Below are 72,089 nucleotides of genomic sequence, written 5' to 3' on the forward strand. Positions count from 1 at the left end.
CGCTTGCAACGTCATGTCGATGATCTTTACAACAGGAAGAGCTTTGCTACTTGACTTCAGTTTAGTTGGCTCGCTACTTCTTTGAACATCAACGTCATGTGTAGTTTGAACTAGCTATAGTAAGGAGTAGAAGGTCACATGATTCACGACAGTGAAGTATGCAATTTTGCACCACCACGTTTTTGAAGGTATAGATCATGTTTTCTCTCTCCTTATCGCCATTGATTCTTCGTTACTTATAAAATGACTCCAGTTTTTTTAAGGAGTGGTACAGTCGGGCGTCATATGGGTGGTGTGTGATCAGTGTGGGCCAAATGCCAGGGCTGGTTTTTTTCGTTTTCTTTATCCCAGTCCAGCCCTGTCTGTGCTGCAGACAGATTATATGATCCTGTGGATCTCCCCGCTGATGCCCTTGTTAGTGTGTGTCATGAATTCCCAGCTATCCTTTAGTGCATAAGTTATTAAAGTCCATGAACGGCTGCCTTTCAACACTCTGTACTATAAGGCTGGGATTAAAGGTTAACTCAGCCCTCTACATATCCGTGGAAGTGGTCCAAAGCTGTTACACGTTGACTGACGCAGGACAAAGTAAAAAGGGAAGATGATCACATTGTTGATCACAAGTAAGATGACGTATCAAAATGATGAATGGAAAGCAACGCGAGTAAAGCAGGGTATAGTGTGGATGATTTGTTTCTCAGTTTCCACTGAGAAAAATACTCCTGCATGACTACCTGCGACATGTTTTGTAAACCTCAATCTTAGGATGTGACCCACTGTTATACAACTCATTGAGCTAATCTTGGTTTACTAGCTAACTAGCAACAGTTGATAATTTCTGCTCGGGGAAATTGGAGACTCCTCCACCAAAAACGATGAATCATTTTTCAAGCAGCTTATTTTGAAGACTGCAGACCTCTAGTGGTCTCATTATTTCAATGGTTTTGCTTATATTCTGTGAAGCAATCGTGGTGTATGGCATGTCATGTCACCCTATACCGAACAGTGTGGTAAATCTGCCACTGTTAATATCATGAACTGCACAAACATTAAGTTTGAAAGGCGGACAGTAAAAGTAATTAAAAGGACTGGAATTAGGAGTCAATTATCCGGATTTCATATTTCCTCTTTGCCACAGCAACTCTGTCGCATCAATATAACCCAATGTTTTTTGTGAGGATTCATTTTAATTCAAACGTCAAATAATATATAAAGCTGTGGAACCCAAAAGGAATGTTGAGTTTGCCGGTCCTGTGATATCTTTCCATTTCAGAAAACTATTGATCCAGCTCATACTGCGTATAGAATCTGTGTGAGCAGAAATATTGGCCTCACCTTAATTCACTTGTTGGGGAGGAATTTCCATGGTTTGACTGCAAGGACATCTGTCAGCCAACATACACACACAGAGATTCAACCCCCTTGCAGTAAAGGCAAAAACACACCCAATACCAATCAAATGAATCCGTTTAAGTGCATTTCTGCTCTGCTATTCATCAGCTGGCCCTGTCTAAACAGCAGCTGATAATGCTGTGCGGTGCATATTGAGGCAGGGGCTAGCATTGACACACGGTGGGCTCCCATTTCACGCCTGCCCAGTTCAGGGGCTAATGAGTTCAGTTAGCATCTCACAAGTGGGCTAGCACAGTAATCGAAGATCATTAATTCGAACGCGATTCATTTTGTAACCAAATCACTGATCAAGGTCCATTTGAGCTTATAGATGCCCTGATGATGGGCCTCTGCCTCTCCGTAAACAAGTTCTGCATCCTTGATTAAATGCAATGATTATAGGTAAGGTTCAATATTATCCTTCATTTGTGAATGAAATTATTACTTTCACTCCATGACTGTCTCATTAAAAAACTGTTTGGGTCATAGTTGGATTCCCAATGGATTTTGCGTTTCCTCCTCACATGCATGCGCACTCTCAAGTCTCACTGTCATTTCCCTGGGCTGTCATCTCAGCGATAAGCTGTTCACCAGCTGGTGTCTCATTAGCCTATCGCAGACTATTCACAGACTCATCAGGTTCATCCCTTCGTCAGTCTCAGAATCTGATCAACCACCATCACCTGGACACCATTGGGGGATTTACTCTGCCGTCGACTACAATATTAGCACATACAGTTAACGCCGGCTTATTTACAGCATCTTGTCAATTAATGAGCATTGTACCTGTAAAATAAATAAATACCCTCCCTTGAGTCTAAGCACCATAGACTCTATCAAGGCTTTGTCATCAACATCATGCTGTCAAATCTGTAATAAATAATACTTCCTCATTCACTTGATTGAAATTGTTTCACATTTTACATAGCACTCACTAAACAACCAAAGGATTGTAGAGAATGATATCCTAAAGGATTCCCCACAATATTGAACATGCATGTCCTGCATACCCGAAAGTGCAAAAAGACCCAGCACTGGTGCTCACAGCCTTATTTTCTTCTGCCATTATTATCACCAACTGTCAGTGGGTGAAGTATTGTGCCTGGAGCACTGTGCATTTGCATAGGCACCTTCTGCAGTTGTCACCCACATGCTTGTGCACATGCTCGTGTTTCTGTCGTAAAATAGTTTTATATTTAGTTGGAAATACAGGTCACATGAAGCAGTCTGACCTCAAAATCAATTTTTCGCACACGTATTTCTTACAAAATAAACGGCTAAAAGATGATAAATACATCTTTCTAAGCATTGCAAACAAAAAAATTATCGGAATTTGAGGCAACCTGATGAATAAAATGTGAAAAGTCTCAGAGTCCTGGCCGAAGTTTGTTTCATTGATGAGAAAACATGAAGTCAGCCTGCTCAGCCAGAGGAAGGACGGTGTCTAATGTGCATGTGCTCATCCAGCTCAGGTCGACAATGACTCCAATGACACCTGCTCTCATTTGACCAGCGGTATCTATTTCTTCAGCGCATCCATGGTGTCTTCAATGCTTGTGAGCGATACGTACAAACAAGAAACACACAGGGTACCTGTAACTAGCACAATTTGTTACTATTTACTTGTAGCCACTCCACCAGGATAATTTTTAATACTGTGTGATTGGCAAAATCCAAATGCACCACTTACCACTACTTTGGTTTGGAAATGTGCCAAATTAATTGAAAATAAATTGCATTGCTGCTTCATTGAGCCAATCTTTGATGCCATCAAATAGTGCCATTGCATTATCCCCCTCCATCCTTCCAAGTGTGTGGAACAGATGGACAGGCAGGCACCAACACACCCATTAAAATGATTTTTACTGCAAATGGTAAAAACAAAGGAGGTTCATCCCACCAAGTAGCAAATTTGGCATAATAGTCATGAAGACCTCTAATTACATGTGCTCTCAGGAGCAGATTAATAATAGAAGAATGCAGCCTTAACATTCTTTGTGTCTTGTACAATGGCTGCATGTGTTCGCCCTCACCCCAGCCTCATGCATTTTCCAAGTGCATTGATGTGTATGTCCTGTTGCCTGCCCAAGATGACAGAGATGGCACAGTGCCCAAAAACCCTGCGCTGCATTCCAATGGCCATTAATTGAGTACCTGCCCGTCATCTCGTCCCTGATTGATGACATAATTAGAGATGGGGCCTGTTTGATGGAGATGCCTGGCAAACTCCTCTGTCTGTTTGGCCTTTGTGTGGATGTGAGGCCAAGGTCCCTGGAGCTTTGGTCTGTTGCTAACCTTGCCTCAGTATGAGGAGGAGTATATGCTTCTTCATGTGCCTGTGTGTGTGTGTGTGTGTGTGTGTGAGTGAGTGAGTGTGTGTACATGTGTGGACAGCGCACCCTGGTCCTGCTCGCCTTAACAATGAGCACGGCTTCAAGCTCGGGGAAGCTGATTAAATTAAAGTGCCTCACAGGCAATCATGCCAAGGTCAAAGAGATGCTGTGCAAACTGCTTTTGGCACCAACTTTCCTCAGTGTGCGGAGACGCGCATCAGCAGATGTGTGTGGTTTAGGCCGCAGGAGTGGGTGAACAGTCGCGGAAGGTGGAAAATTGAATTGTCACTGTTGATTTTGCTGCTTGCATATCACGGAGAAAATCTTCTTTCAACAATAGCACAACATGAGGTCCTGGTATGCGCCTTGTACAACAAAGATCCCAAGTATCCTGAGAGAGTGGGGTCGTCGCCCGCTTGTCTTGTCTTTGTCACCAAGATTTTTTTTCTTTGAATAGCAGACATTCTTTCGATTACCATCCCAGCCATATTTATGATCTGTATAATGTAATTTTACAATATTAAACCAATGCCGATGCTTCGCCAAATGGTTTGTGACTAAATTGATAAGAATCCTTATATTACCTTTAGAGTCATCAGATATCCCAGAACAAGTAAATAGCCAAGACAACTTGGAGCAACCTTTGAGAGAAGGTCTTATCATCCCTCTAAAATGTTCCCCAGACTATTTGTATGTATGTGGAATTTGAAGCTCATACCCCATTTTTTAAAAGATTATTTATGGTTGGTATTTGTCAGCAACAGCCATTCAATGTACTCGCATTCAGTAATTACCTTTCTATTTGGGAGCTTTACTGCGCCGTTTTCAAATCACCCTGCTTGCACTCAAGGGCTTCACGGGAAATGAGTGCATGTTATCAGGCTTTACTTTGCTTAAAAAACAACAACCCACAACATCACAGTAAATTAGGAGCATTGCAAACAAATCCATGGCACGTTTACAGAAAATTACCAATCAGGGAAAGGCAAGATGAAGCTTAGCGAAAGTTCAGACAGGAGTGTCTAGTGCGCAGCCCTCCCAATTCACAAGCACAATTACTTGTACCACCATCTCTAAGCTACTCCAGCTCTTTCTTGTTGTCATCCAATCCCAACTGGATACGCTCGCCTTGAGCCAATCACTTAGAGAGAGGGACCATTTTTAAACTTTGACAGCTTCTGTCTCTTCTTTCATTCAGCTGTCATTTCAGCTCTATAATGACTGAATGACCCACTACCACCTCCGCTCCAGATGCCTGGCCATGTCCCATCAAACCGTCCAGCCAGAAGTCCTACATGAGACATCCCGACTTCGTGCTCCATTCCTCATTACCACCATCACCAGTGTCTTGGCCCAGAGGGAACTCTTGTTCCTGTCTGAAGCACCTAATTCAAATAGGACAGCGACCCCTGTGTTCTCCTTCCTGCTGGGGTCCCAGGACCACAGTTTATTCCCGCTGTTCACAATGAATGTAATTATATTCTAATTTAGTTATCCTCATTCGTTGTCTCTCTCGATTAAACTACTAAGAAAATGAACATCTCTCAGAGCACACAGAGGTCAAGCAGGATGAAGTGGGAACAATACATCACAGCAGTAAATCAGCCGAGGTGAGAGTGTCTGTGTGAGATGGAGGTCACTGAATGTGCCTTTGAAGGAGCTGCTAAGTTCGGTGGTGGGATGGGAGAGACTATGCAAATAGCTGCTGTCCAGGGTTAAAAAAAAAAATCATATCACAGAAAGTGTAATGGTCTAATGAGATTAATTGTAAATGCATACTAAATGCTATGGAGAAAAAAGCCAGGAGAAAAAAAGAAAGAAAGAAAAAGAGAATAACTCTCCTCTATGAAGTCTGGTGGTTGCAGTGTCATGCTGTGTGAATGCTTCCCTGCAGCAGGTCCCGTGTGGCTTGTGAAGGAGAAGATCAATTGAAGTACAGAGGAATCATGCGCTGCAAGTTTTGCAGAAGAAGATAAACAAAAAGAAAAAAAAGCCAGAGCTACAAAGGAGCAGTTTCAAAGCAGAGAAGCTGTTGTCGTCCCCGAGAGTCCAGACCTCCAATCGAATCCAGAACTTGTGGCTGGACTTAAAAAAGGCGCTGTTCCTTCATTTACCTCATGCGGTTCCACAGCGCAGAGCAATTTGGCAAAAGAATAATGGGAGGGAAATTTTTCCCCTGATACACAAACTGACAACAGACCTGTCCATGTACACTCAAGTGTGTGACTGCAAGCTTCTACTAAATATCGACTCAATGTGGGTGAATTGTGCCATCGGTTGTTCAGTGTTTTATCCCTGGTCTCAAATTAAATCAATGTGTGGAGATTTCTTTTCACTTTGAGGTTGTTGTTTTTTTTTCTTTCATCACAAGAAGCTTAATCACACACACACTGCTAATCAATAATGTAAACAAGGTTGGTGTAAACCAGAGTGATGGACATGTTGCCATGAGCCTCCTCCTGGAATCGGACTGGCCGCCCCGATGCCCCATCTGCCAGAGTCAGAAGGTGGAAGGGAGCTGTTGGAATCACGGAGGGGATGACTGACCCGGTCTGCTGGGTGAAGCCTCGGCATGAAGAATAATGTCTCTTTTTGGGAAGTGAATCAAAGAAACACAACTTGTCATTTGTAGTTGTGCATTTCCTTCAGTATGTGTAGGTAGGGGTGGCGGGACCAGGAGCCTCACAATCTCATAATCTCTCTGAAATTACACTTATTTATCAATGATATTTCATATTAGAATATTTAAAGCTGTTTGTCAATTCTGAGATATTTTAATGACCGTGGAATTCCTTCCACATCAGTAATAACACTTCACCGGCTCAATGGCACTCTGAAAGCGGGCCATTCCTCAGCCGCTTGGCACTCCCACAGAATCATTGACGTTTCCGAGGCGCTGGAGTGCAGTTTGTTTACTTGTTCGCAGACAAACAACATCATCGGCGAGTGCAAGACTAAACAGATGAGCGAGGGGGCGCGTAGAGACGGCGGCGCGGCGAGCGCAACAATGAGGCGTCGGCGGAGGGACGGAGCCGAATGAGCGCGCGTCCAATCAGGCAGCTGCTTACACTGCTCGGTGGTTTTCAGGGATGTCTGTGGCTAATGACTCACCATTGGAGTGCCTCCACGTCCCGTGGAGAGATTCCGATCTGCAGGCCAAGCTTGAACGCTATCAGATGGTGGTGTCTGAACACCAGTGGCGTCTGCAGCATATGCTTAATTGGCAGTTTGAGCCTCTGCTCTGCTGTCGGTGTTCCAAGTCATTAACATGTAATGTGTGCTCCGGACCCGGGGCTCGTAAGAACCGTTCCTACTGGCCATAACATTTAAACAGCTTTGGGCCGCACTCTCCCCAGCTGTGAGACAAAGGGCTCCTGCTTTTTTGTCCGGGGCGTGCTCCTCTCCAGTGGCGCTCTGTGAACGGTCACCGCCTCTCCACAGCAGGCCCCTTCTCCGCGGCGCCTTCCTCGTGGGTTTCTTGCTCTATTGTCAGCAGCGAGAAAAGGGAGGGGGGGGGGAAGAGCCGGGATAGTGAGAGTTGTTAACAGCTTGTTAAACATGTCTGTTTAATTCAACACCACTCTCACCCCACTGCTGATCTCAAATGCAACGTTCATCTTCTCTAATGCTAATGCACTCGGCTTTTATGGTCCAGATACAGAGAGAATCAATTTACAATGTCTCGCTTTTCCCGTGCTCTCAGTGGATGTGTGAGACTCTAATGAGCTCCCGATTCCGACGGAAATGTTTGTTCGGGGGCTGCGGGAATTTTTTCCTCCTCAGAGAAGGCGGCATTGAAACTGTAAGCCCGAGTTCAAGTGACTGAGACGGGCGCTTGCATTTCTCCACATGTCAAAAACTATTCTCAAAAACACGAGTTTTGAGTTGTCAGCATGTAGTGGGAGCAGCAGCAGTACATATCCTGTTTATTTCCTGCAGCCAAGGACAGAGACTGTAATAATTGTCCTGTGGTAGAAACACTTACTGTTGTTACCACACACACACACACACACACACACACACACACATTCCTGCTGTTCTATTCTATCACAACCATGTGAGGAGTTTGGTGAACATACTGCAGACAGCAGGAGAAGGACAACCACTTTTGCACAATAAGTAAAGAATAAAGCTAACATTCCTCATTCATCAGCTTGTATTTATATGAAAATATATTATAAACATTGCAGGTAGAGGATTGAAATGAAAAAAATGTCAGCTAAAACATAATTCCAAAATCTATCTCATGAAATAATTTTCCAGGTAAACGAAAAAAACGAATTGTCTTTTTCTGTGCGCTAATTATATTTATATTGTGTACATTGTCTAATATTTCGAAAGAGGGTAAAACGGCCTAAAATTTCATTTGTTGGGAAAGTGGACGGTAGCCAAGCCTGCTGATGTTAGGAATGATGGTCTCTCTTGCGTGGATCAAATTTGCGGCAAATGATGAAACTCACTGAAATGCGTAGAGTCCTGCAACCGAAGCGTAATTAAACTCACGACAAGGGGCTGACGTACACAGTCGCAAAGTAGCACAGCGATGGGACAAAGCAACGTCTAAATATAAGATCAAAACACACGCCACTGCAGTGCCAGGGTTCGTCATTACGATGTGGCTATGAGGAAGTGTTTTGTCTTTTCACGAGCGCAGAGAGACTGGAAATAGGACAGTGACATTACGTGTCCCAGGGCAGTGCATCAACACGCAACGGCCTCCGTCCTCCATTGGTGCTTGTTCTGATGCGGCTGTGATGACACGCGCCGCTCGGCGGCGACCTTTGTTTTTTTTTTTCACCTCAACATTTGCTGACAGCTGATTAACCGCCTGTGTGCTTGGCCGCCGGACGCGCGTGATAGTGATATAAGAAACTGTTTTGAGTGGCCCTGACACAGATGTTGCACTAATCAGATTATGAGAACCAGTGCTGCCAGTCCCCGTTCACAGTTCCCTCGGAGATCGCCGACGTTTGGAGCGCGATCGTGACAGGAGAATGAATTGTGCTCACATTTCTTATTTTGGGGTAAATAAGCGGCATGAGTCAAAATAATTACTGGTGAAATGCTGATTTCTGAGCAAAAGTGAATTCTAATTCCGGTCTGACTATAACTGAGTGAGTGCACATCAAAAGCTATTTTCCAGCCTTACATCAGCTGGCCATGTTTGCCAGGGAACAAACAAACACTCAGCAAGTCTTTCCATTGCAAATGGGAGACTGTGTTTTGCTCATGAAAGCCCTGTTTCTGAGCCTGCAGAACCGCACACTTAACTTTCACCGAAGTTTGTATATGCATGACTCCAGCCCGAAGAATGCAGCTGCGAACAAAGAGTTCATGACTGAAGGAGACTTTGTGACTCAGGACAGTCGTCCCTCTGCTCTCTCAGACTACAGATGCGTGACTTCTCATATCAGGCGGAGGAGTGGAAACAGTGGAATCGTGTTGAAACTTTAGCCAAAAGAATCCCTCATCCTACACGACCTGACTGCACTGTAGAAATGGGGGGGAGGGGTAAATCACTTGACTTGAAATGTTAACTCATCATTGATCCCATAATTAAATGTAACATCTTTGAAACTTTGATTCTAGTACACACATGTTTAGTTTATTAACCCAACTTATGGTTTAGACTCTAATACATAACTTTCTTATATCAAAGTTAAAAGATTGAACTCTCATTATACGTTCTAAAAGGAGATTCTATACAATTTGATCTGACTAAAATAAAATAAAATAAAAATTGTATCTAATGACACTGATTTAATGATAAAAGAAGAGTTAATTTAATTTGATTAATTAGGAAATGTGTGTGGACGGATCAGATAGAAAGTGGAGTTAACGTTCCACCACAAACAACACCCGCTGCATTTATTTTTATTTACAAATAACAACTACCTGCCATACGAATGAATATATATTTGCGTTTTTATAGTGTAGACTTACCAATCGCCAAGGTACCTTAGAAGTCACGTTGGGAAAACTTGACCGTCAATGACCAAGTCATTGTCAGTGTCATAAATATATCCCATAAGGACTAGTGAGATTAATCTGTTTTGACTGCCATTCTAAAAAAAATGTATTCATTCGATTTGCCGCCTTTTTTTCTTCTTTTTAAATTTTGGTGATCTTCTTGTAATCCAGTGTTTATCCAGTCGTTGTGTGGCTAAAACATTTCAAACAATAAATGTATAATTTTCAGGTGTGTTTTGCTCTTCTCTGTAAAGATATTTAACTTTGGCTATGAGCCTGATCATCCCTATGAGTAATCCACCTTCTCTTTCAGCTTGTGTCTTTGCAGGGTTTCAGTGTGACACTTCAACGCCGCCAGTAAATGTCCCTGGACTGGATGACGCCTTGCACACTCTGAAGATGGACATTAAAAGAGAAGAAGCCATTTTAGTTTCGCCCTGTTCACCTAGAGAAAGCCGTGAGCCCTTTGGCCGTCACTATTCATCGCCGTCTTCATTCATTACAGGCCTTCCCAGGCGGCGAGTCTCCCACAAGGTCACAGCTGCTCTGTCCCACCTGGAACTGTGACTCCTCTGACCCACTGGCCCGACATATGGAGGCGCTACCATGCTCCATGTGGTCAAGGGGAGAAAGCTAAACTTTAATCTGGCCTGCTCCTGGGGAATTTGCTCAGAGTTTCCCTTGACAGGTGGTGTTTTAATTATTGAAAATGCTTGGTTCATTTTTAGACACAAATGACTTTTCCATCATGAAAAAAACAAAAAAAAACAACAAGAACTTGCAGGCAGAGCCGTGAACTTGCTGCAAATGTGAAGCAATGTTCAGCATTTCTCACTATTGTGCTGTTATGTGCTGTGCATGCGAACACCGTGTCTATTGAGCATCTCGTCCAGCTCGACCGGCTGCAACATTAATATTGCAAATGCTTGAAAATCCTGGTGGAAGCACATTCCCTTGAAATCAAAGAAATCAGAAAGAAGAGGAAGTGCTGTTTAGATCCATGTCAATTATTTTTCTACATGGCTGTGTGTGAAATGACCTCACCTAACACTGCAGTATACGCTAGAAAGGGAAATCACCAAGTAGCTCGCAAACATGCACAAGTTTCTCTTTGTGAAGCTTCATGTGTAAACATCTAAAGGTGGATTTTATACCACAGAAATGTATGCGGTATGACAGTAAAGGGGCACACATCGTGTGTTTGAATTTTGCAGGATTAGTGAGAGAAATTTCACTGATGAGACTTTGAAGGCTGGAGGCTTTATTCACAGTCATGTTGTTCCTTGCTTTCCTTACTTCTCCCACTATCATCTCATTCTGTCTTGCACTGCAGGAAGTTAGGAGTGCGTTATTAATACAAGGACAAGCAGCTTAATTCACACACGCACTACTGGGCAAAGGATTTACAACACTGCCATTTTTCTAGTTATATTGAAATTTAAGCAGTTCAAGTCCAGTAAATAACCTTAAATGGTGCAAAGGTAAGCGGTAGAGTGGCCAAGGTTAAATTTTTTTTTTTTAATGTTTAGAAAAATCATCAATCAACCTAATAGAAAAACGTCCATTTTAAGATGATTAAGTAATTGGGTAACTTCCAGCTTCCCTGCAGCCATGGAAGCAAATGAAGCCTTGAAAGTTAATGCAAACAATCTTACAGCAGCCGCGGCAACGTGAGCTGATGACTTCCAACACGAACTCGGGTATGGTCAGTCATCGAGTTGTGGGGCAACTGTAGCACAACACTGTACTACAGGAAGTAGTGATGTAAATCTGAATCAGAATGGTGAGACAACGACAGACAGACTAATATGTCCACTTTGAAAGAAAAGAACCAGACAGTGTCTTCATATGATCTACAACCACAACGAGTGTTCAGTCAAAAAATGTAAATGGATTTTATATTCTATGATAACTTTTTTATTGTTTTCTTTATTATGATTAGCTTAAATTTCAGAAAAGCTGAGCCCTGACACTTTGTGATTTTCAGTAACAACTAGAAACAATGTAAGTGTTATAAAACCTTTGACCGGAGGTGTTATTTATTTTAGAGTACAGACCCAGATGTCTGGTGAATGATAAATCAGGCAGCCCAGGGATGTACATACCTTCAAGAGCTCCTTGAAACATTGGCTCAGCGTTTGTCACTCAAGTGAATATACTGTATCAAAATACTAGGTTTTTAACTGTAGTGTGGGAGGCAGCGCGAGAAAAATGCAAGGGGGGGAAAGGACCAGGTGCAGGACAGCATTCAAAAAAAATGATACGGGAAGTCATTATCGTGTGCCCTGCGCACCGACGCAGTCAGCGGCAGCACCGGCTGTGACAGCCCATTATGGTACTTTCAAACCCCTTAACTCCAATTGCAACAATTTGCGTCATAATTCAAGTCCAACCTCAGCCAAATCTAAACGCGCAGATATGATCCACACATTTCTATAATCTTTGTGACGTACACTTTCTGAGGGTGTCACTGTGAATAAATGTCCATAAGATTGGCTTCGAAAACAGGGGGGGGAAAGGCGCTCCTTGAGACTCTGGAGCTGGCCTGAGAACGATCCCTTTCTTGTGTTTTTCTTCAGTATCAGAGTGATCCAGTGATGGATGTGCTGTCGGGCTCAGTGGTGTAAAGGGCGGGACAGTTGTCTTGATTTTTGTCTGAGCCCCTCGCTTAGAATATACTGCGATTCAAATCAAGAAAACCAGTTGACGGACAGTTCAGTGCCTCTAGGACACAGTAACACAAACTGAGCATTGCATGCTTCATCGCGGTAGTTTTTGTTGCAGGACTGTGTTAGGGGGTTGCATCACACTGTACACAGCAGTGGTTGCCTTTATTGTGTTGACACCTGAAAATGCCTTCTGGGCCTGGAAGGATTTCAGGCAGTTAGACGGCACTTTTCAGGGTGAAACGCACTTTGTCACCAATTAGGAGTTCATACGGGCAGCAAGTCACTTTTCATAAGTAAACGGGGAAGGAAAAGAGTGTGTCTTTGTGTATACTTTTTAAAGAAATTGCTGTGTTTTTTCTGTTCGGCAAGCAAGTCTCCTTGCAGACACTAAATACTTGTCAGGCAGTATTCAAAGTATTCATTTTGGTGGGCTACAGAGGGGAAAAAAAATCATGCTTATCTAAAACTTACTTTGTTGCTGAAAATGAAAAACAGACAGGAATTATGTCCGCCGTTTCCCCTCACATGGTAATCTTCCCTTCAGTAATATAAAATTGGGAGGCCAAATTGAATTTGCATCTTAAGCCAGTCCCCTTATCTGCGCTTGTTTGAAATATCTCCAATCTTCAAATGTTTAAATGCTGACAGAGAAATTCAGAGGAGTTCATATAGAGTCTTTGATGTGTTTTGGTCTATTTCATGTCACTGAATTAAATCAAATTTTGAATGATTAGCATCACATATGAGTGAGTACTTCCAATAAACAGCAGTGCTCCGGCAAATGGAAACCTTTCAAGGCTATTTTCTTTCACCGTCACGGGGGATTAAAAGGCAACGCACGGCGCCTGTTTTGACCGATTTCAATTCATTTGCATTTTCATATAATCAAGCAGATGAAGGTGATCCTAAATTGATTTAGTCGGCTTTTACTTTATGTTCGTGGCATTCACTCTTGTCAGGATTCCAGTGACCCAACCTGACACGCATTAGCCTGACGCATTGTGAATGGAGGCAAAGGCCTCACCTGCATTCAGTCTTTAATTAAAGGCTGCTGAGGGCAATGAAAGAAGGGAATAACAACAGAACAGTACAATGTTGAGTCTACCAAATGTCGATATTTGTAATACCTGGAATAAGGCCGCTTTAAATTGCATCCTTTAATGACTTCTACTCCATATTGAGGCTGATTAGAAGATGCTTAAATGAGGATCACAAAGTGAAGCTGTTAGAGAGCCTGTAAACAGATGAACAAAAAAAAAACAGCTAACACCTGTTCAATGCAGATTTCAGAGGCGAAAAATCCCATTCTCAAGCTCCTGGCATATGGAGTATGACGAACACAAGCACTTTCTTTTTAATGAATCACAACGTTCACAAATGTTTGGACACAAATTGAGATGGAAAACACTGCAGTGATTAGGTTGTTTTTTTCAGTGTTACTTAACCCAGTGGCCTGAAACTGACTACACCAGGGCAAAGTTCAAGATTAGAGTAAAATGGAGGATAAAGCACGGTATGCATTGGCGTGTGATTGTCAGCTTGTACCGTCCAATAGGTGCAGGTTGCAGATGTAGGTTGATGTGCAGTGGACGAGCTCTCAGTCAGACTCACCCCACAATCCTCCAAATATGGTTAATTCAGGTGGCGGTGGTCAAAAGACTAAGCTCAAGGTTTCAATAGAGATATGTTATTACCTTCGGTGGAGGAATTATTCAGATCCTATAGAAAAAGTTTTAATTAAAGAAAGGACAAGTACAATACCACACTGTGAAACACTCCTTCCATGGATGTGTTACTAAAATACTTTAACATAAGTAACACAAAAGCATTGAAGTATATGGAGCAAATTTTACATAAAGCATCAAAAATATAAATACTTGCAATGCAATTATAATTATTCATATTTGTGTATTAGTAATATTATTGACATTTTATTGTTGTAGTTTGTCGAGCTGTTTTGAGTTTTAACAGCATTTCACAGATGGAAAGTTTAATCTCTCCTTCTGCATCCTAGGATTTGTGTGTAAATTTTAAATTTGTAAGGAATAACTAACTTGTTAATGAATGCAGTAATATTTACTACACTCCAGTAGGGAATATTGTACTTAAAGGAGTATAAAATGGATTGAAAGTAGCTCTTATTTGTACTGAGGGACAACACTTCAGTTCACAGGCACAACTGAAGAACTTTAAGCAAACTGAACTCGCTTAAATTTAAACAGGAAGAAGCACTAATATGAAATATCATTGATGCATCTGACCTGACATCTGATAAAATGTTGAAACACTATAACCAAAATAATTGAAGCAGAATTAGCCCAATCAGATACTTTCCAGTCTTTCTTAACTGCATTAATACTGAATGTGTCATGCACACACATTTCTTATTGCATTTATAAATGTAACAAAAATTGCTACGTAAGTTTAATATGTATTGTTCGCCCCTTTTGGAAGCTATGCTATAACTTGTGATGCTACACTGGCGTCCCATTTGCATTGTTGATTGATGTTGATTAGCTAGCCTAACAGATATTTGCTGTCTTTACTCAGTTACTCATTTCACTCATTTTAATTGTGCAACAAGGTTAGGTGATTCATTGTGAAGCAAGGTTGTAAGTGATGGGCCTACAATCCTGACGAACGCACCGTGGGAGAGATCACATTCTGAATTTTTCACGGTACTGCTTACACAACACACACAAAGAATGGGGAATGGCAAAGTAAATGATTTTTAGTGCCAATAAAGCCTCGGTTCTCTTGACCTGTTGGCCTCCCCTTAAAAAGCCTACAGTACAGTTCTGCAATAACACATCACATTTTGACATTTGGGGATTTAGAGAAAATACCAATTTCCCGCTCAAAATACCAGAATGACACACCCTTGTGTGTTTCAGCTGAATACATGTGGTTAATTGTCACAGTGAATTAAGACTGGGCTAGTGTGGGTTTCTTTGCAGGATGGAGGTTGCAAAAGCAACACTGGGATGCGGTCATGGGGAAGTAAAAAATTGGACTTTGGTAGAACACAGGGTTTTGGGAGAAAGAGCCCATTCTGGGATTTAGTTGTGCCATTCGTGTAGAATGAAAGAGTATCCTGGATGTTTCCCAGCTGAACACTAAGCTGTGGTGGCCATGCTAAGATGTCTCAAGCTTCCCGTATAGAAATAAGAGGATAACTTGGAATGGTGTGGTGACGCACAAATCTTTGACCCAGAATTACCAGTGTCTGACCCAAAATAGATTTAGCTGGGCCCCGTTTAGTACTAAACTGATGTAAAAGACAAAGAATGTCAGATCATTCATCAGCACAGAGTATACACTTTCATTTGTTCTTCAATAAAAGGAATGCTTTTTTTAAATGAAAAGGAGTGATTGCTCAAATCCAATGGCTCTTTTATTTTCAAAAAGCTTCACTTAAGTATTTACAGTTTGTGCAAAAACATTTAAAGGTTTCAAGGACTTTACATTGTAAGTTAAACCTCAAGGCACATACATGGAACAACATCACTATTTCGTCATGAGAACAGAAATTTAACTTTGGTTGCTAAGAAAACGCCTTGGTGCGGGTGGCCAACGTCAACTTTGCGATCATTTCGGAACAGATGCCAGTGGCAACGTATCCCAACATCGCTCATACTGTATCTCAACCACCACTGGGTGATGGCTCGCAAAAAACAAACAAACAAACAAACTAAAAAAGTCCAAAACCTGGTATGACAAAATGAAAGGCTACGAAGCTAAATACAGTACATGCAAAAATCCTTGAATGAATGTCTCTGGCTAAAAGCTATTTCCAGTTAAGGTTTTGCCTATAGGAAGAAAAGGTGACTTAAAGCGTATTCAGCTTCAGCCTCTTGTCTGTTTAGTCTGAACTGACCCCTCAGTGATTAAACATAATTATTTCAATGTGAATCAATGCGCTCTAAGGGAAATTACTTCTCGGCACCCTGAAACGATAATAAGCGGACTCCAGCGGACTCTTAATACATTTTGTGTAATTCCATTGGTCACGGCACTGCAGCCGCGTTCTTTCATCAAGCAAGTAGAAAATTAAGAGTAATGTACGCGGCGACGCAACCACCAAAGCTCTTTCGCAGTCTTGGTGGAATCATTATCCATGCGCCGGTTATGGTCTGGCACTATGGATGAACAGTCTCTCGTTAGCTACCGTGTGTCATGCTCAGCGTTGTTCTCCCTGTTAATACTGTTATTGTTGCCGCCGTGGCTGCAATCTGTTGGAGAAATGTGCTTTCTGTTGCGCGGCCTCTTTGTGTCTCATCTTTCATTTGTCCCTCTCCTCTCGGCTCCCACTCAAAACTTTCTCTAGCTACTCATTCAGTCCTGCATAAGAGGTAAGGCAAATATCTGTCTCTGTTACACATTCACAGACGAGGGGGGACATGCTATAATGTTGCAATAGTTTGACCTGACTTATCAGCATGTGACATGAGATAGGGCTTTCATCTTCAACAAAAATAAAACACAAAAACAAAATCTTATGCAAATGCATTTCCACATGGGGTTACGGTCGAGCTGGTGAACCGTCGGTTGGTTACGTGCCCAGTCAGTTAGCTTCATGATTGTTAAGCAGGGCAGATCAAACGGCAGGTCAGGGCAAACTGGTGCGTCTGTGTACTGGGTGTGCTGATATGTGGACATTAGTAGAAAAAGTGTCAAATAAAAAGTGGAGATGCTTTGATAACCACAGAAGATCTCAGTAACAATAAACCCAACATGGACATAACCCATCTGAACCAGCCTTGTATAAGTTTATTAATACTAGAAATACTTTGTCTCAAAACCTTAGTATTTTGGTTGAAACAAGGGGAATGTGATCATTACAATCGTTGGTTTCATTGCAGTACAAATAAATTTGTTTTAATATCTATACATTTTTTGATTCAAGGAACAGTTTTCGATTTTTTTACCACTGTGATTTCTGTATGGCAAATATGAAGCTCTACCAGCATTTTTAAGGTACACAAATTAATACAAGATATCATTGTTGTTTAATACGTGCAAACACAAAAGTATGAAACTGATTCAATGTGGTTTCTTGGCAAGACAGAGCCAGGCTAACTAACTTCCCTTCTGTTTCCAGTCTTAATGCTAAGCTTAGATAACTGCCTGGCAGTAGTAGCTTCATATTTAGCATACAGACAAAAGAATGGTATTGTCTGAATGAATGCATTTTTTTTTTTTTAAATTTTAGATATTGCCATTTGCCTTTAAGTGTGACTGAAATGAAACCCCAATAAATGGGTCAAGAATGTGTGTCATTACAAACAAGATTTAGGACACAACAGGATCATGTTGAGATCGATGATTTCATGCAATCACCGTGTAAATTAATGTGCAGAACATTGGCTCGTTTAATCAGAATTTAAAATTAGGGGCTGTGGACGTCTGCGCATCACCTCAAATTAAAGTCGTGATCTGAGCTATTGCTGAAATTACAGTAAGTGCAGTTACTCTTGAGATATTCCGACATCTGAGGTAAACCCTCTCAGAGATAATCTCGACACTTGGGAATAAGTCGAGTACAAGCCCTTGAAAATCATTTCACTGTTAAAATTGTTGGCCTAGTCTGTGGTGAATCTCTGTGTATGTTCAAGCAGCTGAATGTGCGAGCCTCGCAAAGAGTTAACACGCTCTCCCAGTGTGAGCTCCACGCAGCCAAGTGAAAATAAGGTCTACATAGTTTTCTCCCTTTTTTGGTCGAGGATTATGAGAAGGCGAGGGGGGGGTTGGGGGTGAACGGGAGGGGTCGGCGGTGGGAATTCTTTAAGCTTGGGCCCTCAAAATAAAATCTTGTCAAATCAAATAAAGTCTTCTTAAGAAGTGCATAATGAAGGCCTCTCACTGGCACCTCACACGCAAAGAGCTGCCACCACAGCCCAGGAGCTGACGGGCAGAAAAACTGTTTTAATTGAGCCCACGCAGGGATCAGAGGTGCAGAGACAGACAGGGAGACAGTGAGATGGATGGGGATTTAAAAAAAAAATTTTTTTTGAAAAAAAGACAGAGAAAGTGATCGGAATGGGTTGAGAATCATCATCATTGCAGGAACTAATGTTGTGAGGTGAGCAGGTGCATTGTTCAGATGTGCAAACCATAAATGAAGTAGACAAGTCTCATAAAGGTCGACAAAGGGATAAATGATGGGACGCTGGACGAGCTGCTCAGTCACAATTGTGCACTGTGGATCATGGGTGGAGGGCGATCTCATTGTTGTAATTTCCTAATTCGTCAAAAGGCCTAATGAACGCTGAGACAAGGCTGCAATAAGTGGGTGTTTAATTAGCATTATGTGTTTGTCTTCTCTAAATTCATCACACACACACACACGCACACAAACACACACACAGAAGAACAGGGGCCTTCCCCCCCATGACAAACCACAGTGGTGAAAATCCATATAATTTAGTCACCAAACAGAGAATACACTGTTAATTTTAAATGTTTCCACATCATTAGCTAGCTCGATGAGCAATAATACTCCAAACAATACAGTTTGGGCATGGGCAATGTCGTCTGGGTAATGGACTCCGGGGGGACGGGGCAGGTAAAGTGATCCGTCTGTCTTGCCCTCTGACGCTGAGAGAAGCTGCCCCCTTGTGGCCTCATTTGGGCAGAAAAAAAGAAAAAAAGAAGCAGAGCAAAACAGAGAATTTCTTCAAAGGGATCTGCATGTCTCAGCACATCCATGCGCCTCATTAGGGACAATAATCCTTTGTTGCTTTTAAAACTCATGTTAATAATTGCCCGTCCTCACTACAAAAACTGAAAATGTGCTGAAAATCACGCCTCCGTTTCCAGAGTTTTTTCCCAAAAAGGCGTCTCTTAACTAAGCCCACCTTTGTTCCATTGTAAAACAACGGAACAAAGATGCTTTTAGTGTGAAGCCACGTTTGGGAAATCTCCGTCCAGGCTTTCCAGCAGCACCAATGACATTTTCACTACACAGGCAGCCACAGTCCCTTACGTGTGATCACCACCACAGCTCATTTCCTGCCTTGCTTCCGTTAATAAGAAAAGTGCACTTCAATTCTTTTTTTACAACTTGCCACCTATGAACCAGTGCTTTATTTCCACCGCTCTCTAATCAACAGTGTTTGGATTTCCCCCGTGCTGTGTTGTCTTTACTACTGTTCTGTTGCACTGGGGAGTGTTTTCAGTGTGTCAAAGCGCAAAAAAAGGCCATATTTTGCTTCTGTGGTTAGCAAAGGATCCCAGCCCTCCAAGTGCCCCAACATTTCCGAGGCTGAGCGTTTGTCAGAAGCTACACCCAGGGTGCCGTGATTGTACAAATCCACGTTCATGTACAGTACTGACCATTAAAACAACTTTCAAAACCCTGCTGATTATAAAAAAAAGAAACACTTTTATCTCTTTTCTAAGAATAAAAAAGATAGCAGAGAATCCCACATTATTATCCACAGTATAAATTACATTGTAGACAGAACTTGGAAATATATATAGTACAGTTATATTTCACTAGATTTTTTAAATGTTTGTTTTTTGTCTACACAAACAGTGTATATGTGTGTTTATGCAGGTATTGTAAAGTGTATTTGTGTGTGTGTGTGTGTGTGTGTGTGCGTGTGTGTGTGTGTGTGTGTGTGTGTCGCTGTACTGTTTGTTGCTGCATCACGTTTGGCAGAACTCTGTACTGGGCACGTTGCTGCTCTTGCAGTAGGCTATACTGTTGTTACTGAGGTGACAGTCTCTAAATCCAATGCCCCCATTGGGCGTATAGATGGGCTGAATCCGGAAGTCTCCCTTGAGAAGTTGCTCATTGTTCAGCGCCACTATCTGAAAACTGGTCTCAGTCATCTCCAGAATGGAGTTATCCTTCTTGGTTCCTGCCTCACAGTAGTCGTCTTTTCTCCTTCCCCGGTTGTATTTCCACTTGGCCGAAGACGACCGACTCTTCCTGTGCATATGCCAGCAGAACAGACTGAGCAGCGTTACCAGGATGATAAGAACTGCCCCGCCTATGATCGCAGCCATTAGCAGAGTGGAGTTGATGCTCTCCTGCGGAGCTTGGTCTCTGCCAGGAGGCTTAGTAGACAAAGCAGGCTTGGTCCTGGCCTCCGAGCATATAGTATCCTCTCCTGGCCTGTAGGAATTAAGGGTGTCTAGCACGTGTACACAGATCCGATACACAGACCGGGGCTCCAGGTTGGTGAGGCTAATATGCCGCCGCCCTCCGCTCACAGTCTGCTCCCGCATTCCTTCGTTTATTTGGGTTTGGCCCCTTTTGACCCAAGTGACCTTGTAGGCTGTGACAGTGAAATAGGAATCCCAGCTCACCTCAATATTGGTGGAGTTGACCACATTGAAGGAGATCTGAAGTGGGTCCTCATAAGGAGGCAGGGGCCCAGGAGGGTTAACATGGATCGGGGGTAAGGGAGGTGAGGGTGAGTCAAAGTAGTAAGGGATGGATGTTGTGATGACATTGGAGACGATGGTGGGGATAGGGGTGGTGGTGGGTGGGGGAGGGGGTGTCGAGCGGAGGGTGGGCCAGGGTGGCTGATCGGCATCAACTGGGCACTCAATAATATCCAGCGTGAGCTCTCTGATCGCCATGCCACGCACCTTGTCTGGACTCAGGCACACAAACCCCCGGGCGTTGACGGAGGAGGGCAAAGACTTGAGCCACACCACCACCCATTTTACTGCACAGTCACAACGCCAGGGGTTATTACGCACTATGAGATGCCTTAGGCTGGACAGGCCGTCAAACACACCCTGTGTTAGAGTCTGAAGCTGGTTGCTGGAGATATCCAGTTTTTCCAGCCTGTTTAGGTCAGCGAAGGCGGCGACGGGGATCAGGTTCATCTGGTTCTCCTGCAGGCTGAGTTTGACCAGTGACTGGCTGGGTAGAAGGGGAGGGGGGAAGGTGAGTGAATTGCGGGCCAGGGCCAGCTCGCGGAGGTTAGCTAGGTCCTGAAAGGTCCCTGGCGCAATGCCCTCATCTGTCAACAGGTTCCCATCCAGCAGGAGACGCTGCAGGCGTGTCACATTCTGGAAGGCCTCCTCTGCAATGACAGCAATGCGGTTCTCATCCAGCCGCAGCTCCTTCAGGTCCTCAGGAAGGCCAATGGGAATGCTGCTTAAGTGGTTCTTTGTGAGGAAGAGGAGTTTCAGGCTTACTGCCTCCCTAAAGGCCCCTTCTTCCACCCCCACTGTGGAGATGGAGTTATCATCAAGGTGCAGCTCCTCTAATTGAGCCAGCTGGGCCAGGGCCGCCTTTGAGATCGTTTGGATATTGTTCTCCTGGAGATGCAAGACCCTGGTGTTTTTGGGCAGATTAATGGGGAACTCGTCCAGCTGGTTGCCGTAGAGATAGACGGTCTCCACGGAGGCCAGATTGTGAAGTTCCACAGGGAAGCCAGCACTGTTGATCTGGTTGTTATGTAGGTAGAGGACCTTGAAGCCCTCCTGTATCCCCAGAGGCACTGATGTCAGGCTGCGTTCGTTGCAGTACACAAACAATTTGTCACAACGACACTCATCCGGGCAAGAGGCGCCCGGGCTGAATTGCATTTGGAGGCTTAGGATGACAGTCAACCAAAACTGCAAGAATGAAGCCCAATCTTTATTCCAAGGTCCAGTCAGAAACTCCATAATGGAAAAGCACAACGGGAAAACGGAAACCAACAATAAAAAGAACTGGGTGGGGGAAAAAAAAAAAAAAAAATCAGAACAGTAATGACGCAATATATCCACCAAAAACTAGGCTCGGGAAAAAGTCCAACTAGGAGAGTTAAATAATGATGCAGTTAGCTGGGAAAAGAACAGGAAACCGTGGGAGTAATCCTGTAAATGCTGGTCCTCAGCTGAAGAGCGATGGTCTCATTAGTGGTGGCCAGTCCTCTGACTGACTCCATCCATGCTGAGACATCAGACCATAGCAGGACTCTTCACTCGTTCATCCATGCAGAGCTCAGCCAGGGCCAATTTGAAGCCACGCAGAAGAGGGCCACCACAGGCTCCACTCGCCTGTCCGTCACACACTGCTGGTCCCCGACCAGGGCAGAGTCCAAGGGGGGTGACATTTGAATCCAGAGACCTGTGGGAAAAACAAAGAAATGCTAGATTAGTATTTTCAGGGGTGACCTGTTCCTGGGAAAAAAGGGCCTCCGTTTTCCCTTTCTTCCTCTGTCTCTCTATTTGACGTATAAACAAGCACACGCATACCAACTGTTTCCTTCTCTCTCACTCTTCTCTTCTCTCCCAAACAGAAAGACAGAGTAACCAAACATACCGTTCTCTGCTGATGTCAAATTATGCACTGGATATTTAAAAAAAAGGGTCAAACCATCTGATAAATATTCAGAACAGCTCTTTGGACATCCGGTTTCGCAGACATAAAGAGGGCTTTTATCCCTTCTGCTCTATCAAAGGAGCGAATAGACCACTGCAAGGACAGACACTCATGGATCCACGGAGGTTCTGAGCAACATCAGTGTGGCTTAATGGAAGAAAAAAAAAAAGATCAGGCCAATAACACATCTGCTCTTTGTGTGCCAACACGGATTCACAAGATATTTCTTAAGTTACGCCTGTCTTGTGGGCCGAGGGATAGGGTAAACAAAGTGCCTACAGTAAACACAGCCAATTGTTTTGCTGGTGGCCTAAAGGAGGAGTTAGTTATTACGTGTCGGGCCTGAACACACCCTCGTCAAACTCAAGATTTAAGGGCTGCGAGGAGTGGAATAACAAAACAAAGGCGAGACAGTCACGGAATAGGGACCCCGCACATCGGCCCCTCCTCCCGCTGGAGTGACATACACACGCTGTCAAATGAGATGGGATTGGAAAATAATTTAGTTCCCCCACCTGCGATAAATGATCAATACGGGCCGTTTTTCAGCATGGAGAGGCTCGTAGGGAGGCACAAGGCCACTGGCTTACAGTAGGACGCTGGATCCATTTTTCCAAGTTTTATGACCCATCAAACCCACCGCCCCCATCCACCCACACCCCCCCACCACACACACACACACACACACCTTACCCCACATGATTGAAAGATACTGGTTGTCATCGGTAGCTTTCAGTTTAAATGAACGTCCCACCCCCTCACCTGAGCCAGTGCTGTATGACACAATTATGAGAACGATGGGTTCAATCTTAAACACAGACACACGCACATGAGCGCGGATTAAGGTGTCGTGCAGGGTTTGTCATGCCTGGGGGTAGCCAGCGAGTCACATAACTCCAAGAATACATCAAATTCTAGTTGGTGTTTTCTTTTTTTCTTGTTCAGTTTTTTTTTTTTTAAACCTAAATTGTGAGTGGTGTCCGACAGCCAGGACAGACTATATTCTGAGAAGAAAACAAGGTGCCACTCAAATTGGAGAAAAAAAAAGTCAAAACGAAGCAGATTTGGGAATCGGTGTGTGTGTGTGTGTGTGTGTGTGTGTGTGTGTGTGTGAGCCTGCGAGCTTGTCCAAATGTCCCCTGCGTTTGTGTTTGTTGACGAGATGTGGGACTCTCTTTGGCAGAGATGGCGAAACAATCCTTTGACACACATCTGTGATCTACTTTTCTAAATTAAAAGAGCTAAATTTAATCAAATAAGCTTTGGGGTTGGTTGGAGGGGGGGGTGCGGATAAGCAACCACATGAGGCGATAAAATGTGCTGCCACGGCAGCAGAATCGACGGCAGAAGGCAGCAGCATCAAGATTATTATGGCTGCATGAATCAAATGTCCCTGGGAACCCGAAAGGTAACCTTTAAAAAACAACAACATATCAGGTCGACCTGCTTTGGCAAACACCGAGCCTGAATAAGCTGTGGACATGGATGGATCTTGGAGGGAAAGTGATCGACCCCCCTTCTCTTTTTTATTTAATTTCCAGTCGAGGGCTCACAGTTCCTCGCCACCAGATGAACGCCGTGATAGATGTGTGGCACAGGACAATCCGATTACAACTGGATTCGGCGACAGAACAACGCAATTAAAAGTTTCAAGTGGACAGGGTGTTTAAGAGGCGATCGGAGGCGGATCAGGTGGACTTCAGAGTTCATTTGAACTGGATGATGTCCAAAGGGGGGCTTGAATAAACCGTGCAGCGCATTGGGAGTGAAAGCCCCTCTAAGAGAAAAAAAAAAAAATAGGGAAAGGAAAGGACAAAAAAATCAAATAAAAAAAAGACTCGGGTTTTCTCCGGGGCGAAAACTGTGGAGCTGTGCAGTGCGTGGATGACATACGCGTCTGCTCAACCTACAGAAGGAGAAAGGACAATCGGGCCAACAGTTTTTGAATGAATCCCTTCGAGAGCGCCAGTTTGGCCGCAGAGCGCACGGCGCTGCAACTTGCATGGATGGAAACATATTCGTGCATCGGTCTTTTCGGGGGGGGGGGGGGGGGGGGGGGGTTGGAGACGAGCTGCATGTTTTACAGCCCAATTTTCATTCCGAATCGAATTCTAAAAAGTAGTCGATTGATGGCCGTGTTTTTTTTCTTTTCTTTCTACATTTCTCTCCAAGTGGGTAATAGAGAAAACATCCACTGTACCTTTGGCGAGCCTTTATCCATTACAAACCCCCGCAGCCGTGTTCAACTCCCCCCCCCCCCCACCCCCCCGCGCCTCCTCTCTCGGTGCGCGTCTGTCCTTCAAGCGGTCCCGCCGTGCAGGTCGGCTCGGCCGCGCCGTGGACACTCGGTTCCGATCAGCAGCGTGGACCCGGCGCGTCTACACAACTGCATACTCGCCCGGCATGGGTCCCCTCGGCGCCCCTTGCGCGTCCGTCCTCACTTTCCCCAAACCCCCTTCTCTTTCTCTTTTCGGTCGTTACTTGTCCAGCTCCCGGGCGCTGCGCAACGGAGGAGAGCCGCTCCGCTTTTCCTTTTTTTTCTGTTTTTTTTCCCCCTGTTTTTTTTAAGTCGCCACCGTCTGCGGCAGCGCAGGAAGCGGCGGCAGGGCGATCGCGGCGTCCACCTCTCCCCCTGCGCACTCGCCGAAGTGTCCGCCGCCCGATCCGCCACGGGCCATGACGGCCAGCTGCGCCCGTCCGCTGCGCTCTTTGTCGGTGAGGAGGCTCAAACTTGCCTCGTTTTACGCAGCCCGGACGCGCACTCCCGGCGAGTTGCTTCCCCGAGATGGGTTCAGTTGATAGTGCGACGTGTGTGCTTTGCTCACCTCTCCCCCTCTCTCTCTCTCTCTCTCTCTCTCTCCCTCTCTCTCACCCCTCCTGTCCCTCCTCCCCTCCTCAGAATAAAGAATGCCTCTCCTCCTCCAGCAGCTCCGCGATGGCTCCGAGCCACAGATCCTCCCTGCTGCCCTCACACTGCAGAAAATAGTTGTGTGTCTCAACACACCCCACAACCCGGCGTGCCCTCTGCCCGACGTCGACGACTGAGCTGACATTTGCATTTTAATCGCCACCCCCTAAAAACAAATGAAAAATAAAAATAGAGTCACATCCTCAATTAGAAAAAAGAAAGATCCCGCCACAGGACACGCTGCTTTAATAATATCCCTGGATGTTGGCTGCGGTGCGACTGTATCCTCCGGTGGGCCCTATTATCTATCTGTGTTGGAATGTTCTCCAGGACGTCTTTTTTCCTGGCCACACTATGTCCCCGGTACTTTATTGCTGCTGGTGGATAATTAGCCTCGAGTGAAAAGCACAGTCTCATCTTTGCTTCCCGTGCTTTTCCTCGCAGTGATTTGGAGCATTTAGACGCACACTGTCATCCAGAGTAATGTCATCTGACTCCATTGCTCCTCCGCGCTAATGGCCAACTGATTCAGCAGGGCAACTGCTGCTCTGCCCACACACTTCAGGCCTCTCTCTCACACACACACACACACACGGCAGGGGGTGGCATTAAAATATTCTGTGTCTTGCTGGTGTGTGTGTGTGTGTGCCCCCCCCCCCTTTTTTTGAAAGAAAAATGATCACAGCTCTCCTCTCACAAGAGGTTAAATTCACAATCAATAAGTCACATTCTCGATGAGTAAAGTCCACTCAGCCTCACGTGGTCAGATGAACATGGCCGCTGGAAGGTTTTGATAACAAAACTGACTCGTTTTTAAAAAAACAAACACATTTTGACTGTGCTTTTGCCATTTCCCTGTAATTTGCTCGGAAAAAAAGTGCAATGCCTCCGAGTTGTAAATTATCCCACATTTTAGAAATTTAACTTTTTGTCTGTGACTCGTGCACTTGGTGAAATTGATCAAAAACGAATTATTTTGTTGTATTCATTTATTCATTTACTGTAGCGATAGTGCCTCCTATACAGTACGACAGGGTTCGCCTGCAGCCTGCTGCCAATGTCACGACGCTATAAAGCTTGTTTCCACTTTTCCAGTGAAATACAAATGTTGACATTTATAATTTGTCACAAAACTGTCAATATTATGCGGGGTTGTTAAAAAACTAAAAAGATTTATAACAATGTCTGTAGTCCATACAGGCTTTTACGACGTGCTCCACAAAATATGACAGCGCATCTCCCATAGCGTCGCTGGCCATCAAATAGACTTGACGATGAAGGACAAATGTTATGTCCCCTTAAAATTATGAAAATAATGTAGAACAGCCCACCTGCATATCACTGTTCACGTTTCCTCTCACAGGAAGTATAGCCTAATACAAATAACGGACAGAGGAGGGATTTCAAGTTTCCATTTGTCTGAGGAAATACTAAAGCTGTCATGTTCTGTGTTTCCCATGTTACTTCACAGAGGCCGGATCATAAAGGCGAACAGGAGTCACGGGGTCCTCGCAGGTCAGCAGGTGCACGTGTGCCTCTGATCTCGGCTCTGTAATGCCGCTCTCTGACCTCTGGTGACCCCAACTCCAACGCTCACATGAAAACCATCCCCGAGAAAAACTTGGCTCCTGTTCAAATCGCCAGCGTCGCCAATCCGGCCACCCCGGCGCGTGCGCCACATTACGTCCTCCTGATCCGTCAAACTCTCCGTGGGATGATTTGGTCGCTCTTGTGTTTGCCTTTCATGTTTAATTTCAGCTGCCACGTCCCCGAGATGGACGGCCGTTGCGAAGGCCCAGTCCACAACATTTAATTCCTTCATAAATCAAGCTTCTGTGCGCCGCATGAATTATTGATTGAGTGAATTTAGAGGAAACGGCCTATTTTTATTGTCTCCTTGATGGACATGTTTTTGCTGTTGTGCGCTCTGTTCCTGGTCGGTGCAGCATTACGGAACGTCTCTTCCTGGCACACGAACGGGGACGAAATGACAGACACTTCAATGGGAGCGAGAGAGGGGCCTATAGGCAAATGTGCCCAAGCTGTTATCCTGTGTGTTGATTTGATTTGCTCGCTGTTGTCTCGAAAAAGAACTGAGCAGGAGTAAGATGTAAAATAGCCAGAGAGTACAGATTGTATCCGATCAAAAAGCACCTTGTAAATTACGCTTAATTGGATTTTAATCTTCTGTAGGTGAAAATGTTAAAAACATGTAATGCACCTTCCTCTTGTCAACACATCCATCTTTCTAGCTGTTATTTAAAATGACATAATTCATAATTGAACTGTCAATGAAAACTGGGAAAATCTGGGGTGGTCTAAAAACCTTTGACCGCTTTTTGTAGTGAGGACATATTGTACAGTGCATATCTAAGGTCTACATTGCATAATTGAAGGGAAATATTTTAGTCAACACCCTCTCCTGAAGTGGAATTCCCCCCCTTCCCGGCCGTGCCCAGAGACCTTCCCAGAGTTTTTGGCGGGGCGTGTTTACGCTGCACGCTTGTGTACCTTGATGGCGCTGCAGATACACATGACCCCGGAGCACATGAAAGGCCCCTCTGTCCACCGGCTGCTGTTCAAGACCCCAAACATCGCTGAAGCAGGGTATAGGAGGGGGGGCGGGGGGGGGGAGTCCACTTAGATATGCAGATATGTTTATCCCATGGTAATATTCACTCCAGTCCCCGGAGACATCATTAGCTTATCACACTTCTCCCTGCATGAATTTACATCTGGACACTGAAAGGCACTTCAAAGGTGCCAACGGCGTCAGCGGTTAAAAAAAAAACCAAACCCTCCCCACAACTATTGGCAACGTCTTGGAAGGAGCTAGCTGTGGGACACCACAGTCATGTTGCGAATCGTCAAAGCGCGATATAATCAGGCCCCGTCGCTCGAGATTTCGGTGGCTTGAGGAAGAATATGCTTATTATGTTTGGAGTGGGCGATCAATGCGTTCATTAATTTCTAAGGCGATGTAATTACGTTTACCCCCGTCGATTATCAATCTACATGCGTCTAATGCGGCATGGCTCCCAGAAGAGAACGCGTTTTCCACAGCTGAGGAAAACTAGTCAGCCAAGAGCATACTGTGTATTTTACTCAAGGAGTGAGCTGCGAGGAGACGGGGGAGTCAGAGGCCTGCACCAGCTCCTCAGCCCCTCTAGACCAAAATTCATTTTTTCCCTCTGCCTTCGGATTTCTTTGCTTTTTTTTTATTACTATGTCTCTGCAATCATATCATGACTGGCAGACACCGAAAAATACGATATACAGTCCTTGCACTACAGGCACACAACAAACAGAATATGTAGATTATTATTTCATGCTTTGGTATCTCCTAAAAGACGGTAGAGTTTGGGAAAACAAATTCCCCTCCCCAACTTCCCACCTTGTTGAAAGTGGAACAAATCGCCCCGACTGTCCCGCAAGGAAACTCGACACAGCAGCGCTCCATCTGAGCCCCCCGCCCGTTGTCGTGTGAGGTGTTGCACGTGACGTTTGAAATGTACAAAAGACGTATTCGTTGGGCTTGAAGTTTCTTTTATAGGAAGAGTAAAATGGTGTGTGGAGCTGTCAAACGGCCGGCGGCGCTCAATCAGGGTCATTTCGCGAGTAGTAGCGAAAGGCAGCGCGCTCTCACATGAGCATGTGAATTATAGTGGAAGGCAAAGTGAATGCAGGGTCCTGACTGAATGCTGCCCTGTGCTAATGCCAGGCTGTAAAAACACTGACTTGACAACAAGCAAGCCCCTGTGGCTCTGCTGAGGGAGGGACGGGGGAGAGGAGGAAGGAGTGCAGAGGGAGAACGAGGGGGCAAGAGACAGAGGCAAAGAGACACGGAGGGTTTGAAATGGCTCAAAAAGGACGACGGGAAGGGAGGATTGTGGATTATTGCCGTTTTTGACATGTGGCTGCCGTGTCATCCCGAGATTTAATACCTCCGACAACCGCTTAGCAATTGTTAAGATATGTGGTGGCCATTTTGTGCTGACATGTGCTGCTCGCCGCTGTGAGAAATAATACAGCTCAAAGGAGCAATCCACACTTTGGAAAATCGTATTTGATTTAACCCCGTCAGTGTGTGACATTTAATGCGTCTCTTTAAGTGCATCATGGTCAAGTGTTGCCCCCCGGTTTGTGCCTCTCATTCATCATCATTACGCTCCAGTCTCATAGCCAAGCATTTGATTTTTCCGAAAAATAAATGCCCCCTGAAAAACCCAGGAAGTCCTTCAATAATAGCTTACTGCTGCGTTTCCATAATCCTCAAAGACACTTCCATCTGGATGGAAAGAAAAAAAGAAAAGGATGCTGTCTGCTGCACAGTGAAGAAGATGTAAAGATGTTTCTAACGCTTTGCGTCCAGAGAGAAATAGCTCAAAAGCTATTGGCTAGGTTAAGACATTCATGGTCCTCAGATGATGAACCCTAGCCCCTTATAGTGGCAATAGGTTCCCTCTTCTGTAGTCTCCACCAGCTGGTGGACATTTTTGTTTATTTAATCCTTAACAACTACTGGATTTGAATAATCCTGTAAATACCAACATACTTACAAAGGCTAAGCTGAGAAGAATTAGAAGCAGAACTGGCACAGCTGTAGACTGTACAGACAAAGATAGTAGACGGATAGTAGATCTCAGCTCCTTGCTCAATTTGTACAGTGTGAACCAAATAATAAGACAGTTACTACTAGTTATATTCGTACATTTTGACGTTTCTTTCCAACGTCTTATATTTTCATACATAATCCTGCATCCCTATTTTGCTCGTGTTTCACAAAAAAAAGAGTGCAATAGCATAGATAGGACAAACAGACACAACTAGAGAAACAAGGAAATGTATTTTGTCGTGAAGCCAATAGATCATGTTTGAAGTCATTAGAAGACGGACAATTTTTTTTATCTTCAACAGTGGAAAGTGTTGTTGGCCAACTTCTTGGGGTTTTGAAAAATACATGTATCAACTTTTAAAACTGGACTCTGTGTTTCAAGGCACAAACTAGGGCAAGTTAGGAATTTCTCATCACTAGTTCACTGGTTTTAACAAAATAGTTCAGCGCAGTAGTTTCTATCATTGCCCAGTCATACGGCCAAAAACAGCTGTGCTGTCTCGGAGTAAAAGTAAAAGCACCCGCGAGACAGCAACTTACAAGAGATCATCAGAGACAGAACAGGAAAGGAGAAAAGTAGACAGATGCCAGGAAGAAGCAGGTCTCGGGGTCACGCGAAAGATGGGCCTGATCCCACCTCCAATCCCCGCAGCTTTTCTTTTGTTTGAAGTCACATCTGGGCTAAATTTCCCCTCCTGACTTGAGCAAAGAGGAAGTCTTCTGGGTGGGTGGAAGGGGGCTCGGGGCCGTTCCTGCCTCCCAGGATAAACTGTACAAATACTGTAGATCCATGAGTCATTAAAGGGGGGACTGAACAAACATGTACCCAGACCCTGATTCAGAGCTCATCATGGTGGATCCACGATGACTCCCCATATCAGTCATTCAGACACAATGTGGGCAAAGGTATGTTCTGACGAGGTATGTCACACTCTTTCACGGCTTCAAACGGGGATGTGAGGCGGTAGGACAATTATCACTGTAAATCTTTAAATAAAACTAACAGTCATCACACCCCCTGAGATAAGACTGACGATTCACAGATAAGGTATTGCTCTAATTTTAACCAGGGTTCACAACAGTCTTACCATGACTTCTTGTAGGGAAGGAGCCTTAAACTACCTGTTATCCAGTTGACCCGGCAAAAAATGCTTGTACGTGTGCTCCTGAGTAAGCTTCAGTGCAAAGGTCCTCAACCTGGAGGGTCAGACCCGCCATGAGGGGTCGCGGAGGTGAATCCCAGAGGCCACGACCCCTCGACTTGTAAAAAAGAAAACAAAAAAAATCGATTTATTTTTCTGAACTTTCTCTTGTTGTTTCTGTTTAGTCACTTTTTTTGTTTATTACTGTGTGATTTTACTTTTCCAGACTTGAACATGTTGCTTATCATTTGCACGTCCCTGGTTTGTATAAAGGGGTATTTATTTACATTTTACTTTCATTCAGACATTAGATCATGGCAAAATTTGGACCAAATAATGACACTCTTTTTTGATGTGTTTTGCGGACTAAGTTTACAAGAGGATCAGTTTTAGTTGTCATGAAGAGTAACCTTCTACTCCCAGTGGAATCATGGGAATGGCAGGGTTCCGCTTTTGAGTTTGACTCATTTGATGGATTCAATCTCATGATATATTGGCCTCTGCCACGCTTCGATTTCAACCATTCTGTTTTTTAAAATCTGCTTTGTGAATTCCCTTACTTTATGGAAATGAAATACTAAATCACACATGGTCACATATGATAAAAATACACAGAAACTAATGCATTAAACTAGGTATTGGAAGTATTTAAAAACACTTTTTACATGGAAAATAAAACATGATATTTAAACAATGGCACCAGAGCTTTTTTTTATTTGTCATATTGAACCGAATCAATTTTTAGAGTTCTTCTGTGTGAAATGCAGGTAAGGTAGCTAAGTTCCTGAGAAAATTACTGGGCTCCTGGAAAAGTTCCTTCAGTGAAACTCAACTGTTTGTTGAAACTTTCGAGTCAAATGGGGCTTCGCCGGTGGACTCGGACTATGCCAAGGGGTTTTCTCTGGTTTCTTTGTTTGAATATTCCCCATGAATTAAAGCGTCGGCGAAGCCTCGGGTTCATTTCGTGTAGAGTCGGCCATGTGAGCAGATGTTTCACAGTTCATAAGCAGCAATTACCGTTGGACGAGAGACAAATCTATGAGAGGACAGACGACTTAAAGTACACAAAAATCGGAGAGGTTTAAAAAGAAATCAAGTCGAAAAAAAATCCATCACTTCTTTTCAAATAAATACAAAAATACAGAGTCTGAAAAACTCTGTCCTGACCCTGCACCAGTCGGTCTCACCAACCACCACCTTGACTTGATCAGGCCCTCGCAGCTGCGGACAGCTATTTAAAGCCTCTTCCTGTGCTCGAATGACAATCTGCGTTTTTGTTCGGCTTTCCCCTCCGACTAATTAACTAAGCCCTGAAACACCAAAACACCACGGTCCCCTGAACCTTTCCCTCTCTGACAGCTTCTCCCCGCAGCTGATTTATTATTGCACGATTCCAAATTAGTGCCGAGAGGAGTGGATGTCTCACGACAATTTGCGCTCACGTGACCCGGGACACTTGTTAATTACTTTATTTTAATCGGAGATAATTACAATATAGTGCATATAATGCAATTTCGCGTGGACATATGTAACTGTAAACCTTGCTTATTTACTTAGCACCGGTTAAAATGAAGAGGAGATAATTATTATTATCGCAATCTTTTTAATTCAGCGAGTAAGAGCATCCAAAATAGACAGGCGCACACATGTACACACACACACACACACACACTGACTACTTCTGTACCCCCGTGTCGACACTTTCAGATTAAATACCATGCCAATCTTTATTCCTCGTGGAAAATTTTAATTGCCTGGGAAGCAAAGAGACGCTTTAGCTCGCGGTATGTCTGCAGGCATACATTGTAGGGGATGTTTGAAAGGGCTCTTATTATCTGTTTCAGCCTTCCCCTTGTCTTTGCAATGTGAAAAAATCCCCCCAGACGCATGAGGCAGGAATTTGGATAAATCCAGATTACATCGGAAGCCAGGTGAAACAGCTCATGGAAATAAGAAAAAGACTAAAAATATAATAATGCTGTCAGACGCTGCTAAGCTACAGTGTTTAATCCTTTTGCCCGCCTCTTTTTTTTTATAGCGTCATAATTTAATATTCACATCCTATGTCTTAGTGTTTCTTTCCTCTGGTTAATTCATCATCATCAGCATCATTTTTTTTCAGTTTATTTATTCCATACCAATCACAGTATAAGCCTTGGCAAGCCTTGTTGTAACTTAATGCGTCATGGTAGAAAAGCGCGGCATGTGCTCCTCTGCTCTTTTTTTGGGAAATCTGCTCACAAGTTGAAATAAAACTTCCAACGACAACATGCCCCCGAGACATGCAGACGCAGAAGAGGCAGCTGCGTTTGCTTTGTTTTTTTCTTTCTCTCTGCCACGTGTTTCAAGCGTATAGCGCTTCATCTTTTGTTTACAAGATCCTCCAGTGATGCTCACCATGTCGTGAAGGGACATTAATGAGATTTCGATAAATTGCATTTTTGCCCCATATGGTTTCGCTGAGGCAGTAGCCCCCTTTAAAACAATCTGCGGTTCCATCTGGTCAGTGTGGTTTTTGCCCCTTCGCCAGTTTGCCCCCCCCTTCCTCCTCCTCCTCCTCCTCCTCCTTTGCTTTCACATACTGCCACAGCGTGCCGCCCCAGTTTGAGCATAGTCTCACAAAACATCCTGGGGGTTTCTCGAGGTGGAAGCCTGCATGCGAGCTGCAGCTCCTCGGCGGGTGCTTCGGGGACGCCTGATGAATCAGAGCGCCTTGTTCGGCTTTTGTTGGCTTCATCTTTTTTCGCGTTCCATTGTACAAGGGAGAACAAAGGCACTTGGAGAGGAAGAGAAAGCAGACTGGGAAGAAGACAGAGGGAAAGCGGAGGGAGCAATTTTCGGTGCGAGCGATAACATGAGGCGTGTCAATTCAGGGAGATCGGTTTTCATCGCTCATCCCTCACGCAGCAGCAGCAGCAGCAGCAGCAGCAGCAGCAGCAGATCGCTCTTCCTCTCTTGCTCAGGTGGCAATGGGCCCAACCCTGGCGCCCGCCACCCTGCCCAGATTAATTGAAGCATGCTGTTGTAAATGTGGCTAGTATCTGCCCACATTGCCCCTCTGCGGAGCACGCCAGCATCACCTACTCTCCTTTATTTTTCTATTTCGGGAGCAGACGACTTCAATCGTGAGGAAGTACTGCTCAACAAGAGAGAGAGAGAGAGAGAGAGAGAGAGGAAGAGGAGAGCGCAAAGGTAGCCGAGGTCCGGTGTTCACTGGTTGCAGTTCTCTGTAAAATTCATGACTTTCCCCTTTTGGTTTGTCATTTGTCTCTACCCCGCAGTCCACTCCTTGCTCTTAACTTGGCACGAGGCAGATCGATTGCGTTGTCGCGCCAAAGGTAGGAACGAGCCAGCGCACCTGTCCCTGACGCCACGCGGCATTAAGACGAATGTGTCACAGCTTCGGCCTTTATTAGTTATTTATAAGACCCGCTGCCCAGAATAACAGCACTAAAAGAAGGAGACAGAGCGAACAGTCGCTATTGGCATTTTTGGCGATAAACGTCCGCGAAGGAAGTCATATAATAGAGTGATGAATGTTGACCAAAGAGACATTAACAAAAGCCTCAGGCCACGCAGCGCCGTCAGGTCGTCGGGTCAACACAGTGTGGTTGTAACACACACATGAGGAATATTTGTTTGTGTTGATCAATCTTGACATGCTGTGATTTATTGTAACCCCTTTTCAATGGTCCCACAACGAGAACAGATGGAGTTATGTTGGGCAACGACACCACAATAAGTCTATAATTTTGCTTTCACCTGACCACATTGTTTTGACATTTCAGACGGACATTTTCAATTAAATTAGACCTTAAAATTCAGGTGAAGTTAAAATCAAAATTTAAGTAAAATTTTAAAAAATAAAGAAACAGCCACGCAAGCAGTTCTGAGAGGTGCATTTAGCTAAATGCCAATGTAAGCATGTAACATGATTACAGTGACAATACAAACATCTTGTAAGTCGTACACTGACTAATATTTCTGCCCTAGGAAAAAAGTTAGCAAAAACCAAACTTATTTTGTTGATCCCGAAGGGGAACAGGAACCGCTGCACAAGATCCCACGTGTATCTGTCATCCAATCCACACATTTGAACCCCCTAGGGGGAAGGAGTCAGTAATAAGCATCCTCTGGGGAACATGAATGCGTTATTCAGATATATTAGTCTCTGCTAGAGCATCCCTAAAATATGATTACCTATAGAGACTAGCCGCATGGAAATGTCATTTTTTTCAGAGCGATACCACAACTCCAAATGTGCTTTTTCCTATGAGGTGAGGAGAGCATCAAAGAGAGACGAGAGTGGACTTTGTACCACCAGTGAGAATATTTTGTTCCTGTCAACAGAGATTTTTTGGGGGGGGGGGGGTTCTGCAACACAGGCGGCCTTTGAAGGCTACATGAGCTAATATTCAGCTCAGCCTTGAGATGTCTGATCGCCGACGAGAACACAGCCTCTCACAAAACCATGGTGCCCTGTTGGTCCCCTCTTATCGTCCCACTGATCAGGGTGTATTCACTCACTTGGCAGAGCCCTTGATTGCATGGTTAGAAATCCAAGTGGTAGATGTATCAGGTTCAATATGAATATTATGCGGTTTGCCCATGGGGACAACTCCGTTTGTAAGACCTACCCCTCCCTTTATTTGTCTGAACCCTCTTGGATTTGTCACTTTGCATTAACTTTAGGAGCTAAAGCTTTTAAACAATCGTAATAATGGAAAGCATGCCTCGGTGGTGACACCGCTGTGATCTGTATCAAAGCCATCTGGAAAATAAAAGAGAAAAGTCCCCGCTTGTCTTTAAAAGCGCGTTCGTGCCCTTTAAATCCCGCTTCTCGAATTTCCACATTACATCCCCGGGTTGAGGGGGCAAGATAGTAAATCAGTCCATGCAAATGCTCTATGTGATTGCACTTCGAATGGTTTCGAGGGATGATGACGTGAAAATTCAGATGCGGCAAACTAAGCCCCATTGTGTCGCCGCGGCCGTGTACAAGCCCTCACGTCTCCTGATCCATACAAACACAGATGTTCACGACGCGGCGCCTCACGAGAGTATTCTCACGTGCAATTGGTCTAACATTTAAATGCCAACCTTTAAAAAAAAAAAAGAGAGGAAGAATGAATTAAAATACAGCCTTGTTGCATGTGATTCTCACACTCGACGGCCCAGGCACCGAAACCACTTCCGTTCCGACGCACTGTTGTGATTAATCGTGCGGCCCCGCTCAGATTTACTGTGGTAGTCCCGGCCGTCGGAGGAGAGAGGAGTGCGGCCGGGCTCTGAAGCTTGCGGCCCGGCGTTCGCAGTGGTCTGCGGCAGACGAGACGCTACAGAGCCGGCACATGCTGGAAGAGTGGCGGTGCGGAGGCGCTCGTTCCGCACACTGAACCCCTTTGTTCTCCCGCCGGCCTTCATCCAGACACTTTTATTGGACATCGAGGTGCGCCCCGCAGCAAGCACCGATTGGAGATGATGTCCGTATGCAGCCGCCAGGGGCGGTGATTACAACTGTCATAAAACAACCTGGGCTCCGTCTCCCTGGCATTTGAGACGAGGTGGACAATGGCTGGCACATGTGCAAAAAAAAAAAAAAAAAAAATGAAAGAAGGGAATGGCAAAAATCCCCCCTGTTGTTATTTAAAACTGTTAGGAGCTAGCAGGTATTTCTCATGACTATCTGCTTTCCCCTGGGTGTCGGGTATCTTCAGGGTGAGTCTCCAAAATACCCCGGAAAACGTATAGTCGGAATGCGCAGACTGCACATGGAAGCATTTTAGACGACTGCAGAGGCGGCGGCCGCTAGAGAGATGTAAGACGAAACATTGCTCAATGTCCTCTTCAATGTATCTCTTGGAAAGAGAGTGTTAACACATGTTTCGTTCCCGGGCTATCTAACCTTGTGTGTGTGTGTGTGTGTGAGTGTGTGTGTGTGTGTCTGCAGAATAGTAACTGCCGTGTCATACCGGGGGTTGTATAGAAGTACGCCCCTGGGACTTCAGTGCTGGCTCAGGACCAGCTCCACTGATACGTTAACAAGAAGAACTTGTTCTTATCAATGGGGTGCTTTATTCCTGCTGTACACACACGCACAGACGCGCGCGCGCGCACACACACACACACACACACACACACACACACACACACAGAAACATTAACAGACACGCCGAAACATCAACAGACACAGACAGAGACAGAGATGCAAACATCAAAGATACCAATAAACTCCCAGACTGACACACATCTACACACGATTGACTAACAGACAAACACAAACACACACAAATGCAAACACACTCACTAATTCACTAACGGCCTTGCACATAAACCAGTCACAGGGAGCAATAAACGTAAAAAGTCTGAGAAAAAGAGGCACACACACACACACGCAGCCTGTGGCCACAAAGGCAGTGTTGACATCAGGAATGCCCTTCCAGATCCTCATCGCAGCACCTCACACACACACACACACACACACACACACACACACACACTGCATACTTGTTATTATTCCTTGCAAGAGGAAACGGAATCTTTCAACCAGGAGGCATTACGCAAAAAAGACAAGACAGGAAAGAGAGGGGGTGTAGAGAGAAAGACATGTGGGAGGTGTGTGTGTGTGTGTGTGTGTGTGTGTGTGTGTGTGGTAGGCTTGGTAGGAGGTAGGTGGTTGTTCCCTCAGTGTATTTAACTCTAAAGAAAGAAAGAAAAACAATCCAGTGCCCTATGCTGTCACAATAGTGACCAACGCACTGTGGTGGAGGTAAAACCATGTGTCATGAGGTGAATGCATTGACAGCTGTGTATCATAATCATTATCACTAAATAATTGGATCGACATTGAGCATTTCTTTTTTCTTAACCAGTCTCTGTTTTTGTTTACTGAATTATGAGCATGTTTACACACAAGACAGTTTCAACGGTAAACGTGAAATGTCCAGCGAGCAAACAGAGACTTTCCGTCCGACCTGCATCACCCGATTTTTTTCTTTTGCAACAGACTGTAAACTCGATGCTAACCTCTCTACGAAGCCGGCACGGCAGAAAAAACAGCTGCCTATTTACATATCCAGCAGACACTGGCGTTCGCTTCCGAGTCAGGTTTTCGGCCACCTGGTGAACGCAAGTCTGAAAATTCATTCGCTCAATATTCAATATTCCCGTTTTTTGTTTTTTTTTAAGCTCAGGGTTTTGCTTCCCAACAACCCCTGTCTTTATTCTTTTTCATTATTTTTTTTTCATCTCCTACGTAAATGCTCCATCATGTTCACCAGCCAGTCGCTAGCTGGCCTGTATCTGTATGCAATTTGTGTGCGGCGCAGGTTGTGCATGATGGGTTTATCAGCGGATTCTCACTGAAAACAGCTGTCTGCTGCTACTGGAAAGAGTGCCGAGGAGAGCCGGGGGAGACTTGAACCCAGACAGCGCAAGTTGCGGTTTGTAAAGCCAAAACAATGAGCTGCAAGGGGCTAAAAGGTGTCGTGCAGCTTTAAGGCTGCGCGTCTCGCCGAGCTTGACATTTTCGGGGGGAACCTACATTAAGCCCGTGTGGGAGGATAACAAAAAAAACAACAAATCTCCCCGCGGATCACATGAAAGATTGTGACAGGCCTGGTTATGAACCTTATACGCACATATATTTTGCGAGTCGTTACTTTCACGTCGGCGCGCGGTGAATCAGGAGCGGCTATATTTGCGCACGAGGTGAATGAGAGGGGACGAACGCATGGAGAGAGAAAAAGGAAAAAAAGGGGCTGAGAAAAAAAACAGGAAATCTGAGAGCCCTGCTCATAACGGTGGAAAGGGAGTAATGGGAGCTGGAGCAGGAGGAGAGAAAAGGCTCCGTCACCTCCTTGGCCGCTGCTCCCGCCGACTGTTGGGTGAAAGCAGAGCGAACACTCGCGCAGCGCCCCGGCCGTCCCCTCCACCGCTAATCTCTCAACGTGGCACACCTAAATGAAAAGGCTTTCTGACAGAATTGAATTACAAAACGGCATTACGCAGTCGTCTCCCCTTCTCCGTCCCTCTGTAGCTTTCTCCGCTGCAGACATTTCATACTCCCTCCTTGCAGTGCGAGTCGACCTCTTCACTCACGCCGGCGGAAAGAGCCTTGATTTTTGTCTAACCGGGGCCGCAGCACACATACAGTACAAACGCGCGCGCGCACACACACACACACGCACACACACTAACACACGCACACACACATACACACACACACACACACACAAACACACACACACGAACACGCACATGTATGGCGTCTGAAAAAACACAGCTCCCATTTTCATGTGGTACCAAGGCCAAGTGCCGCATTGCTCGCACACCATGTCACGTAACCAAACAAAGGTCTGTGTGGAGGCGAGCCGTTAATACCTTTTCTTCTCTTTTTCCCAACACACTATTATTGCTGGCGCAGAGCTCTGCCGTGTGCTCACCGCCATCGGAAGCCATTGCTGTGTCTGCTCAGCCGCTGCTTTTCGCTTTGCATCCCAGAAGTCCCTAGATCCTGTTGTCTTCAGACATCCCTTCAAAGCGGCTTGCAGGACATGGCGCAAACGGCTGCCTCGACTATCGCACTCTTATCATTTCTTGGATATCACATGTATGTTTTGTTTTTTTCCAGACGTGACTTAATCATACAGCTCATTATGGTGTTTAATGGGGACCATTTTCACCTCTTCCCATTACTGGGCACTTGCACGTTTACTCATGGTGAAGCGGCGGAGCGATTTCAGGATGGAAGAGGGTTCTGGTGAGTGCGGTTTCTGGGAGGTAGAACTTACATTAGTGAGGTTTTTTTCTTCTGGTGTGTTTCCGTTTTACAACTTAAACTTAATATGTGCTCTTGACGAAAGACGATATTTGTCATAGCCATATCCCTCTTTTCCCTTAGTGGTGGTAAACAATATTGTAAGGTCTCGACCTTACGCAATAAAGTGCCCCGAGCTAATGTGTGTTATGATTTGTGGCTATGTAAATATCACTGGATTGAATTGAACAAAGAAGTATACCTCCAGTATACCTCTACTTTATATAATTTAAATGTGGGATTAAACAATTTGATATTTAGTTATAACTTTACAATGTTCAATGATTTTGAGGTTAAGCATTCATTTTCTGGTTTGACAGGAGTTTAATGGAGTTTTGATACAATTTAATCTCTGTGTCTGGTGAATAATGTGACTCTGTCTTTTAGCTGACCTGCTAGTTTTAGCCCCTGGCCACTTGTAGCCGGTCCGTTAGCCACTGGCCCCTTTTCAGCTGTCTCGCTAATGTAAGCCACTGATAAACCCACATTTATACATCGACTGCTGTTTTAAGTTCAACGGTGTGTTTGAATACTGCACACAATACTGAATCTGCACTAATGTCACTGGAGCTAAGTTAACTGTTGTACTAACAAAGCAATGTTGCTGTTGTTAATTGTACAGAAGAACAATGACTGATAATTTGTAGATTTGTATACTTTTGTAACATTTAACATTTTTCAATTTACTTGTCCAACAATGGACAAATTTATCAACATGACTAAGATAATATTTTGCAGAGGTGGTATCCTATAATTGCCATTTCTAAGTAATTATTGTGAGGACTAATAAACTGAATGATTGATTTCATTTTTAAATTGATTTCCTTCTGTGAGCACAGTTTGGAAGACATTTGGAACTGGTTTCAGGAATATGACATAGGCCTTTTCATATTTAAAAATCAATTATAGGAATATTTAATCACAGAAAGAGCATTCAAGTTCAATAGGTGCAATATATGCGTCAAGAAATGTAGAGATTTACTTGAATTTATCTCAATATTGTAAGTCGCTTTGGACAAAAGCGTCTGCTAAATGAATGTAATGTAATGTAATCTCCAAAACAATTATTATAGATATAAAGTACAGAAAAAGTTCAGTTGGTTCAGTAAAGAGTTCAACGTCTTCCACATGGATACTATGTAAGGCAAGAAAACAAACAAAAAAATAAATTGCCAACCTTTTGTGTGTTTAATTCCAATTCCAATTCAGTTCTCTCCTCCATAGTCATTTAGGGCTTTTATGAAGGCAACTTCTCACTCCCCTAATGTCAGTGGTGCTTATGGGAAAAACTCCCCAAACTTTATTCTCCCTTGGAACTGTTTAGTGATCTCTGCAGCCGAGTCAATAAATAGGAACACATAACTTATTATTTGGCTACTCTCAGCTCCCACAGCTCCCCTCCTCTGTGCACGATCCAATTTCAGCCCGACAAGAGGTGATCCTTCCTCGGGACGCGTTCAGATGGAGGCCGCTGGGCCGTTTACACAGCGGAGTGAGAATGAGGGATTTCTAATGACTCTGCACTCTGATAGTCTTCCAGTGGTGCCCGAGGCCTCTTGCCAAGGACCTTTCAACTCGACACAAAATACTCACCGACCAGTCACATCATTCCAGGGTATAGGCAGAGCGATTGGGGCCTCTAAGCCCAGGAAGCATAGACGCGCCGAGTGTTAGCAGATGGAGTCTACGCTAATTTGTTGTTTATTTTCTTCTTCTGCCTTTACACTCAACTTATCTCTCTGAAGACAGACATTGCATGGGGATGAACATTTTTAAAGCTGGATCATGTCCATTAAGATTACTTTTAACTGCCTTTTATGATTGGTTTTGAACATTTTGAACTAAAACCCGTGACAGTCCTCAGGGAGAGATTCAAAGGAAAGCGTCCTTTGTCAGTTTGTCAGGTTTTACGATGTTAATGCAAATGTGATCCCTGAATAATGAGTGCCGTGTCAAAAATATTAATGATCCCCTTTAATTGAGTAATTAGTGGAGAAGCTGTCCTGCGTTATTAAGTAACCTAAAAGCTTTCTAATATTTTTCAGAGAGGTAAATCAAGGTGGATGTCTTGATTCTGTCAGGTTCAGTGATTAACCGAACCCCGTTAATCCAGTTTTACTACATTTACATACATTATTCATTTTCTCTCTACATTTTCTCTTCAGCATTTTTGCACCTTCAACAATGCTGCATAACCATGGAAACATTTACTGAGAATTGTAAACATATGAGGTTTATAATTCAAATGTTTTTTTCACACCTATTGAAACACCCATTCTTCTCTTTTTCTTTAGTTTAACTTTCTAATTTACAGTTCTCTATATTCTTTAGATGGCCAGTGAGGTTATCAGAGCAGAAATGTTCAGTAATTAAGTTCAGGACATTTCTTTCTTAAAGTTAATTCCTTTTCCAAGTTTGGTTTGGCCCCAACCTGGTTTCAACACTCCTCAGATGTGACAGCTATCAAAGATGTTCTCAGGTTTAAATGATGGACTATGGTGTCACTTTGATGATCCCTGTCAGTGAGATGTCTCATGGATTTTGATACGATTTTTAAAAAAATTATCTTATATTCGTCTATGTATTTCTATTTTTGTAATATCTTTGATGTCGTTTTTTCACATTGCAATACCCCTGAGATTACTTTTTCAATCAATAATGTGTCCAATTCAGTGATGTGTCATTATTTTGTCTCTTCAACCACGATTGGTATCACTGCTCCTTTTAGCTATACACACTACTTCATGTGTAGATGAGCTGTACAATACACTGTGGTGAATTACATTTATTCCATGTCCTCCACACTGAGACTGTGACGAACCACAACACATTGATCGCCTTGCCAACGATCATTATGTAAACTCATGAAGTACAACTACTAATGTGATACAACACGATTCACCACTACTGCGATGCAGGGATTCGCCATGATTCGATTCAACACAATGCAATTCAATGTGACACTATGCAATGCAATATGATTTGATGGAATGGAATTCAATAAGGTACAGATAGTTTAATTTAATTGTGTTGGTCCTTCTTAAGATACCAATTGTAAATGAACTAAAAAGTAAGTCATTCATTTATTTTTGTCTTCTAAAACACATTTTCACAAATAGTCCGATAGTTTGAAACAAGATAGAGGTTCTCTATCTCCAGATACACTCAGGTAGGCTACTTGGCAGTGAGCAGAGGGCAGTGGTGCTGTTTCTATACTTCACAGCCGCATGACATATCTTTCAAATTGTAAGGTTTTAGTCAAATTAGCCGTCACTCTTTAAAAAATTCTGAAGAGTCAACAAACATTTGATTCGTAGCTATTCAATGTGCGGCTATTCCTCATCCACGACAATCTGACACGCCTCCAACTGCCTGAGAGTCTCGGTGAGAGGTGGCCACAGGCGGCAGCGGAGAGCAGTTTATAGAATATGAAATGATTGGTCACAACTTGTTGGTCATTTTTCTCAGTCATAAAGGCAGAGGGCCTCTGCTAATAATTATATGTAAATACATTGGATGTAACAGATGCAAATAATTATCAATGAATCTCATCATTGAATGTAAATTGATTGATTGTTTTGCCCATGCAAATGTGTTCAATCTTCTATCACGCTAGACAAACACATGTTTCAAATCCTCACATTGGAAACGCTGGAAGCAGAAAAATGGACGATTTGATTGAAGTATAACGAAAATGATTCATCAGAGCAGTCGTAGATTCATTTAACTGAGCAGTTCTTTTCAGCTTCAACTATTGGCATTGTTCATTCGACCACATAGCTGTATAATGGTTTAAAAGGGGACAGTATTGTGTGTACATTTAATGCACCTAAAAAAAAAAGGAGCAGAGGTAACAGTCATCACTCGAATGAGGCCTTCTCGTCTTACGATGTTTACATCAGGGGATAGCTCCCGTGCCATGCAAAACAGAGCAGCACATTTTCCAGCAAATGTCACAGATTATCACTTCAACGTGAATTGAATGCAACGAGCCTCGGAGCGCATAATAATACCACTTTGGTCTGATGGTGTCAGTGGACCTGAAGCAGCAGAAAAAAAATAAGCGAGAGAGATTAAGAAAAAGGTCAGTCACAAAATGAATTTCCTTTAACCTGCATTAATTCTGAAACTCTTCACACATCCAGCCTTAATACTGTCATCGCACAGGGGTGGGGGAGCGGGGAGTGTGTGTGTGTGTGTGTGTGTGTGTGTGGCTGGGTGTGGAGGGGCTCCACAAGGCCGGGAACCTCATCCACGTGTCCCTGAATGGGAGTCGGGCATTAGGATGCAGGGAAAATAAGGAGCACTTGACCTCCATTGTCTCCGTGTTTGGTCACATTTCCCTGTCACAGTCACGGGCCCGAGATAAACTCCATTTCCTTTACCACGTCAGTGTGTCAGACACAAATCATAACACAATAGGCACACAGAAGCACACACTCGCAATGTCACCGCAACGTGGGTTCATCGCCCCCATCAACGATGCTGCAGTTCATCCTTTCAGGAAGGGAGTCCACACACACACACACACACACACGCACAACACACACACACACACGCACACAGCTGCATTTCTGTTTTTCTTCTGGGCATACAAAGATGTGCATGTCTGAGCAGCATTCTTCCCTTGACGGTGTGGCTCCTTTGACATTTCACCAAAGCAAAACAAATTCCACTCATGAGCGCGTCTTCAGAGCTCCCGAAAAAATGTGTAAAATGATATTCAGAATAATCAAGAGTGTAAAAAATGTCCCCAGAGAATAAGTACAAGAAGGTTTATATACAGCGGGGGGGCAAAAAACGGGTCACTCACACGCTGGCTTGTTACAGCGGTGCCTGTAAATGAGGCCATTTTGTCGCGAATAATGCTACGGCTTTGCACAGTTTACCAGTTAATTTAAAGGGGGACCGTTCTGAGGTAGGACCCTGTAGGAATTGAGTGGTTTTATTCCTCATCTGAGCTCTGGTTTAAAAGAAACGTCCTCGACAAACCGCTGCTACTTTTACACGTCTGGGTCCATTTATGTGAACAGTCCCTGTTGTATAATTTCCCGTCTGCGTCAGCGATACTCGACCAGCTCCTTGTTTCTCACTCCTCGCTCCTCTCCGACCCCCCCCCCCCCCCCACCACCTCCTTTTCTGTCCTCGACACCACATGCGAGACAGATAGGCAGCACGTTTTCGGAATGGAAAACTGATTATGAATAGACGATGTGAGGGATCCTCGGCAATGATGGCGGAGAGTGCTCTCTGTCCCACAGCACAAAGTCACCACGAAGCTATCAGCTGCCCCCGGTGCTGCACTTTGATGCCTCCCAGTGCGTATCCTGATGCTTTGACGCTGGTAAGCCTATATGCCTCAAGAGAGCTCGCCTGGGGGTCAACTAATGGGACCACTGCCATCCTCCCTCTTTGCTTTGGAAAAAAAACCAACCTCTATTCCTATTTTCTCTCTCACTCTCCATCTCTCTCTCTGTCTGTTCTCTTTCCCGAGGACTTACAATAAGTTTAGCCCTCGCAAACCCAGACGGGGGTCGAGTCACAGCTCCAGCCATGTATGCAAGATGGAGACTTTTAAACAACCAGCCCGGCACATTCGGAGCCAACACAAACCGAATCAAGCCATGGAATCTTTCAATTTGCCTTTAATAAATTGCAGTAGGAAGCAATTGCGTCGCTGAGGTGCTGAGGGCTTTGAAATTGAAACCCATGCAGGGACGGTCGCACGCTCTCAAAGAGAACAGCACCGCATAGTCTTCCCTTTGACGCGCTGAGGAAATGGAAACAGTGTACAATCGCTGGATTTCTCTCTAACACACACACACACCCACACACACACACACCCACACACACACACACACACACACACACACACACACACACACTCATATGCAGGGGCCGCAGGAACCGTTTGTCAGGCTCGGCACGAAAAAGCCTGCATATATGCCTCTACGTTAACGTGTCAAGTTGCCACCCCTGCTCGCATTATTTCCCTTACAATGAACAATAAAAGATGCAATTGACGACGGCAGCAGCAGCAGCGGCGGCAGCAGCAGTGGCAGCATCGCGTCTTACGCAATTACGGAGGCAACAAAACAGCTTTCAGTAAAGAAACACGGTAGTCAACCTGCACTATAGAACAGACACAGGGACACAGAATATTATGACTGTATTATAAGGGGGGGAATGTTATTATGTATTAGGCATTGCACATGTGCACGGCGGGCGCGCGCACACACACACACACACACACACACACACACACAGACACACACACGCACGCACACGCACACACATCTTCAGTTAAATGACCTGGGTCAGTTGTAGTAACAGAGTCCTGAGGCTCTAACATCCCCCCCCCCCCCCCCCCCCCCCCTTTTTCCTGCTGCATTAGCGTCCAGCTGAGTGGCAGTCAACTCTGTTTTCTCTGACTGCAGGTGGCATCAGTGACATGCATTAGTCCCCCTCTGCCCCCGCAGCAGAGGAGCAAATGTGAGCTCCCCGGAGCGCCCCGGAGCCCAGACGTAACTGGATAAAGGGCTGTCGAGAAGGGCCCCATCCCAGCCACAAGTGGAAACGCAGGCCGGATCTAATGGGAGTTGAACCCACAGCGATGTAGACTGTATCAAAACAAGGCCTGCGAGTGCGGACTCTCTGCAGGTAATTTGGTCTCGACTGGGCCGGAGCTCGTGTTATTCTGTTACATTCCCTCACGTTCCCCCTGCGCCGCGCTCCGTGTTGCGCTGGTTCGGTGCTTTTTCAAGAGAAGGGGTGGAAAAAAAAAATGTATTTGCTGACCTTACAAATTACGCCGTCTCGCAGTGATGTGGAGTCAGCACGGACTGGGCCGATTTGAAATCAGTGATATGGGAGGGAAATCTTGCGTGGTTTTGCTTTCGTGCGCGATTAGACAAAAAAACACCTTGTGTGGAGGGCGCTAAAAAAAAAGGCTTGTTTAGCGATTGGCACAACCCTGTTTGCCTCGCCGAGCGTGTGGGTATCAGATGACGCCGTGCGTGTTTTATCGGGTGGCAGGAAAAATAAAGAATGGCAGAACAACGTGTGGGAAGACAGACACTGGTGTAAAAGCCCCCATTCATCCCTGAGTCATGTTTCAGCGGGGCTGCAGTGTCAGGTTGGACCCCTAATCTCCTCCAGATGCCCCTCACAGGAAAACAACCGTCTCTCCCCTGCGCCACCACCGGACGGGAACAGGAGAACCGATAACGTAACTGATTTGCGTTTCTGCAATGGCTGCCTTTTGATGCCGTGTCTACGTACTTGCCAGTGTACCGCCTGTTTGGTTTCCTCTGTCCACACTCGCTCGTCTTGAACGAGGCTGTCTCCCTCCGCCCTGCATGTTCGCCCCTGTGCGGCCGCCCGTTCCTGTTCGACGGGAAGAACTGGGGAAATGTGTGCGTAGCCCTGTGCTGGCACACACGTCTCGTTTGATGTGGGCTCCTCAAACAGATGCCCCGTCTCTCCAAGGTTATTGGGGGATTTTAAAGTGATGCGTGGCGGCTCCGTCTCTCTGACTCCTCAAATCAAACACGCGCGCGTGTGTGCGCACACACACACACACACACCATCATTGGCAAAAGCCAATTCTATTTCCTGTTTGAGAAGCATATATATTCACTGCTTCCCTCTGCTACTCATTAAATAAATAAAAAAAAACTCAGTTCCGGGACGTTAGAATTGATGAAGGGGTTGTCGATTGTACGCTTGCAAATTTTTGATGGTTTCCACTCAACCGGCCAAAGTGACATAATCCGATTATTGTCGAATCGAGCCAAGCCCAGGTTGCCATGGACTCTGCCGGAGCTGCCTGCGCCTCGTACCGTCGCACCGCACACACACACCCCGGCTCATTCCCCAATCAGCACCTGCCAGATTTTCCCACCAAAACTCCGTCTCCACCCAATGGATTTTTAACCTACGACTGCTTCCGGTTCTGTATCTCTCCCTGATCTGTGTTTTTCTTTAGGGAACAGACTGTATTTTGCTTTATCTTGAAGTGGAAGTAAACTCTGAGTTCTGGGGGTCTTCTCTGAACTGTGACAAAGGTAGCCAAGTCAGACCTGGCTATGTGAGCCGCGGTTTATCTAAAATTAGACACATACTATTAGCTGTCTGGCCACGTAGTGAAGCCAAGGGCTCATGTTTGTTCTGTTGCTGTCACGTTTCAAATATTGCAGGGAGCGGTATTTAAATACCGCTCTGATCCATTGCGTGCAACGTCGTACAAGTTCACTCGTCTCCGTCTTTGGAGCCAGTATCACGGTTCAAAAACACGCGCCGGAATTACTCGAATATCAGCACTTTTAAAATCGCGAAGCCTGCAGTGGCTTGAAAAAACATGAAAACAAGCAGAGGTTGGTGTGTTGGAGTCGTCGCTGACAGACCCGCAAATATTGACTAAGGTGAAGGTGTTGTGTTGCAATCGAAAGGATGTTTTTTTTCAAGTGTTCCATGCGTCGATTTGAGGAAGCAGAGACGGGTTGTAGGTAGTTTAATAAAAGCAAGGAGGGGAACTCCGGCAGCCGTTGCAGAACTAGTTTGAATGATTCCTAGCATTGGCACTGTCCGAACATGACATCTGTGTGTGTGTGTGTGTGTGTGTGTGTGTGTGTGTGTGTGAAAACCTGCCACAGGCCGACCGCTCGACTAGCTAAAGTCTTTGATACATTTCAAAGGCTTCAAGTGTTGGCGAGGGGATGTATCTGTCCTTGTAAAGCAGACCTGTAAATGCACATGAGTGGATTTACAAGGCAGTCACATCTCTGGAGTTGAGTCAAGCTTGTAAACAGTGAGGAGGAGGAGGAGGAGGAGGAGGAGGCCGAAGGAGAAAAGATAAGCAGGCCCTGAATTATCTAGGCCAGTCAAGCGGAGGTGTGGTCCGGGACGGACGGCGCGGCTCTCTCGCTCGGGGCCAGGTCTGCGAGAAGGTCATGTGAAAGTGGAATGTGGCTGAGCTGGATGCCTGCCAGAGGCTGTGTTCATTCAAGGAAGCTTATTTTTCTTACAACAACGTGAAAACTGTACGCCACCTGGGAGGGATTATTTCCTCCCGGTTTCAGTGAGACCCCGATTATTTTAATAACATGCTGTTGTTTTTTTTAAATTGTGACTTTATTGCGCCACAGTCCAGAGATCTCAGATATTTTTTAATTTTTTTCCGGGGGGTTGCTTTTGTATGTCTTTTGAATGTGTATTGTTTAGACAAATTTCAACGGACGGCGTGTGTAAAATGGGCCTGCGCATGCCGCATCGCCGGACAAACAATTAACTCGCAATTACTGTGTTGTTTTCAAGGTGGAGGGGAATGCATCACTCAGCGGGCAGCTGACAACACGAGCTGACTCGGCAAGTGACATGCAAATGGGGAAAATAATGGCGCAGAAGTGCCGGGAGTGAAGTGAACAATGAGCCAGAAGGAGGAGGCAACACATAGATTGGAGAAAGAAAAACAACTATTGGTGTCGGCAGGGGAAAGCGACGTATACCGGGCAAAAAGACACATATCCAGAGAGAAGTCAACACGCAACACACATATTCACACTCTCCGGTGAGTGCTGTCAAAGCCTGGACGTCAACCGAGCCTGACTGCGAGCAGGACGGGCAGGGGAGAGTGAGCCCTGGGAGGCACGTTCGCAACAGTTTCAAATCCGAGTGAATCACGTGCCAGTGGGTGATGCACATTAACGCAATGATTCAATTGTTTCCCGTATGAGAGGGATATTTCATTATATTGTGTTGTGGATTTTTATTTATTTCTTTTTTTTGACTACGTGGGTATACAAGTTTAACAAAGGCAAACTTTTACGGTGAGGAATAGCAGGGGGGCCCGGGGGTTGCGTGGTGTCGGTGTGATGCTTGGTCTGGAAGTGCGGCTCCGGTGTGTTGTGTTGACCAGACCTGTGATCCAGCTCACATCTCCGAGTCATGGGTTTTGGGTATTGCAGCAGCTAAACTGAGGGATGATGTCACAGCGTCTGGCGCGAGCAGCCGTGAGAGAAGAGTGAAGAAAAAACCCCTCGCACACCGAAACGCACAGGAGGTGGAGGAAGAAGGGGGAAAAAAGGGGCAACAGAGAAGAATAGAGAATATGGATAAAGACAGGCTCTCGGGTTCAGATTGGCAGCCTAAATCAGAGTTTTGGCATATCCAGATTGGAATCAGATTGCTTTTATCAAACGTGGATGGCAGTGACCATGGAGAAGTCGTACTGTAGGTGGTTTGTAATGCGATGCAAATTCAATTTGAAACGACTTAGCCCCGTAGCCGCTCAAATCTGATTGCATACTGTCCTTTTTTGCGTCACTCGCAAAGGCGTAACGCAGAACACATGACGGTGACATCACATCTGGCAGTGACACAGCGGTGTGAGAGGTACTGTACTCGGGCCCTATACAGGAAATGTCAGTACAACAATGTAGGAATACAAGTGGAAAGCCCCCTGCTGAAAATCCTGCGTACAGCAAGTATGAGTACAGAAGTTTTTATCAGGTCAAAGTACTTAAAAGTGTCAAAAGAAAAAATATGGTGTGTCATTTTAGATGAAAGTTATGAATGTGTTAGAATGTGTCAAAAACTATTGTAATACTGTATGTATTCAGTCAATGGGCTTTACACAAGCACTGTGTTTAAGTTATACCACTGACACAATTCTGCATGAACTTTCCCCAGTAATAGAGGACTGCGTAGACCAGAGGTTGTTTTTTTATCCTAAATATTTTTTTATGTTATTGTTGGGTTACATTTCCATTTTTTTTTTTTTTTAGCCTGTTGATTGCTCGGTTTCCAGGACTGAGGGATTTTTTTCCCAGAGAGAATACCGTGGTGTGTACTTATTATTGATTGCAGAATCCATTCGGCAGTCCTCGTGATCACCTATAGAGCTCCATATGGTCAGGCTGCTGCCCACATTACAGATCTACTGCAGGCGTGTATGTTCCCAGCAGCTCCCCGCAGGCTTCTCATCAGGGTTTTGCTGGTTGATCGAATGTTGGCATTAAAACTAAGGGAGACTCTGCGGCTCCTGAACCGTGGAACTCTATATATACGTACGTATATATATGTATTTTTTTATTAAATTTTATTCTTACTGTCTGTATGGTATGTCTTTGTTTTTATCAATCTCCTCTGTGTGGCATCTCTACACTTGAAGGGTTCTATGTAGATAAAGCACCTACTTATTTTTATAAAGACGTGCGGTCATTTGCCGTGTGAAGTGCCTGATGAAGGCCACCTGATCAAAACCGGAATTTAATGAACTCACGTTGTTAACAGTGTCTGGCAGTCGATAATTTCCTTTGTTCTATAATTTGCCAACACGTTTCTACCGTTAAACTGTCGCAAATGTATTCTTAGATCTATGACATTCAAAACATTACACTTTACACACAAACACACACCCACACACACACACACACATAGTGATTCATAGTGTGCAGGTAATATTTGAAAAGTTTTCTGGCATAATACCAAACTATTTTCACTTGACAGAGTTACTTAACAGTGAAGCCATGTGAAACAATCGCTGGTGAAATTGCTAACAACAGACCGACATCCGAGACATGACAAAGAGCTCCATCTGGACACTGCTGTTTGGAAAGGAGTTACATCCCAAATGGTTGGGAGCTTAATCGGAAAAGCAGCTGCATCTGTCAAATATAAGTAGTGGCGTAAGAATATTATTATACGAATATTTCCCTCAGGAATGTGGCTGTGTAGGAGTAGAAAGGAGCAGAAAATGGAAATACTCGCAGTGCCTTGAAACTGTGCGGTACGTGAACCATCCTGGTGTCTGAAGCTGCCTGCACTGCCGCTACACTGCTGTGGTGTCACGAGCGACAAATCGGGCTTTCACGAGGCGCGGGCATACAAGAATCGCTGATTACGCGTCGGAGGACGAGTGCAGAGGTGATGGCATGGGGGGGGACCGAGCCTGAAAGGGCGTCAGCGGCGCGAGGCCCCCTGCGAAGAAAAAAGTTCACTGTGGTCGGAGCAGAAAATCACGGAGCGGGGCTCTGTGTGTTGTGCGCGGTGTGCCCGCTGGCAGCCGCTCGCTCTGGCATTGGCAGATGCTTTTTGGGCTGCTTTCAGGAGGCTCCAAAGCAAACAAGAATGGCCCCCGCTTGCAGGCCATAAAACCTGTGCGTCAGCCTTCTCAGTCATACGCCGCACTGTGCCCAGCAACATGGCACGAAGGCGTATTACACTTTTCTCATGGAGTTTGTAGCTGACGGGAAGCTGTGCAGGAAGTACTTCCTACCTGGACAGGAAATGAAGGGTAGGAAGGAGGGGGAAGGGCGATGATAAATCAGGCACACCTGGGAGCTGAAAGGGCGGGAAAGACTAAACAAAGAAACCATGGAGGAGGACAGACTGAAAGAGGAGTGAGAGCGCCCAAAGGACAAATTAGCAGCGAAAAGCTTTGAAACAGATAAAGGGTAAAAGCTAAGAAAGCAGACGAATCACCGTTAACCGAACTGTGACGGACATCTAACACCCGGGCCATAAAGGGACCTGGCTGAACTCAAGAGTGGCTTGTGAAGATGGACCCTTGCAACTTCTGTGGACCTGCTGGAACAGCTCCGGGACCCCCTGACGAAGCTAAGTCGAGTCTCCAACCTTTAATCTCTCCTGGCTGCCTCTATATACCTGCCTCTCCTATCATCCATGTTCATCTCCCTCCTTGACCTCCCCCCTCCCCAAAAACAATCACACATTCATCCTCTTCACACATACCTTCATATTTTCATGAACTGAACTGGACTGGACACACAATCTCATACACACACACACACACACACACACACACACACACACACAGCGACCTCATGCTCCGTGTGATTCTATTTGAGGTCCATATCTACCTTTGTTTCTTATTTTTTAAGGTTAAGAGACATTGATTTGGAATTTGATTATACTGTCTTCTAGTTGAATACACTTTATTTGGTGAACCTTCTTTGATGTGTTGACTTTTGTTTTGTACCTTTTGTAGCCAGGGTAAGTAGGATGGGCTTTGACCAGATTATGTATTTAAAATATTGAAAATAGTGACAGGAAAATAACTTTCTCCTGTCTGGTGCCCAATGAGCAATTTGGTCATTTATAGTTTACCTACACTACAAGTTGATACGGAAGGAATTGTATACTGCAGTGTAATAAAGAATCTATTTTCAAGTCTTACACATTTTTCTTAAAATTCTTCTCACTTTGTGTGCAAAGCAATGCAATCTGTAACAAATGCCGCAGCTTTTGTTCCCATGTTTCCACTTTTCAAAGAGCAATAAATCGTCATCTGACATATTTGCGGACACAACTTCAAGTCTCTGTTTCCCATGGCAGCTGTCAACCGACATTCGAGAGTCGGTATTGCTAGGAGCGGCGCCGCCATCCGTGGTATGACCGGAGCGTGTCTTAGCCCTCTGCATAGCCTACAAGCACTTTAAGACATAATGAATGTTCCTTTTATAGCATTAATTCCTTTTGGGATTTTGTAATCAAGCGTCCTGGAAAGTGGAAGTTCAGCTGCTTTGAAAAACATTGCGCTGACGTCTTCAGGAGGGGCTGCATGTGAGAACGCAAATGTTCCTGGCGTTTTGGACGCGTCTGACTCCGACGTTGTGCTGCTGCCTTCTCCATATGGGAACGGCGAAATGTCTGGAAAATCCGGAGTTCACGCCGGAAACCATTCCGGTGCAGTGGCCACATTCGGGATTTGCATCATGTCACTCACTCTGGCCCCACAGAGCATTGCGAAGCTGCGAAACAGGGAGTGCATTTCCATTCCGTTCCATGACATTTAGAGGGTCCAAGCTGTGCGATTTTAATTATTCCATCTCGCTCGTGTGTGCAGGCAGCCAGCAGCAAATCAGTTGGGCCAGCGGAGATCAAGTATGTGCGGGCTGAACCTGTTCGCCTTGACTGCTGCGTGTACGACACGGCGATAATGACACAGTGGGTCTAATAATATAAACCCTTTTTAGTGCAACTACACAAACACTCACACTCGAAATGACGGCATTATTAGTTTGGCAGCGACCAAAGAATCCCACCCCGTGGAGAACACAAATGTACGGAGCACTACTGATTTTTTTTCCATCACTCATATTGCAAAGCAAATTTTTCATGAAAACCATCTCAATTACTTGCCAGTGCAATAACGCAATCTGTCATTTGACGGTGTGGCGGTGACTGTTCCACGAGGGGCACGCGAGCCAGATTTAAATGGCTGCCTGGAGTGTTTGCGGGGTTTGTTCGTCCCTAAGTAGTTTGAATTGCGGGGCATCTTCAGAACATTGGCGCAGCAGCAATCGGCGCCGCGATTTGCCTTTCACGCGTCTCTCCGTACAGAGCAATCAAGAGCCGCCAGTGAGCGCCGACTGCTACGTGTGCATTCGCCGTGGCAGCGTGAGTGGCGGTGTGCTTGCCAAAACAAGCTGAAGAATGGCGAAGAGAAGTCGTTTCTTTCTTCTTTCTCACGGTCGCACACTGAGGGTTGAGCATTTTTTTCTTTTTTTTTTACCCATTTCGAGGGTCGTCTGTCACTGTGAATGTGCCACCGAAACACATCATCGCCAGTGGTCACAGGTGGAGGATAATGAGTGTTTGATGAAAACCGCTGTCGGCGGGATTGATCAGTGGTGGTGTCGCATGGTTCAGTTCGACCTCCAGACACGAGAGAGACAAGTGTAGTGCGATCACAGCAGCGGGTTAATGTTTTTGTTTTACTCCGTTCCTCGTGTTATTCTACTTCACATGTCTAAGCCATTGACTATAATCTAATGATTGGTCCCCTCCAATGTCCAGGTATTATCTTCATAAAATAAACATTTCCAACATTCTTTCTAAGCTACGGAGGTATGTGTTTATTTTAAAGTCAGCAGAAAGAATTCGAGGCCTGCTGCCAGAATATAGGTTGACTTGCAGATGTATATATATAGGCTCTTTTAAAAAAAAAAAAAAAAATTATGGACACTTAACTCCAATTAACCTCCATTCTCCCATTTGCGTGTAATCACATTATCCCCTGGTATGTGACTCTATTTTTCTTTCATCCGCGAGAGGCCTTGTCCTCCCGCTACATGCCCGGAGAGCGGTGCGACGGTGCAAGAACAAGCTGCCCCTTGTGCTACATCTCCCCGTTGGCCCGGAGAAGCAGCCTGTGGTCTATTTCTCCCTCTCGCTTTTTCTGTCTTTCTCCCTCCCTTCGGATCGCTCTCTCTCAGCGCTCGCCCGACGCGCTCCCTCCCGCTGCATATCTGAGCCGTGCCCCGGGCCATGTCCAGCGCCAGACAACGTCTGATTCATGCCTCCAGTTAGCGACTGCGGTCAGCTGACTCTGTAGTACAATAGGACCTGGCTTGTTGAGGCTTGATTCAATATCCTGCCAGGCCGCTGATCAATTCTATTGCACTGCCAGTGAGCTTTAGGAAGAAAGTAATCTGGGAGAACAAGTTGATGATTGAAAGACCTAACAGTGTTTTTATTCCTGTATATCTATCTATAAATATAGATATATCTGTATCTATATTTTTAATTCTTGCTACTTAATGTCTTCAAATGTACATTCTTTGAAACAAAGGCCTGCCTCTCCCGCCGCCCCCGCACTGTACAAAAAACACATTCCAGCTGTCAAACACTTCCACTCGCGTCCTACTATACAAAACCGTTTCTGACGACTCTGCCTGTCGCCCAGAGCAATTATAGGTGAGAGAGTTTACTTTTCAGCACTTGAACCCCCAACGCTCCAGAAGCTACACGTGGAGCCGTCACCCGCGCCGGCAGATTAGTGACACGTTTTTACGGAATCCGATGCGTGGATCGGGACGCATGAAATTTGTCGGGAGTCCGACGAGATTTGTAGAGGTCACCTCCGACTGGTTCACGCACGTCTACTCCACGACGGTTACTCGTTACTCAAAAGTATTATACAGATTCTTCTACGCGAAATACGACATGATCTTATAAATGAGTGCTAACAATTATTACTATAATTTGGTTAAGCATGTGGACTATCAATCTCTGAAAATATTGAATGGCCAACTGAATTTTACATATATTTATATATATATATATATACAGTATATCCATAACCGTTTCCCAAAGCCAAAGTCGATGTCTTAAAATATCTTGTTCTTTGTGACCGACGGTCCAGAAACCAAAGACATTCCACTCACAATTATAGAAAAGTGATTATAATCAGCAGGGGGCACTCTGCTTGAAATAGTTGAAATAGCTTCACCTCAACCAGCTGGGACATTGCAATGCTGCTTCCTTAATGCTGGGGTATAGAAAATATACTGACAGGGGACATTCAACCTTCATAATGAGTGTGTTGACTTTCAATACTTTGAGTATAGCTAATAATAATGAGGTGCTTTTACCAGAGTTCCACCTTGAATACAGGAACTTTACTCATAGAGGAAACTCTTTGGGCCTTTGTCCCACTGCTTTAAGCCAAAGAATTCTGCAATGCTACTCCTTAGCAAGTTTCCAGTTAGGACAGGGTTACTGCACTGTTAACACCTTCGACCAAACGGAGTCCGTGTAACACCATAGCGCCACGTGTTACCATGGATATGGTATGAAGGCTAATTAACAAGTGAGAAAAAGAAAGTCAGCTCTCAGAGAGAATAGATAAATGGTTTAAACAATTCTTTAAGATATATGGAAGTGGTGGTAGTAGCTGCAACAGGAGCAGTGACCAAACCAATTAATCATTAACAGTTCAACTGTATGAAAAAACATATTTTATGTTTGGTTATGCTTCCATATGGTGTGACCTCACAACCACTGGATTGAAATAGAGCAATGTGGCATATATGATGTGCGTTTTTTTTTTTTTTTGTATATTTAAACTATTAGGGGATAATTTTGGAAAAGAAATCTATTAAATAAATATATTTTCACAAGAAAAAGCATTTACTAAAACTAAATTAAATAACTTACTTCTGCAATCTACTGAATGAGTGAAATTTATTAGGATAATTAAATGTTTGAGGTTGTGTGTTGATGTTGGGTTATGTGCTGTTATTCTCCGTAAGCTGTCATGTTTACTCGTTAATCACATCCATTGGCAGTCATGGTCAGGGATTTGGCGCGCTGGCCGAGTGTTAAGTGGAACCTGTGAATAACGCCGCTTTTTAAATGGAGTGCACACACGGCAGCTTTCGCTGGCATAATGATAATAAAATGTTTCTGATCATAGAGATGTCATTATTTTATTTTTTCCTTCACGCCCATTTAAATAACGAGCACGAGCGCTGCAGAAGACGTGACAGATAATTGTTCGCGTTTCACCTCGGACATTTTCAAAAGCTATCGCTGCAAACGCTCACAATTATTTTAAAAATTACTTTGTGCTGGCAAAGGAAGAGCAGGTGGCAGATTTCAGAGTGTAAACTGGCCCCTTACACCGCTCTGAATTTTTAAAACAAGCCCCAGAGAAGGGACGTGAAAGGGCTGTTTTATTATGCTTCAAGACATGTGTTCTCAACCTTTTATTTAGTGCCTCCTGTAGGGCACCCATTAAAATCATCAACCCTGCTTAAAAGTTTACTTCAGAGGGCTTTGTCACCCCAGAGGTTGACAAGACAGGAGCACGAGGTCAGGGAGAGACACGGCGGGCAACAGGCAGTGAACTAGAAAGAAACATGGCAGCCATGAATAATGCATGGGTGGGAGGTTCATCTAATGGCTCTCTTAAAACTTTTCAAAGTTCATCTTCGCTTTCAGCCGGAGTCGCTCTTGGCTAAAAAGCTCCTTTCTCCAACTTCGGTGCAGTCATCCTCCAAACTCAGCTTGAGCGAGACGCTGATTGGTTTAATTATGTTTGCAGTGATTAAGCATCTTAATGGTGCTCGTCGCAATACGAGACATGAATCACAATGATCTGGAGATGTGACATTCAGGGTCTTTTTCCTCTACTCTTTTTTTTTTTTTTTTAACACGGGGGAAAAAAGTAGTACATAGAATCCCCAAACCATGCACACACACACATGCATATACATACACACACACACACACACAAACGCACTGAAAGGAGCACTGAGAGGGACACTTACCATCTTTGGACACTTGGTGGTCATGGCCGGGTCGCAAAAGAACAGAGACTCAGACAGAGTGCAGAGCACGACCTCGCGGCGTTCCGCTCACATCCCAGGCCGGCGCTCAGGCACGAGGACGAGACCATCGGGGCTCGTTAACTTGAAAGCGCGGACGGAGGTCGGCGGGCTCGCTGGAGTGTGTCGAGAGGAAACTGCAGGCACCAGTCAGCCCGCGCCGCGGACAGGCAGACAAAAGCAGAGATAATTCAAAGACGCCAGCAGTTTCTTCTTCCTCTTCCTCCTCGCCCTCTCTGGTGTAACTTAACCCCCGCGGAGCCCCGGCACGCAGACGCACAGAACCAGTTCCAGACCTGTCCTGCTCCAGCGGCTGCCTCTCCCCCTTCTGTCTGCGTTTTCTCTCCCCTCTGTTTTTTAGTATCATTTAACTCTTGATTCCGTGGCCCGGCGATGAGCTCACCGGGGTCTCAGGTTTCAGCTCCCTGACTGGAATGCGCGGGCCAGCCGCGCGGAGAGCCAAGAGGTGCTGGGGAGGTCAAAGGCTACTGGGGTAGTGTGGAGGAATGGAGGAGAGAGCGGCGTCTGTCATCTGGGGGAGTTCCAGCAGAGGGATATCTGAGGGGCCTGGAGTGGCGAGAACAAAACAGGAGTCACAGGGGTCATGGGTTACGGATGTTGCGGGGCCAGACAACATTTGACAGCTCTGGAGGCTATGGACTTGCGGACACTGAGTACATTTACATGCTCAAATACACTCACGCACACACACACACACACACACACACACCTCCCTTAAGTGCCAGATTTATTGCTCACTTAGAGAGAGGGGTGTTTTCCTCTGGGAAAGAAAAACTTTTCTTTAAGTTTAGTGGAGCTGCTGTTTTCACTCTTTTGCATTCTCGACACTGCTAGGAGCATGAATTATGCAGGCGTAAAAAAAAAACTAATGGAGTAAACACAATCACAGGAATAGTAATTATGCTTCTTTTGCATAATATACAGTGTGTTTAGTATGGATTGTGACCAGGTGCTTCACAATAATAATAAAACGGCGACAAAATGTAAATAATGACATAAAATGTGGTGTTGCGAAAAAAACAAAAGGAATTGGCTTTAAATGAAATCAGAAATTTCTCAATGTCTTCGACAACCAAGGAGAGAATGACCTCCACCAAAAGACGAGCAGATCAGGTGGTTTTTGAAGCACCGTGCTATGACTTATGCGGTCGTTTTGAAGGTGGACCTGGTAAGCATAGTGTGTATTTATAGTGATTTTTGCTTATACTCTGTAAAGTAATCGTGCTGATTCTCTGCCATGTCACCCTAACCATCACCCTTTACCTTGACAAGCTCATTAACCATGCGCTGGTAAAGCAAATAAGCTTCACAATGCCCAACTCCTGTCACCAGTAGAGGCGCTATTTTAGGAAACGATCAATTTGGTTTTGTTTTTTTTACCAAGGAAGACTTGTTGACCAAGAAACACAAAATAAGAAGCAAAGACAGATTTTCTAATTGGTGCTGAAAAGACAAATTTCAGGAAGGGATGAGGTTCCATCGTCTGTGTGAAAGCTGACAATTTTCCCTAAGGACCACTCCATGCTTTACAGAGATTTTAATAAGGAACTTTGAGAGTTTTATTTACCAAGTCGGCCTTCATGAAAGCGCTTCTTGACCTCTGACCTTTCACTGTACAACTACCTAACAAAGTGTCTTTCTCTGTGGAGCACTGCCAAGGAAACTCTGAAGTCACCACCTGGCTACTTCGTCTATCACTTGCTTTTAACTTTGACCTTCCAATAATACAAGCTGATAAGTGAGAAGAAGAATTTCAAGTGACGAGATGAAAATGTTTCCAAAATGTTGATGATCATGATTAATACCAGTGGGGTGAAATATTAACACCATCTGGTTCAACACTTTATTTATCCGATTTATATTGATTTTTTTTTTTTAACTAAATAAAATATGAGCTAAAAAAAACAAACACACACGAACATTAGCAAACATGTAAGAATCCCTGGAAACGATTCCGATAAGGCCATCCATCCTCAGAAGGAACGTTTGATAAGTGTTCCACATGTTTTCATTTCTTCACTGCGGTCGTTGACTCCATTTGATTCTGACAGTGATATTTTGTTTTAGTCCTTACTAATGCAAAACATATTCTCTCAAGTCATTTTTACATTCTCTCATTTGAGACAACTGTTCGATAATTGCTGATTTTTAAAAATCTTCGAAGTCAAGTGCACATATTGCAATTTTAGTGCTTTTAAATCAATAAAAAGTGGCTTTGTCTGTACCCAATAAGTGTTGTTGATTACCATTCCTATGAATTAATCTTCCTAGCTAGACCGGGACCAACAACCAACATCATTAAAAATAATTAAATTCATCTGCCACTGAAGCCATCTCATTAAACATTTTGTTGTACACCACAAACTAGGAAAGTACCTTAAAGGTGACTCAACACATCTCTCAAACGATTCCAAGAGAGCTGAACATCCCTACCCCCACGTTTTAAGTTTGTGTTAATTTTTGCTAGGTGGAATTAAAACAATCTGGCCGCTGATTGAATGTTGTCACTGATTCTGAGAAGTCTTAAACACGCTGTTAACAGTTTTGATGGGGGCAATTTATTTGGTAGAAACTAGTCTAACTCCAATAGGAGCTGTTCAGTGGATTATCCAGAATACAATGGGGCTCTGTATTTTTTATGTAATTATATATATATATATATTTTTTTTCCTTTTAAATGTAATTCTTCAATGCTTTGAGCGCCACAATTTAATTCACCTAAACCATACAAGAGTGTGGGCATACATCTATTAATGACGGGAATATCCAAACTTAAACTTAAGTGTGTTGTTTTATGCAATATGGGTGAATTAATAATTCAGTTAAGGCCATGTAGTGTTACTAAGCGAAAGAGTTAATTCATTAGAATTTTTTTTCTCTCACTCTCAATATATCTACATTAAAGCCATGGCAACAACAAAAAAATCCACTTTAGTTTGTGATTACTTTATTTTATAATATAGAGCTGTAGCTTTATATGGACATGCAAAACTCAACAATAACTGACACCTGTTTTGTGTTGCGTTCCCTTCCACAATATTGCATGTACACACTATACTTATTAAACAGGGATTGTCCCACAGGTGTGAGGAGTGGCTTAGCCCCTCAATCAGCCAATGGACAAAAAAGCAGAGAACAAAGTGACGCTTTTTAAAAAGATGCCACCATCACACCGACTTTCCCTCTGCAGCGCAACAAAAATAACTGCAGCCGACTGAAGCAGCCCGGCAATTTTGGGTGCATTGTTTTGCCAGTCGCCTCTTTGCGCTCTACCGCTCCCCTCCTCTCCTCCGTGGCTGTGGCTGGCTTGGAACCGCGGCCCTGCTGGCCCAGCGCCGCTCCGGCCGCTGGGAATGTGTGGTCTTTATTAGGGAGAGGAAGTGTGCGAATGAGCACTGCAGGCCCAGCGTCTCAGGAATCTTGATCCTTTTTCCCCCTTGTGGCACTTTTCACAGGCAGGGCCAGCAAATCACTTACACTGATAGCGTGGTTCTGCATGAGGCCCCCGTTCTTAGAGAAAGAGGCAGGGGATGGTGAGGGGGGACTGCACTCCTTCACCCCCCCCCCTCCTCTCCTGGTTTCGCGTAGCATGGTGGGGAGCGGGCTTGCACACTGTTTGTGCAGATGAGTGTCGGAGCGGGCACACCCTCTGCGGGCCTGTTCCCATGGGAACGGCAGTGATAGCGAACAGCTTGTTTTTGTGTTTTTTGGCAATGTTGCCACCGCAGGAGTACTGACAGGCACTGGGGAGGTCTGATATGCAAAAACGTTGCCAGGTAGGGCTTATGCGAAAAGAATGTTTTTCCCTTTGACTTTCCCCTCTGTGTTTTCACAACCATGCTGAGTTACTTGGTCATGCAGCTTCAGTGGAACTGAACGTTTTTCACCTCCATCGGTAGGCGATGTTGATCAAATGGAGTTTGGATTTCAGAGCTTTGCTCCATGCCACAAGCTGACAGGCTGAACTTGTTCTTGAGGGTTGACAATCCTCAGGTGGATCATGACATCCGTTTTAGTCAAATGACTTCAGGTTAGTGTTACACGTCTCCACACGCCCGGCCGACAGACACTTGGCTTTGGTTTTGACCTTTCTGTGTTTCAGAGGGAATTCCACACCACATAAACAGGAAAATTAGCTTTCTTAAAATCTCCCCTTCCCATAAAATTTCAAATGATAACATCACCCCACGGGTTCTCTGACTTCATTAGCATATTTGAAACTGTAAACCTCTCGCCCTTATCTAAAAGCCATCGCCTGTAGAAGGGTGAAGAACAATGACGTTTTAAAACTTATTTGCATTGGCTCTGAATCTGCGAGTCATGAACGAGCTAGTCATGTCTCACAGCACAAATGAAAGCAAAAGTACGCAGAAGCGTTGAGTTATATTCTTTTAAAGAAGTTAATCTCAGACTGTGCTGAAAGAAAAAAATGCAGTTTCGTGAAAAGCAACACAAGATTAACTGTGGACAAATATAATCAATCGCCATCTGTGTCCAGGAACGTCCCCTGCAAACCTTCATGCAGCGAAAAGGACTCATCATATATATTATATATTCTGTTTTCATAAATATTAGACACATAGAGAGCAGGGAATTCTCAAAATGAAATTAAAGTGTACGTTTATTGTGCAAACGACTGCCTCACTTTATGGTGTTTGGATTCCAAAATGAAAACATGCCCCATGAAACCCTTCTCCAGGCTCCATGCTGGGAGAGCGAGCCGCACGGGGAGCAGACGCGTCTCCCCTCCCGCCGCCCTCTCGCCTGGGACGGCGGGGGTAATTACATCATTTGGAGATGGAATGAAAGCACTTTACAAGCGAAAGTAAGTGAAATGCTTTATTGCTCACGGAATTGCCAATTAAAAAGCAACACCTGGAACTCGGAGGCCCCCGTGACGGGGGCTGAAGCCCGCCAGTCCCCTGATCCACAGAGGCCCCATGAGAATGTTTTTCTTTCCATCTTCCCCCCCACCCCCACACTTTTAGCCGGTCATTATTTGTAAAAAGTTGCCGACAATGCACCTTCACGCTGACTTACATAGCCCATAAGTCACCGAAGCCTGATGTGCTCTTAAACGTGAAGCCCATTTCCTGGGCAGAGCATATGGCACGGCTGCAGTGTAAACCTGTTCAGGGCACGCTACTGAAAAAGAAAACAGTGGTGATTCTCTCCAGCACCCAATTCACACCAGGCCTAGTCCAGTCCCATATGTGTTCCAGGCTCAGGTCTGTTTTCCCCAAGAGGGAGAGACTGAATAAATAGAAAGGTGGAGAAAAGAAAAATGCCTTTCATAGTCTCACACCTACTGACTAGTGTCAATTGGAGAATGTCTGTTGCCTGTTAATCACCTTTGGAGGAATAAAATTGGAGTCGATATCCGTGCTAACAGGTCTTTGAGTCAGGTCCAATGGTGTTGTGACCTTAGTAGTGGTAACATGCTCACCGGCAAAGCAGGTGTATGGGAGACCGGGGATGGTTGTAACATTTCTGACTGATCTGTCTGTATATCTTGGGAGCCTTTTAAGCCAGCGCGTTCAAAATGTGATACAAACAAGTTACACGTGTTTGCTTTTTAATGGTGTGGCTGATAACTCCGCAGCACCTGGAGAAAATGCACAGTTTAGCCTCAAACACAAGGAGTGAAATGTTGCAATTCACCCAATAGTCATGGGTTAGTGGTGAAATGTAACATTACAGTATACCCTGGGGAGAAATGTAACGTCACGAGAACAAACGTTTGATACTGAGAGCGTTTTATGTCAACACTCCTAATGGACAGAGTTGGCTTTCTTTTCATGAAGGCTGAACAAAAGTCTGCTCCAGTCTTTCATGACTTAAAAATAAATTAAAAATAAATACTTTCTTACCTCCAAATTTGTTTTTCTTCCCTTTAAAATTGGCTGTATCTGCAGTAGGGTGCTACATCCACACGTACTGTAGACTAAGGACTAAACTGAGCCTGTGCAGAGTGAATCGGGTGATTTGTAACTTGTTCCTGATTGGGCAAGTTGGTTGTGATACAACTGACCCATGATACAACCATCAACCCGGGTTTTCGCTATGTTTACTATTTTCACCTTCTTAGAATTGGGTGCTAACATTTGCTAATTAGATCAAAATACAATTGAAGATTTGGGAATGTCCTCAGTTTTGGAAGCAACAGGTTAATGCACCAAGTTCTGACAAAAAATAAATCAAATTTTCAAAATGAATTGTGCAAATAAAATCACAATCTATATTGGGGAACACCAAAGTTATTAGAAAATTCACCCCCAGGGAATGACAGATGTCGAAATAACATTTGATGACAAGGTATCCAACAGTTGCTGAGATATTTCCGTCAAGTTAACTGACTGAGCGACCAACGCAGAGTCATCCCTTAAAAAACGAAATCATACAGGGTGAAAAGCCAAGAGAATAACTTGCAACTTGTACATGTCTATAAACTCCATCCTGGTCCTTTGCCTAAACAGTGGCTGACTCACATGTTTACCACACCCATGCAGGAGTTCCCGCTCTGCCCCGACCACAGTCTGCGACACCCGCAGGAAATATTAACATCAGCCCACATTGCCATGACGACACCAGCGACAATGATGCTGACAGGCGGCGTCGTGGCGACAACAGTCAAAGGCACCCACGTGTGGTGTCAGAAAGGAGGATTTATTTATTTTGCAAATGTCTTTACCAGCAGTGCTGGTTTATTACTTTTGAGCCTGACTGACACACTCTTATGGAAAACATATTGGCAGAACTACACTTGGTGGAATATCACATATGATGCTGCTTTGGTCCTTGAGGAGAGACATGAAAGGGGAGGGATACTAGACGATAAGATGTATTGTCATGAAAAAGAGTGAGAGGGATGAGTAAGACCCTGATTACGGCCCATACCCCTTTGTAGCTGCAGTCAAAGTGCCTCTTGCAAATTCAGAGCCCGCAGCCAAGGATAATATGCCTCTCATGTCTAAATAATAGCTGCTGTGCTTTGCACATCCTTATAAGATCCTGGCTACACGGTTTACCAAGTCCAATGTTATCACTTGTTAAGCCTGCATAGATTTCAGGGGTTTATATAAAAGCACAGTGTCACGTTTCCTCTTTGTGCATTCTCTTTCATTAAATATTGCTGGGGGAAGAATTCAGCTCTTTCATGCGTGGCTTACGTCAAAGTATTTGTACAGTGACTGGTTAAAGGCAATTCCTGTGCTCAGCTTTGTAATTGTGGGAAGCGAGTTCTCGGCTGTAATACAAGAACTGTATGAGGAGTTTATATTTTGATGAGACATGTGAGGACTCTATTGCCTGAAACCCTCTGGATGACACATAAGCAGCGGAAGCCAGAATATGAGAGTCCTGAAATCGAAGTCAGTGTTCACTACGCCATACAGTATGTTAATCATACATGAGCAGGAGGATGAATAGGTGTGATTTTGAGTGCTCCATCAAAGGAGGAAACATCTATATTTAGATGAAGCAATTTCGCTCCATGCTGTCCTTAAGAAATGGAAATATGTATACATGTAAATACAAAGCAATATGTGCCTGCATAATGCTAAGGATAGCACACTGTCGAGATCTGAGCCCATCCGAAACACTACCACTGTCAAACGGCGCCGCGTCTTCCACACGCAACCTCCTCTCATCAGACAGGAACAAGAAATTTCCAGGAAAAAAACCGAGGTGACCCAAACATACAGTGCATTGATACATTACCCCTGAGCTCTGAGTGAGCCTGGCACTAATGCCCCCCACCTGTCGCGCCGCAACCCTGTGCCAGCAAATCTGACTGCGGAGGAACATCCTTTTTGAGAGGCTGAAATATTCATTTGCACACCTCGGGTGCACCGGAGGAGCTGTATAATGTGTCAACTAAGGATAAGGCAGCCGTGTTCCTCTAATCCCTAGGAAATGCAGGTTAATCGCAGTGAGTCATCGTAAGACCCACCCGAGACTGTAGAAACAGACCAAATGAAGAAAACAGAAAGGCAAAAGTTCAAGATGCATATTTGGAGGGAAAGAAACTTTCACAGATTCACTGTAAGATATAATCTTTTTTTTTTTTTAAGAGTAATTGGGTGGTCCATGCAAATGTACACGGTAGGTACTGTACTCTGTACTGTTTGCTTTGACTTACTGATTAGAGAGAGGGGGAGGCAGACCGTGGCTCCGACTAACTTCTTCTGCACGCATTATTCTTCCCGTATCTACTGGATATCTCCCCTCCCTCCGTGTAAGCTACATGTAAAAGGAGCTATAACAAAACCCACTGTATATACAATGAGGGAATATTACTTATCATGCAGAGCATTAAGTAAAATTTAGTTTCACTTGTTGGCTATGACTCAGTCACATATGGTATGTACATCACTCATATAAGTGCAAAGTCAATCTGTAAAAAATCTGTAGAGAGGTTTGTGCAAAGGAAACCTTAAACTCTGATTATTGTAGCATTTCAATAGGTCCTAATAACATGCTAGTCTCCAAATTAATTGCCAAGTTCTGGGAACGTGGTAACATCACTAAAGAACAAGTTTGTAGGTGAAGGCAACAAAAAGCAGTTGACGGGTTATTAAAGCAACCCGAGTTGAGCCACACTTCTTTGGAAAAGGAAGTGTAGGAGGCAAGTTTCCCTCTAAATGAAGGGAGGTGAACCACAGTTTCTGAGAACTGGTAAAGGGAATAAAAAAACCTGTGAATGCGATTGTGTGAATATCAGGCATTAATCAAGATAACAGTTGACGGCACTGATTCTCTCGATTGGAGCCAATAAACCATAGCAGAAGACGAAGACACAACAAGATGTAATTTGATTAAAGCATTAATCACAAGTGCGTGTCCTTTTGCACTTTGTCACATTTATTTTTATTTTTTTTACCAATGCATCAGCTTTTCCACCACATCCACCAAGAATTGTTAGTCGGGGATATTATGACTTTTTTTCCTTTTTCAAATTGCGGATGTTTGCACTGAAGCTCGTTTCTGTTCACAAATGTCATTAAGTGTAGCTTGTTTGAGCTTGTCTGGTTGTCTCGTCTTGTTGGACATTGTTGCGTATAAAGTTCTAATAATCAAAAGAAATTATAGGCCACAATCAGGAAAAACAAGAAACACGTTTGTCGTCTTAACGTTACCATATTTTACAGGGACGTCACAGATTGTTACATGTGTACGTGTGAAAATCGTACGGGACGTCGAACAGGAATTATTATGCATCATCTCTCACTGTTTCAGCTTTTAAATGTGTGGTGCAAAAACAGTGCAAAAAAAAAGAAGGGCAGATAAAACAGATTGTGTGTATGAGTAGATAAGTGTGTGTGCACTTCAGATGAGGTACATGCCATGAGGCCATCTATCCACACACTAGATTTGAGATTAGTTTGTATGATATTATAGATTCAAAATTGGTAGGCCTGCACCAGGATAACCACACAGAAGGACGTACTGCATGTGATAAAATCATGGCCTGCGTATACTAAAACGAATTGAAACTAATAACAGACTAATATCGCCTCTTCCACATGAACACGCTCGTACCGGACAGGGAAACCCAGGGTTTACTTGAGACAGTTGATATCCAGCTTCGCGGTACAGGTTATCCAGGACGGTCAATGTTAGGTTAAGTCAAACCAGGTAACGAAAACATAGCACATAACTCGCTTTCGCAGTACAGGGCTTTTGGTGCGTCCTGTCTAAACGACTACCTCTGCTGATTTGTCATCTCAGCAGAGTCGCCATACCACACACTCACAAACACACACACACACACACACACACACGCACACACAGATGGCACAACGAGTACACCGAACAGATCAGTATTAAGAAGAGACAGAAACTGTTAACACACACACAGCAGGTTGGGTGATTGAGCGAGACGTAAAGGCGGAGTGAAAGTCTTTCCCTGCGCGTCACGTCGGAGATGAAGGATGATTTACGTTTGAGAAAAACAACTTTTACAGGAAACTCCACCTTCATGCGGCGTAGTCTGCTTGATTTCTCCCAAAACGATGCACTGTGCGCACCGCAACAGCGCCAGAAAGGGGGAGAAAAGAGGGTGCTTTGAACATCTGGCTGCGGATGAGTATATCGTCATTACAGAGTGAGCGGGTTGCAGTGAAGTGCAACTAGAGGTTTGAGATATTTCCAGACAAAGGTCATTGGCTAAACGACTCCCTCGCTCGTATCCTCTCGTGTCCGTAAACATCCAAAGCGGCAGAGATTTTTTTTTTTCCATTACCTGACACCGCTCAGGTGATTTTATGTAAACACATCCTGGGATCGCACGGAAAAAGAAAAAAAAAAAAATGGGACACCAGCCACGTTTTCTTGTTTCACGCTATAAACGCTGTGAAGTCAAGCTCATGTCTCAAAAATCCCCAAGCAGAGCATCATCTCACCGTGTCCCCCCCCCCCCCACACACACACACACACACACACACGCGCGCGCGCATACCTGGCACACGGTGGGAAACGCTGTTGTTAACCAAGCTGATTTTTTGCTCACGAAACATGCAGCGTGTGGGTTACACGCAGTGTTCCCATGGGATGCATTACACAGGAGTTTCAGTGATGGGATGTTTATGGCTGCAGTTTGAATGTGATTTGAGATCCGCCCTGGAAATCGGGGAAGAGCGACGTGAGTGATGTGCTGTTCCTGTTCCTCCAGCGAACATTGTTTTGCCCCTTGGCCGTGTGCCTGTCGTCCGACATGCTCTGTGTCCCATGGCTCGACAGACAGACAACCTCGCCCCCCCATCTCTCCACCTCCTCCTCCTACGCCCACCCTGGACCTGGCACCACCAGCTGTTGAATGCATCAGGCCTCAAAATGGCTCCTCAGCTGCTGCTGTGGCACAAGGAGAGAAGCCTGACAGACCGAGCAGCTGCTGGGCTCAAACGGGGCAAGGTCACTCCCAGAATGAAATGGAGCACGGCTACCTGCTAAAACATTACTTGGTACCATGATTATTAGATCATTGCACCTGAGGAATATTCACATTACTGCGATTTAGTTTGAACTGAAACTGCCCACAAAAGGCACATAGATCATAACCATTTTCAGATTATGGACTTAATAATAGTTTCATCAATATTTGCAACCATGAAAGAACACAGAAAGTATGGACGTTTTGACTCCATTACCACTTTTATTTTTTGGGTAATAGGATTAACATAATTTGTAATCAGATTGATGTAATTATACCGCATGGAATTTGTCACTCTCGAATCCTGTTAGCCGCTGCGGCAGTGCAGAGATAAAGAGCTGGCAGCTGATTTATTGTTGCTGTTCACACATAGTGAACGCTGCCCTGCGGCGGTATACGACTGCACCACTCCCATATTAGAGTCTTAAAAGACGGCTGTGTCTAATAAACCAATCATTGGTGTCAAGTTCGCGGAGCATGTGGCGCGACGCTCATTTGATGTCACTGCTGTTCGACGATTTTCCCCAGAGGGCAAAGCGACGAATCAGTGCGCTCCGTTGGTGGACAAGTCAGTGAATTCCCAGCCAGGGGCAACCCCAGGGGATGTGGCTGCCGGTGGGGTACGTGGACATATTGTGGTGTAACTCAACTTATAAGTAAAAATAGTTTTTAAAAACATGCAAATGCTTCAGTATGTACTGTGGCCTATATTGACACAATGGTCAGTAAACTATAGGCCAGCTCCACATTGCTACACACCTCCCTCCAACCTTGACACCTCCCGATGCCTTCGAGCCGCGCGCTGCCACAGAGATGGCATGAAGTCTTGTCAGCAAGCGACGCGGCAGGTTAAAACGTCGGCTCAAAGTAATATACAAACAGTTTGAGTAAAGAGGATGAGCATTTGTAAGTGACGTGGTTGACATACGAAGTTAAAAGTCACACGTCAACAGCTGAAAGCTTTTGTCACATTGTGAATAAAGAGTTGAAACAATTTGCTAAAAGCAATGCTGTGAAATAGTTAGCAAAAAAGTAATGGATCAATAATTTAAAAAGATATTATAACTATATCCAATGTGCATCTCGACTACTGGGATTTTTACTAAAAAAGAGAACCAGTTTAGCGGAGGATATTTACTTTTCTGAAATTGGCCTTTTCTGCTTAATTGTGCTCCTGCTGTTGTTTTAGGTTTTCAGTTTTGTCTTTGTTGTGATCAGATTTCCTGAGTGAGATTTATTTTATTTTTGAGTTTTAGCAGCCTTGTTTCAGCCCATTGTCTTTGCTGACTGATTCTAAAAGCTGTGTTCTGTTGCGATTGAGTATATCTAGTTTCTGAAATTAGCATTCCTAACGTAACTGTGCTCCGCCTGTTGTTTTACGTCTAACAATTTGTCCTTGTTGACTTAATCTAAGTGAAGTTTTTTGCTGCTCTGAATCCATTTTAGAAGTTGTATCTTCACCGACTGAGGTGGAAAACTGTTGGTGTTCTCAGCCGTTCGTCGGTGGCCAGCTAGGAGTTAGTTTCATTTGCTCTGCAACCAGTTGGTTTGAATCTCGAATTAATTGTGGGGGCGTGGCCAACACCTCTGTAGCCAACTTGGCAATCAGCACTTGGGTATGAAAGTCCGCGTTTGTTTGAAGCGGCAGCTTCGGCCTCACCATGCGAGCTCAGACTAAGACTCTGACACGAGTCCTTCGCGTGAGAACGAGTTGCACCTTTAAAAAAAAGAAAGAAAACTTAATGAGCACTTGAAGCTCTTTTTGCCTATTAGGTGAATGTTTGCGTACCCTATCGATTCTTGCCCTTTTTGGGTAATATCTTCACGGTTGAATGTGCACTTCATGTGAGTCGCTTTGGACAAAAGCGTCTGCTAAATGAATGTAATGTACACACAACTATCGCAGGGTCCTTCCTCCCTGCTTGCGGCCAGACAGCCAAAAACCAGCTCTGCTCCCCGGAGATCATTTAGCTGTGCGTAGTACCGTGCATGCACCATCCTGTTAACAGTGAACACATTATGTTTACAATATTTCTTTTTAGTTTTATTTTCATCTAAGTGTACTTATTTATAAATTTAACTGATGTTTTGGATTTTTTTTTTACCATCGCCTTAGCTGCTGCAAATTGCCCCACAGGGGAACTAATAAAGGATTATCTTATCTTCTATAGGGTAATGGGTAGAGAGATGAAATAGCTTTAAATCATTTGAAATGTCAATGTGAAATTAATTTATTATTAAATGTTTCTTTACATGGATTGTAAATCCATACACATTGAACAATGGAGTTTAGACTGAGCATTAGACTGACTGACCCGATTATTAATGAACACTAAGCACACCAACTTTGCTCCTCTGTAGAGAAGGCCCGATCCTTGGCAAGTCCACTTGATTGACTTCAACAACCCCTCCCCACCCACCCACTCCATCCCGTCGGTGCTAAAAGGGTGTTTCCTGACAAGTGAGGTCGTTTTACATTTATGCGTTAAGGCTTTAAGGCCAAGGCTTAGGTTCAGAATTTATTGGCTATTGTATAATGTTTCATGCCGGAGTCTGGGCGACTTTGCCTTGTGTTTAGCCGCCGGCGCACTCTCAGGAAAAGCCAATGTATTTTGATAGCAGTGAGAGTTGAAGCTGTCAAAGACTGCGCCTGAGGGATGCTCACCTTTTGCATTTCTGACTGATTGCGTAAACTCCTGTCACACAACAAACGCAGCCCTGTGAGGTCCTCCGCACTGTAATTAACTCTGATTTGGCTCGGCAGATTATTCTTACTCCGAGGTTGCACTTTATCAAATATTAACCTCCTCTGTGGCACAGTGCT

General features: G+C 44.4%; 1 protein-coding gene across 2 annotated transcripts; it reads right to left on the bottom strand.

Annotated features, from left to right (window-relative positions):
- Positions 1 to 15,740: 15,740 nt before the first annotated feature.
- Positions 15,741 to 58,689, bottom strand: flrt2 (fibronectin leucine rich transmembrane protein 2). 2 transcript variants are annotated; one of them, XM_035618009.2, is made up of 2 exons: positions 58,258 to 58,689; positions 15,741 to 22,442 (listed from the first exon to the last, which is right to left on the bottom strand). In XM_035618009.2, the coding sequence occupies exon 2, from the start codon at positions 21,995 to 21,997 to the stop codon at positions 20,015 to 20,017; it is 1,983 nt and encodes a 660-aa protein (XP_035473902.1). In that variant the 5' UTR covers positions 21,998 to 22,442; positions 58,258 to 58,689; the 3' UTR covers positions 15,741 to 20,014. The 2 variants fall into 2 exon arrangements, with proteins under 2 accessions (XP_035473902.1, XP_035473904.1); XM_035618011.2 differs by lacking the exon at positions 58,258 to 58,689 and adding an exon at positions 24,898 to 25,526.
- Positions 58,690 to 72,089: the final 13,400 nt, after the last annotated feature.

The sequence above is a fragment of the Scophthalmus maximus genome, chromosome 18 (assembly GCF_022379125.1).
Source record: "Scophthalmus maximus strain ysfricsl-2021 chromosome 18, ASM2237912v1, whole genome shotgun sequence".
Classification (NCBI taxonomy): Eukaryota; Metazoa; Chordata; class Actinopteri; order Pleuronectiformes; family Scophthalmidae; genus Scophthalmus; species Scophthalmus maximus.

Excerpts from the sequence above, each read along its gene's own strand:
- flrt2 (XM_035618009.2), bottom strand. The coding sequence starts at position 21,997 with ATGGAGTTTCTGACTGGACCTTGGAATAAAGATTGGGCTTCATTCTTG.